Raw genomic sequence first — 72,089 nt, forward strand, 5'->3', positions numbered from 1 at the left:
TTAGCTCAATTAAAGTATAGTATTTTAATGTTAATTTGTAAGCAAGACATGGCAAAGGGACACATTTCATAATCTTGATGTTAACTATTTTGCAGTGAAGTTAGAAGTTAGGGAATATATGTCAGAATAAGGTCTGTAGCCTTTGCTATAGATATCAATATGGATAGTTAAAAATGATGAGTAGCTTTTTATTCTGTAATTGAACTGATAACATATTAGTCTTCAAATGAAAGTGTAAAGACCTTGGGGATGAATTTTGATTTTAGTATTTACTAATCTTCCACCTCACGTGGAATAGCTGTGAACTCACTCTAGTTTGCAAGTAGAGGGATATTGAATTTATAAATAGCTCAACATGACCGCATGACTGGCAGCAGCTTCTCTGCATGACTACAAATTCATATTATATGAGCATAATAGGAAACCTTTCTTCCTCTAGTTTTATGAAGGCACAATTAACAAATAGATTTTGTAATATTTATATTGAATAGCGAGATGTTTTATATATGTGAATATATAAAATACAAAAATATATAAAAACCTTAAAATACATGTGCATGTTGTGAGCTAACCAGCTTAGTTGCCACCCATACTGATTAGAAAATGAATGGCGAAGTTCTGCACTTACCAATTTTCATGTAAGTACTACTGTTAGTGACAGTCACCTCACTGTGCCATGAATCTCCAGAAGCTACCCATCCTGTCTAATTATGCATTTCCCTTTTTACAAATATCTCCATTTTCCCCTTTCTATCCCATCCCATTTGCTCATGATCTGTTGTTATATTTTCTGCTTCTATGAGTTTAGAGTCCCTAGAGTCCATGCCGTCTGATACATTTCAGCATTAGACTCTCCATGTTTCTTTAATTCAGTTAGCCCATTGGCCTCTAGTCTTATTGTGGTAAAAGAAAAATAGGATTTCTTTGTTTGAAGGAGAACAAAGAATAGTCCATGTGTGTTAGAGTGTCTTTTCATGTGTGTGTTATCCACTCGTCTATTATTTATCACATCTTATTTACACATATTGCTTCTAATTTGTGAATGTTACATTTTCTGGATGTATATTCTTCACATTAGAATTGTTATATCATATAATATATCTATATTTATTTTAAAAATTAAATTTACTATTATTATTATTACTATTATATTGTATTGTGATTTTATATATATGAGTATGGTCAGTGTATACTGGATGTGTGTGTGTGTACATGTACGTGCATATAAAATAATACAGACTCGTGTACATTGGAGGTCAGAAGACAATGTTCTGGGTCCTGCTTTCTCATTCTCTACCTGATTCCTTTGAAACGGTGTCTCATGCTGAGCCTGGATCTAGTCTGGCAGTCCCCAAGCTCAAGTGATCATTTATTTCCAGCTTTCACAACACTGTAGGTACAGACACACACAGTCACAATTAGCTTCTTGTTTGGATGCTGGGATCTGAACACAGGTTATCACAATTACACAGTGAATGCCCTTACCAGTCAAGGTATCTCTCTAGCTTAATATTTCCAGTTTTTAGTCTTCTCCATTGCTCTTCAACTGTTTTATTCTGGGCCTACACCTCTTTATCATTTACGGTGTTGAGAAGCTAATATAGGTCCTTATTCATCTGTAATTTTATTTCATTGGGCTACAAACGCAGTCTATATTTTTAATTTTTTGAAGGACCTCCACAAATTATTTTTCTTCCTAAATAAATAGACTAATTCATATTCACATCAAATTTTTTAAAAACAACCAATATTTGTTTTCTTTAAAAAATTAAAGCTTTTGAAATATAAATACAATTACCTCATTTCCATTTCCTTTCCTCCCCCAGCACTTCCCAAGCACCTTCTTTTGTTATCTTTGAAAACTGTGAGGTGATATTTTATTATGGTTTGAAGTCATGATCTCCTGATGACTAATGATGCCCAGCACTGGTTTATATATAAATGCAGGATTTTACCTTAATACAATTATAATTTATCATTTCTCCTGTTTCTTCTCTCAGGTAGCGCTGACAAAAAGGTCAGTGGAAGGAGTGAATCAGTCCGTGGTATCAGAGTTTGTGTTTCTGGGACTCACCAATTCTTGGAGTATTCAACTATTGCTCTTTGTGTTCTCCTCCATGTTTTATGTAGCAAGCATGACAGGAAACTCCCTCATCGTGTTCGCTGTGGCTTCTGACCCTCACCTACACTCTCCCATGTACTTCCTGTTGGCTAACCTCTCCTTCATCGACTTGGGTGTTTCTTCTGTTGTGTCCCCCAAGATGATTTATGACTTATTCAGAAAACACAGAGTCATCTCCTTTAGAGGCTGTGTCACTCAAATCTTCTTCATTCATGTCATTGGTGGTGTGGAGATGGTGCTGCTCATAGCCATGGCTTTTGACAGATATGTGGCCATATGTAAGCCTCTCCATTACTTGACCATTATGAGCCCGAGGATGTGCATCTTGTTTTTAGTGGCTGCCTGGGTGGTTGGCCTTATTCACTCTCTGGTTCAACTAGCTTTTGTAGTAGACTTACCTTTCTGTGGGCCAAATGTGTTGGACAGCTTCTACTGTGACCTTCCTCGATTTATCAAACTTGCCTGCATAGACACTTACCAACTGGAATTCATGGTCACAGCCAACAGTGGATTCATCTCTGTGGGCTCCTTCATCATACTGATCATTTCCTATATTGTCATCATAATCACTGTACAAAAACACTCGTCAAGGTCTTCTTCTAAGGCTCTGTCCACACTTTCAGCTCATATCTCTGTGGTTGTCTTATTCTTTGGTCCTTTGATATTCTTCTATAACTGGCCTTCTCCTTCAATACACCTGGACAAATTTCTGGCAATTTTTGATGCAGTTGTTACTCCTTTTCTGAATCCTGTGATATACACATTCAGAAATCAGGAAATGAAGGTAGCAATGAGGAGAGTACGCAGACAGCTACTTAGTTATAGGAAAACTTCTTAAATTGATGAGCTGAGGACTTTCTTCAATGAATGTAGAAGGTTACGGTCCATCAACCTCAGAAAAATATTTGCACACACACACACACACACACACACACACACACACACACATATATATATATTACACATACACAAATTATGTATATAACTTTGTCTTTCTCTATATGTTTACATATTCTTCTGATTAGTCTGGATTAATAATCTCTACTGAAAACAGAGAATCACATTTATTTACAAAGCAAAGATTATAATAATCTTGAACTTACATTCCTAAGGAATAGTGTTTACTTCGACGTAACTGATACTGAAGGCCTTTAGAAAAAGGAAAATTTCTCTCTTACTTCTTTTACACTTGTTTTATTCTTGAGTATTTCATGTAAGAATATTGGCTTCAAAAATTTCCATTCTTCTTTCTCCCCCCCTTTTATTTCTGGCGCCTCTTATTTCGTAACTCATTATGACTTCGTTAATTTAAAATATATTCAAATATATATGTTAAGACAATAAGATATAAATAAGATACTGAATCCATTGTGTTGCCCATGTGCATATGTGCTTACTATACATTGTCTCCAATGCAGGGATTTCTAGACAGTTTTCTTATAAAAGCTTATTCTACTGAGCCATTTGTCTGTCTCCTGTAGTTAGTTATGTTACTCATTTGGATTTTTTCTGCTGTGGAAGAAAATTCAAATCAGGAGAACACACACAGGGGTGCAATAGATGCTTGTTTTGTGTAGAAGAGTTGAAAACAATTTTGGAATACCAGCAAGGAACTAAGTAAACATGGTTTTTCTGTCAGATTAGCATTACCCTTTTCACATACATCATATTTCTATTCCTTTATATTTATTACTTTTTTCTTAGTATATTTCTATGTTACAGTAAAACTCAAGAATAAATTGTATAATATTTGAAAGGAGCAATTGAAGCAACATATATGTTTACTTTGTGAGTTCGTAAACAGGTACTAAGATACTGCATGTGTTGCTAGAAGAACTCTGTGATATGGAAGTAAAACCATCCCTGAAGATATTCTGCACTTTTATAGATCTCAAAGTTCAGTTCCTCCAGGTCCCAGTCATTTGCAGGTCATCGCCAATGTAATGACAGTCACCCGGCACATACACGCACCTGCATCATCAAATTTGGTGCACTCAGACAGACACAGCAGAGTTAATCCTTGCTCTTCACTACATGACATTTTCATTTCCATTGTTCTCATCCACTGGCTTGAGGTACAGCATGAGGTTAATTGGGATCAGACTTAACTGCAGTACTGAATGACTTCCATGTTCATAAAGTCTTGTTCACATAAGTAGCCACTGTACGTTCTTATGTTCTTTGTCCTTTACTGAGAAACCTGTGAGTGGTTGGTGTCAACCCTATGATTTGTTAATCAAAAAACATTTTCTAAATTTCCATGTTATTCAAATGATATTTCATCAAGCACAGGACACTTTCATAGCAGATGAAATGTGATAATGAGCTCACAACACATGAAACTCACTAGTCTACCCACATGCTTCATTCCTTATAAGCCAGTGATGAAAAACTTGGGCTAGGAATTGAGCTAATGGTTGTGGCTCCTATGTGGTAGGCACAGAAGTAGCTGTGCCAATCTTGCTAACAGTTCCCAGTTGTTCACTCTGTTCTGTAGTCGTACATTTTACTTGTGATTTTTCAAGCCTCTATTTTTTTCTTAGCTCCATTGCCCTTTTATGGTAAGAACTCACTATTCTAGACATCTCTGATTCTTTTATTATCTTTTATTTGTTCTTATAACCCTGCTCAAACTCTGAATATCTTTGCTTACATAAATTCTCTTCCATTATCAGAGTTTGTTATATTTTGTTTCTTGGATCTTGATTCATTCCCTGTTACATCTGTGAAACAATAAACAGAAAATTGAATTGCATTTATTTGTAAATGCATATATATATATATATATATATATATAATTGCAATATACAAGAAAGATCTGAAAGAACACAAACGACACAATGGTTATCCCAAAAGGAATAGGTAGGGATTTGTTTTGCCTGAGTTGTGAGATGCCCCCAGCATGCCCACCAAGAATCAATGAAATTAAGAGCCTGCATAATACTTATACAAATATTATAGGACAGACCATTTGTATTGGATAGCAAATTAATGTGTTCTTCCTTGGCGAAGATCATTTCTCCTAAAGTCAGCTTTCCTAAGCTGTGTGTAGTTCTCTGTGCAGGAATGAGCCTCTTGGGCTTTCCCTCATCCATTTTACCATGGATGTTGGCCCTGTTCACATCATGTTTAGACAATCATGCTGAGACTTTATGATTACAACTTCTGACATAACTAGAGGTCACAATCTCCTAGCAAACTCCCTGCCCGCTGACTCTTACATTCTTTGTGACCTCTTCTACAATTACTCCTGAACCTGAAGCATGGGAGTTGTTTTGTTTCAATAATGGTCTTCATCCATTCCAAAGAGGTGCTTCTTTGATGAGGAGTAAGGACATCACCTATCTGTGTGTATAAGGATAAATATTTAGAATGCAGTTAGAAATAACGCTGGCTTAATAAAGAGGCAGTTGTTGGTTTTTCCTCAAGATACATGAATTTCCTTCCCTGAGTAGCAGGCAAGGTTTCCAATTTCACACATAATTATCATTTTGTTGTACAATTCTTTTATTTGTTTGTTATTTGTTTATTTCTTTAGGTTTTTTAAGACAGGGATTCTTAGTGTAACTTTGGCTGTCCTGGAACTCACTCTGTAGACCAGGCTGGCTTGGTGCTCCCAGAGATCTGCCTGCCTCTGCTTTCTGTGTGCTGAGATTAAAGATGTGTGTTGCAACCATCTGGCTTGAGCAAGTTTTAAGAAGTTATGCATTTTTCCTTCTTTAATTTTTTAATTTCATTTTTTATTCCATCCATAGTTCTCACCCCAAATATCCCTGTCAGATCAAACCCCATCCACTCCTCCCAATGTGTAAGGGTTCCCATGGGAAGTTAACAAAGTCTGGCACATTAAGTTGGGGCAGGGCTAAGCCCCTCCCCCACACCCTGCATTAAGGCTGAGCATAGCATCCCACCATAGGGAATGTGCTCTAATAAGCTTGCTCATGCACCAGGGATAGATCCTGATCCTACTGCCAGGTGCCTCACGTATAGTCCAATTTTCACCCCTGTCTCTGACATAAGGAGGGCCTAGTTTGGTCCCATGTCAATTACACAGCTTTTGGTACAGGGTTCATGAATTTCCATGGGCATGGTCGAGATGTCTGTAGATTTCTCTATCATGATCTTGACCTCTCTTGCCTATATATTCCCTCATCCCTCTCTTCAATTGGATTCTCAGAGTTTGGCCTGGTGCGTGGCTGTGGATCTCTCCATCTGGTTCCATCAGTTGCTGGATTGTTGGCTCTTGTTTTTCCTGGCTACCCAGAACTGAAATAATCACACAGAAACTGTCTCATTTAAATCACTGCTTGATCCATTAATTCTAGCTTCTTATTGGCTAAGTCTTACAACTTAATATAACCCATTGTGTATTTCCACATGGCTGTCTATTACTCAAATGATTCTGGCATGTCTGTTTTTTGTGGGGCTACATAGCATCTTTGAGATGCCTCCTTCTTTCTCTCAGCATTCAGTTTAGTTCTCCCTGATATCTTCTTAAATTTCTTTCTTAGAGACTTAAAGTTCTTATCATACAGGCCTTTCACATATTTACCTAGAGTTAAGCAAAGATATTTTATGTTATTTGTGGGTATTTTAAAGGCTGATGTTTCTCTGATTTCTTTCCTGGCCCATTTATCATTTGTATGTAGTATGGATTCTGTTTTTTTTTTAGAGGTAATCTTGTAACCTTCCACATTACTGAAGGTGTTTATCAACTATAGGAGTTTCCAGATAGAGTTTTTTGGGTCACTTACATAAACTTATCCTGTCTTATCATAGTGAAAGTTTGACTTCTTCCTTTTTAATTTTTATCCTCTTGAATCTCCTTTTGCTGTTTTTGCTCTAGCTAGAACTTCAAGTACTATATTGCCTAGACATGGAGAGCCTTGTCATGTTCTTGATTGTAATGGAATCACTTTGAGTTTCTTTCTATTTTATTTTTCTGTTAATTTTTTGGGTTTTAAATATTGCTTTCATAATGTTTAGATATATTTCTTGTATTCCTGATCTCTCCAAGATCTTTATTATAAGGGTGGTTGAATTTTGTCAAAGGCATTTTTGGCGTCTAATGAGATGATCTTGTGTTTTTTTTCTTTCAGTTTCTTGATATGGTGGATTATATTGATAGATTTTTCAGATATTTAGCCAATCCTGTATATTTGTGATGAAGTCTACTTGGTCATGGTTGATTTTTTTTGATGTGGTTTTGGATTCTGTTTGTATGTTTACTGAGTATTTTTGCATCAATGTTTGTAAGTGAGATTGGGCTTTACTTCTCTATTTGTGTGGTTTGGTTATCAGAGTAACAGTAGTAGAGTTTGGGGATGCTTCTTCTGTTCCTAGTCCATGGAACAATTTGAAGACTTTTGGAATTAGTCCTTACTCAAAATTTTGGTATAATTCTGTGTTGAAGTCATCTGGTCCTGGGCTTTTTGTGGATGGGAGACTTTTAATGGCTATTTCAATTTCCTTTGGGTTACAGGTTTATTTAAATTGTTTTTCTTTTCTCAATTTAATTTGGTATACGGAATTTATCATTTTTTTAACTCTTTCTTTTAAATTTTCCAATTTTGTGGAGTACAGATTTTTTGAAGTGTGATCTGATGAGTCTCTTAATTTCCTCAGTATCTGTTGGTATTCCACTATTCATTTCTGATTTTGTTAATATGTATATTCTTTTTCTGACTTTTCATTAGTTTAGATGAGAGTTTGTCTATTTTACTGACTTTAAAGTGTTTCTTTATTTTTTTGAAACAAGGATCCAACTCTTTGTTTCATTGAATCTTTATATTGTTCTCTTTGCTTCTATTTTATTGATTTTTGCCTTCAATTTGACTCATAACATCTCACAGTTCCCTTGTTTTTTTTGTTAATTTTCAGTCTGGCAGACATATGTATTAGTAAGATAGGGGTGTTGAAATCTCCCATTATTAGCTTGTATGGGTTAATGTGCAAATTAAGCTTTTGTAATACTTCTTTTACAAATGTGGGTGCCCTTGTTTCGGTGGCATAAATATTCAGGATTGAGACTCCATCTTAATGGATTTTTCCTGTAATAAATATTAAATGTCCTTCTTCATTGCTTTTGATTGATCTTAATTTGAAGTCTATCTTGTGAGACATTAGCGTAGCTATACCAGCTTGCTTCTTAGGGTCTTTTGCTTGGAAAGTCTTTTTCTAATGCTTTACTCATAGGGAATATGTGTTGTTTCAGTTGAGATGTGTTTCTTGTAAATAGCGGAGGTTGGGTTCTGTTTTCATATCCATTCTGTTAGTCTGTATCTTTTCATAAACAAGTTGAGTCCATTCATATTAAGGAATATTAATCACCAGTGATTGTTAATTTCTGTTACCTTTAGCAGCGGAATGTGTGTGTTTCTCTTCTTTAGGATTTGCTCTTGTGAGATTATCTATTGCCTGTGCTTTTATGGGTAAAGCTAACTTACTTGGGTTGGAATTTTTCCCTCTAGTACGTTATGTAGGACTGGAAATGTGGATATGTATTGTTTAAATCTTGTTTTGTCATGGACTATCTTGTTTTCTCCATCTATGGTGATTGAAAGTTTTGCTGGGTATAGTAGTCTGGTTTGGCATCCATGGTTTTTAGTGTCTGTATAATACCTGTCAGGACCTTCTAGCTTTCAGAGTCTACATTGATAAGTCAGGTGTTATTTTGATGGGTCTGCCTTTATTTATTACTTAGCCTTTCCTTTACAGTTCTTTCTTTATTTTATATATTTTATATTTTGATTTTTTTGTGATGAATGAATTTTTTGGATCCATTCTATTTAGTGTTCTATATGTTTCTTGTATTTTCATAGGTATTTCCTTCTTCTTGTTGGTACAGTTTTCTTCTATGATTTTGTTTAATATATTTTCTGTGACTTTGAGCTGCTATTCTTCTCCTTCTATACCTATTATTCTTGTGTTTGGTCTTTTAATGGTGTCCCAAATTTCCTGGATTTTTGTGTTATGACATTGTTTCCTTTAATGGTTTTTTTTTTTTTTGACTGATAATTGTATTTCTTTTGCTTTTTCTGGCTTTGGATGTCTAGGTTTTTCTGTTGTAGGACTACAAGTTTCTGGTGGTACCAGATTGCTCTTTAGGTTGTTGAATATATTCTTGCATTGGTGTTTACCCTTCTGTTAGTCCAATTTGTACAGGTAGTGTCTTTGCCTCTTAGTTCAATTTTTGCAGTTGGTGTCTGTGTCTCAGTTATCCTGTCTTTTACCAATCTGTGCAGTTACTGTTTGTTTTAGGGAGTGGCTCTTGGTTCACTCTGTGTAGTTGCAGTCTGTTTGCTGCTGGTCACTCACTTCTGTTCAGTTCTGTGCAATCACAGTCTGTATCTCAGGCGGCTTCTGAGGTCACAGGAGATGAGTAGGCTTGTGATTGAAATGGAACACGTAGATTGCAGGACCTGATAGGTAGTGCTTGGGTACCCTGCCTATAAGAAGTTTTTCCTTGTAGCTGAGGTGCAGAAAGTGCCCATGTTTTGCCTAGGGCATAGATACTGGGCTGACCAGCTGAAATGCTGGTCACTCATCTCTTGGTTTGTTCTATGCAGTTGTAGTCCATGTCTCATGGAGCTGCTGAAGTTGCCTGGGATTTGTGGGTTTGGAGATGAAGTATTACTTGTCAATGCTATGCATTTTATGGTTGCTCTGGAGCAGGAAAATAATATGTAAATTTTGTAGAATAAAAGATTAAATTGCAGTATAGAGTGTCACAATTTCCTTATTCTGAACACACACACCTACACAGAAACACACACATACACACGAACAATTTTAGATGGCTTTTCTAAGTAAAAAAACAAGATGACCTCTATATCTATAAGACATCAGGACAATTTTTCAGGAGGATCTTCTCCCTACTTAGGTGATTTTAATTTTAGGCAAAATGAGATTAAAACCAATCATAATGTACATATTCTCTCTCTCTCTCTCTCTCTCTCTCTCTCTCTCTCTCTCTCTCTCTCTCTGTGTGTGTGTGTGTGTGTGTGTGTGTGCACATACAACTTGCAGTATTTTCTCCATTATGGAGAAGAAAACATAAAATGTATTGTGAAGGTATTCACATACATTGCTGGAATAACTTGAAAGAGAATATCCACTGAAAAATATCTAATACAGAAATCTTCCAATTATGTGGGTGCAATTTGGATTCTAATTTACAATGGGGACTGGAAACATGCGATTTAGAATTTAGGGATTGTTTTGCTGTACTTTTAACAATCTCTGATAAGTGGTTTTCATTCATTGTAAATAAATAATGATACATATAAAATGTATCATGTCAAGATAGACGGTTATTTAAATGAAATTTTTCCAGTTTTTAAATAGATAATACTATGTAATACAAATCCTGATGAAGGATCAGATGATCTGATGGAAACTGTGTTATTAAAACAAATTTCATGAAAACATCTGGCAATGACATAATTACTCATTATATGGCCCAATTCTTTCCTAATTTGATATTATTTTCCCAACTCTGTTCATCTCTCAGATTTAAGCAGACAAAAGGTATAAATATTTCACCTCTCCAGTTACACCCATTTTCCTTTTCTCTCGTATTTGTGGATTTATTAAGCAGCAGTCCACACCCTTGACACGAGTACGCCATTCTTTGTTGCAGCCATTTCCTTACAAGTTGTAGAAAATCAAATCACAGTATAATTCACTGTTGCTACACCCTTACTATGCTGTGGTACTTACTGGAAATAAATCTATTTTTGTCTACATTCATGTTTATTTACTTGTACAACAGTTTATTAGATGATGTTCTATCGTCTGTTCTTTGTATAAACTGTGAAACTCTTCTTATATAGTAGCAACATTCTTTCAGGGGGTTGTAGGAATTAACATGTGTGGAGCATTGTTTCTCTGTTATTCTTAGTTGATAGATATTTTGACATTGTAGTTATAGGTCACAGTTTTACTGAAAATGAGGTCTTTACACAAATTCTTCTTCTTAAACTACACTATAATTAAATATTAGTTTGATTTAACCCTGTGATGATAGGTATACTTTGAGAGAATATTTATCTATTATTAAAGAATAATAGCAGTGAGAATTTTCTGCACTGAGCAGGATCTCACTATGTACCTCTAAATGTTTTGAAAGTCACTATTTAAGGCTGGCTTCAAACTCACTGAGTTCTATGTGCCTCTGCCTTCTGATTTCGGAGATTAAAGTTGTTTGCCACCATGTTAACTTTTAAACTTTCAAATTCACATAGTTTAATGATATCATAATAACCCTGGTTTCTTTTGTTCTTCTCATTAATATCATACTGTGAGCTACAGAAATTCTTTGGTCAAATAGACGAAAACTAAATACTCTAGAGAAAAGAATTCTATAACCACAGGATGCTTTTAAATTGCTATGTTTTTAGAGTATACCTTGTCTGTGGCCTCTTGAGGTACATATAATTAGCTTCTTATCTCCCTAATGGAAGATTCTATGTGGCATTTTATGTGAGGGCACACAGAGAAGCTTGACTCTCCTAAGATGATGTTGTTATCATTCAAGTAAAATGCATGGCTGGAATTAAACTTAGCAATGCTTGGGTGGCTAATTCCTAGATGCTAGTTTGTGCTTGGAATTACTGTGAACAAGAGTCACATCCTAAGGGCTTGAGGAAGACCAGCAAAGTAGAGAGCAGTCAGGAAAAGGAATTGAATGCACAGGAGGATAGCTGATAAACAGTAACTGAAGTATTGGCAAAAGCTAAGTTACCGACTGCCTATGAGCTAAAACCACGTTGTAAATGGCCTTGAGAAGTCAAACAACCTTGTAACAATTTCTACTAAGTTTATGTAGAAATATAATTAATCATTCTTTGTTCACTTATAACTGATTGAATGAATGATATAATACCTACAAACTGGTAACTAATGAAATACCAATGATACTTATAATCATTTGCAGTTTTCTCCTTTCTTAGTTTTAAAAATAGGTTGAGTGTGAACAACTCACCTTCTACAAAATGTTTGATATATGTTCGGTAAAACGATGCAAATTTGTGAGAGATTTTCATGCTTTTCAGATCGGAAGAGTGTTATGAAAACCTGACCAGAAGTAAATTTTAACACGACAACAAAAGCCTCAATGTTGAAAATATATGTTGTGACAAAATGTCATTTTAATTTCAGAACAAAATGGTATTTAAAATATAAAAGGTTTAATTATTTTCTTGCTTTCATCTGTGGTATAAAATATAAAGTTTGAATGTTTGAATTAATTTGATTCTGATCAGTGTTCATATTAGGAAGACTAAAGATGTATGAGGTGACTTTTACCTAATTATGTATTTGAATAAGATACAGAGCTATTTATATCTCCCAAACTATTAAATAAATGTAGTCATGTCTTAAATTAGGCCAACCATATTTGGTTAGGTTTCTTTGGATTTAAGAAATGCTTTGAAAGTATAAGCATAGTCAAAATACAGACAGATTCAACTGAGGGGAATAAGTTCATAATTTAAATATTTTTTGCCTATTTTACAGTAAGCTTTCTCAATTTTCTATCCCTATTATACACCAACTTTTCAAATTTCATAGTCTTCCTATGAACATTCTACATGACCTAAATTTAGATTTTTTTTCTTTATTCTTATTTATCCCTTTATTACTGCTTTTTGAAGACTGAGAATAATTTTGTGTTTGGAAGGAAATTACCCCAGGGAAGACAATTTTTAAATCTCAGCAGTACTTTAGGGGAGGAAGGAGAGAGAGGGGCAGAAGAAAGATAGAGACTGAGAAAGAAGGTAAGAATGTGAAGGAGAGACAAAGAGAGAGAGAATTAGTTAAGGTGACATGGAAATCAAGTACATGAAGGGAAAAGAACTTTAAAGAAAGAGTAAGGAAGCCCTGAGAACCAGAGGAAGTATGCTTAAGACAGGCTTAGGGCAGAGTTAGAATGCTTAAAGAAAGGATTACAGTTTATTTTCTCTATCATTTCATAATTCTATCCAATCTTTAATATTATATAATCATGTCTATTTTGTAGTTTTAAAAAACATAAATAGAGAATTTTCAAATTTCATCAAATATGTATTTATTTTTCCCTCATTTTCTAGGTTTTCAGAGTCTAAATTTGGTATGCACTAATGAGAAGACAGATGTAAATTGAGCTGTATAGAGGTTGCTGTTTGAGAAATAAACCAATGAATTCAATTTTTATTGAGTACTAAACATATATATGATGTTCTATGAGAGCAAATGCACCAATTTCACATTTGATATGTTGTGTTGTATTCTTGTTGAAATGATGTGAATAATGTAATATATTCGTTAATGGGAGACGGGTAGTACATTTTGAAACATTTGGTCATGGTAGTGTGATGCCCTCTGCTTATTCATATTCATTAATGTTTTTGAGTAATCTCATGAATTGGTCACTGCTATGAGCAAGAGGAAAAAATGCATTGTTATGTTTGCATTAATTAAACATCCACAAATGTAGCTCTTACCTATTGTTAACATGATTGTGTTTATGGCTGCCTCACTCTGTCCTGCCCACTCCTTACTGAATGCCTGAATGTGATCTGTGTTTCATTCCTATAACTTCACTGAAGTAACCATTTTAATTTGTTTAACAAAAAACCCCTCAAGTTTGAGTGCTCAGCATCTTTTCTAATGGTAGACAGCACATAGCTGATTAATCAAGGTTCCTGAATCTAAAGAAAAGATGATGTCTGCTATGCTGTTCCTTCTCTAAATAAAATAATACTACCAAACAATATAAATCTTTTCATAATATTATGATAAAAGGATTCTTACATTTTTTATGTGCCTTTATAAATCATGTGTCTCTAAATGTTAAATGAACAGAGGTTGTTCATCATAATATTAATTTTTAAGAGTAATAGTCCAACAAAATAGGAAACATATTCATATAATGTATTCTTCTGTTTATATACCCTTAAGGTGAGAATTTTTATATTATATGGTATTTCTCTTTTAATCATTTGCATCTTTACTCTTGTCTTCTTTTTTTATACTTTATACCCCAGCCCACTTCTCTTTTTGTATTAAGGATAAAGCCAATATAAAGAAATAAATTGTTAGACAAGCACACCTATACTGTGCTGCAAATTTATACTGTAATTCAGTTTTTGAAAACTTTCCATACGTTTTTCTTTAATGAATGTGTTAATTTAAATGTCATCAATAGTTTGTAAAAATATTCTCTTTTTAAAGGTTCATTTAAAAATTACTTGTATGTGTCCTTGAGATTAAGTTCATGTTTCATGTTTGTGGAAATTTATGGAAACCAAGAGGTGTCATTTGACTTTTGGGAGCTAGAACTCTGGGCTATTTTAAGCTACTTGAATGGATGTGAAGAACAAAACTAGGGTCTTTTGAAATAATAGCAAGTGCTCTTAACTGACGAGCCATCTCTCGAAGCCCTAATATCCCCTTTTAAAACCCATCAAACCTTATTGTCTTTTGAGTTTTGATAAAAACTTTTGCTACAGGTGTTAAGTCATAATTCAAACTAATTTATAAATTTCAGATTATTGATTGTGTATAGAACTTCCTTCTCTCACACTACTTACATTAAAGTCAGTTTCAATGCTTCAGTAACATAGATTTTCATAACGAGGAGATTCTCCTATTCTATTTATAAAATTATAATTTACAGTTTCTCCCATTTCCTACTTCAGGTAGTACTGCCAACAGAGCCAATGGAAGGAAAGAATCAGTCTGTGGTGACAGAGTTTGTGTTCCTGGGACTCACCAAATCTTGGGACATCCAATTATTCCTTTTTGTGTTCTCTTCCATGTTTTATGTCGCAAGCATGACAGGAAACTCCCTCATCGTGTTCGCTGTGGCTTCTGACACTCACTTACACTCTCCTATGTACTTTCTGTTGGCTAACCTCTCCTTCATTGACTTGGGTGTTTCTTCTGTTTTTTCCCCCAAGATGATTTATGATCTGTTGAGAAAGCATAAAGTCATCACTTTTAGAGGGTGCATCACCCAAATATTCTTCATTCACTTCGTTAATGGTGTGGAGGTGATTTTACTCATAGCCATGGCCTTTGACAGATATGTGGCCATATGTAAACCTCTCCATTATCTGACCATTATGAGCCCAAAGATGTGCATCTTGTTTTCAGTGGCCTCCTGGGTGGCTGGCTTTATCCATTCTCTCATTCAATTGGCTTTTGTAGTAAACTTACCATTTTGTGGACCAAATGTTTTGGACAGCTTCTATTGTGACTTTCCTGGGTTCATCAAACTTGCCTGTGTAGATACATTCAGTACATACAGACTGAAATTACTGGTCTCTGTCAACACTGGATTCATGGCTGTAGGTTCCTTCTTCATACTGATCATTTCCTATATTGTCATCATATTTACTGTTCAGAAACATTCTTCAAGTGGCTCCTCTAAGGCCCTGTCTACACTTTCAGCTCATGTGACTGTGGTGGTCTTATTCTTTGGCCCTGTGATGTTCATCTACACACGGCCTTCTTCTTTCACACACTTGGATAAATTTCTGTCCATATTTGAGGCAGTTGTCACTCCCATTCTGAACCCTGTGATCTACACATTCAGGAATCAAGAAATGAAAAAGGCAATGATGAGAGTATTTAAACATATAGTGGGGTGTAGAAAATAATTAAACACTTGCACTCTGATCATTCTTAATTGCATATAAATGTTCATTGTTCACCAGTATTAAAGAAAAATATTTCCTTGAAAATTTTGGTATGTTTAGTCACATTTATATATATTCTACTTTGTCTTATACTTAGTAATCATGGCACTATATCATTTACTTAAATAGTGAAAATGTAACAAATCTAAATTCATATGAAATAATATTTTCTTGAAGAAAGCTCTTAGACACAGCAGAGGGGATGTTGTTTTGAAGTCTGCAGGTAAAGGAATATTTTCGCTCTACTTTTCCAAGAATTATTCTCTTTAATTATGTTTCTTTGTATTCTATATGTGCAAGTGCCTCAAATACTTGTAAGCAGAATTCAAGAAATACCAAATATTATTTGTTAGGACTCATTTAGCTTCATTCATATTTACAAGGGTGGTCTAACATGCTTAAAGTCAATAAATGTGTTTTATCACATGAATAGTCTCAAAGTCAGAGACTGCATGATCACATCTGAAAATGTAGAAAAACAACCTTTAATCCAGTTTGTGATTTCATGATTACAGTCATGAATGAGCTATCATTAGAAGGGAGCTATCTCAAGACAATAAAAGCTATACTCTATAAATCAACAACTAACAACATGGCAAATGAAGAAAAAGTTTTGTGACACTTTATTTAAAATCAGAAGATAGATATCCTGCTGTTATTCAATAATAGGATTTGATTCTTAACTAGAGCAGTAAGACAACAGAAAGTATTAAAATGGTATTGAAACTCTGAAACTGTCAGTGGAGAAAGTACATATGTTTATTAGGTACTTTTGTTGCTGTGACAAATACCATGAACAAAAGCATCTAATGGAAGGGTTTATATTGACTTATGTTTTCAAAGGGGAAGCCCACAATGAAAAGGAAAGCATTGCAGCAGGTGTTGTAGGAGGAAGCATGCTAATCTAGCTACCAATCACACACTGATAGTAGAGAATGAACTAGAAGTGAAGTTATAATCTTTCATGACCCCTTGGAAATGCAGCTCCCCAGCAAAATTTGTGTTCTATGAGTTCCATAACCCTCCAAAACAACATTGCTAATACACCAAGTGCTCAAATACATGAGCCTATGAGAGGCACTTCTATTCAAACCCCTATAGTAGTCCACAATAAGAGACAGACTTCCTAAATCGTACCCTGGTTGCTCGAGAAATAAAGCCAACAGTCGGCAAATGAACTTTTTGGAATTTAAAAGCTTCTGTTCAGCAGATAAAATTGTTAATTGAGTGAAGAGGCAGTCTACTACATGGGAGAAAATCTTCCCAACATATATGTCTGGCAGAATATTTCTATCTAGACTACATGCAGAACTAAAATCTGTATGAATAAACAAGTTAATAAAAATGGGCTACGGAGCTAAACAAAGTTCTCAGAAGAAAAGTTTCAAAAGTTTATGAATATTTTGGATGATATGGAGCCTGACTGTCCTTCTTCTATCACCTGGCTTGGCTCCTAGTGGTGATACTGGGATACTAACCCAGCCACAAAACCTTAGACCCACAACCTGTCCTGCCTGGCACAATGGTGGATCAGAGCTAGTGGTAGTGGCCATCCAATTCTGAGGCCTAAGTCACAAGAGAAAGCACTTCATGACACTGCCTGGATGGCCATGAATTGGAACCTGGATGGCTCCAAAATCTGGAAAGAATCAAACTTAACTGGGAAAAAGTCAGTAAAATGATTTTTAATAATATTCTGCTATAAGCAAAGGTTGGTGTCTAACCCATTTGTCACCAGGGAGGCTTTCTCCAGCAGATGATGGGAGCAAATGCAGAGACCAAGAGCCTGGTACAGATTGCTAAACTTGCAGAAGAAGAGGATGAAGGACTGTAGGAGTCAGAGGACACCAGGAGCACAAGACCCATAGAATCAACACAGCAGGGCTCACACAGGCTCACAGAGAATAAGTCAACAACCATGGATCCCGGAAATGTTTGCACCAGCCCTGTGCATACAAGCTGTGGTTGTTTAACTTGAGGTTTTTATGGGACACATAAAAGTCGGGTTGGGGGTATCTCTTTCTCTTTTGCCTCTTTGGGGGATCCTTTTAACCCCTCCTTTTTTGTCTCCAGCCATGCTATGAGGGTTTATGCCTAGTTTTATTGTTTCTTGTTATTCCGCATTATGATATCTTGTTATGATCTCCCTGGGAAGCAAGCTCATTGTTGAATAGAAACAGAGTAGTGGATCTGGGGGAAGGCAGGGGAGGAAGGAGCATTGGGAGATTGTTGTGTGATATTTTGATTGTGTTCCCACAAATGAACCTTCCTTCAATTCAGAGGGTGGTGCTCACCAATAGCAGATCTAAATTAACCCTAGGGGTTTGGAGGATTACTGACAGATATGAGACAGGAAGTAGTAAGGTCCAGCAGGGAGAGGATCTCCTTTTGAATGGAGGAACGGTAGAGATATAAAGCGACTGGTGGCTGCTCCCTGCTTCTCTGGTCTTTCAGGTTCTAACCACAATACCTACTCCTGGGATTGAAAGAGACAAATTAGATTAATGTTTTGGAGTAGGGCAGGCTGGAAATGGGATTTATTGCATGAGAAAAGAATAAATAAATGGAAGAAACATTTATTTATTTATTTATTTATTTATTACTTTATAAATAATAGGAATGAACATTTCCACTTCCTCCTCTCCTCCACTTCCCTCCCACTTCCCTACTTACCCTTCTCCCCTTGCCCTCCAGTCCTAAGAGAGAGCAGGGTACCTTGTCCTGTGGGAAGTCCAAGTCCCTCCCTCCTCTATCCAGGTTTAGATAGGTATGCATCCAAATAGACTAGGATCCCAAACAGCCAGTACATGCAGTAGAGACAAATCCCAGTGCCATTATCATTGGTTTCTCAGTCATCCCCAATTGTCAGCTACATTTAGAGAGTCCAGTTTGATCCCATGCTCATTCAGTTCATGTCCAGCTGGCTTTGGTGAGCTCCCCTTAGCTCAGGCACACGGTCTCAGTGGGTGGTCCTGACTTGCTTGCTCATCTTCTCCCTCCGGTCTTCAACTGGACCTTGGGTGCTCAGTCCAGTGCTCCCATGTGGGCCTCTGTCTCTATCTCCATCTGTCACCAGATGAAGTTTCTTGGGTGATATTCAAGATATTTATATGGAACTGGCCATATGCACAAGGCCAGATCAGGCACCCTCTCCTCCACTACTCAGGGTCCTAGCTGGGGACATCCCTATGGGATTTGGGACCGCCTCTATAGTCAAACTTCTGGCCAACCCCACAATGCCTCCCTTAATTAAGATATCTTCTTCCCTGCTCCCATATCTGTCCTTCCTCCATCTCAACCATCCCATTCTCCCAAGCTCTGCCTAAATCCCTCCTTCTCCCTTCTCTCATCTATCTCTCCTTCTTCCATCCCCCAGCCCCATACTCCCAACTTTTGTGTGGCTATTTTGTCTGTTTCCAATTTCCAAGAGGATCTCTATATTTTTTTGGGGTGGGGAAAGTTCATCTTATTTTTTATGTTCTCTAGGATCGTGAATGATAGGCTCAATGTCCTTTGTTTATGGCTAGAATCCACTAATGAGTGAGTAAATACCATAATCATATTTTTGGGTCTGGGTTATCTCACTCAGAAGAGTGTTTTCTACTTCAATCCATTTGCATGCAAAATTCAAGATGTCATTGTTTTTTACTGCTGAGTAGTACTCTAATGAGTAGATTTGCCATACTTTATCCATTCTTCCATTGAAGGGCATCTAAGTTGCTTCCAGGTTCTGGCTATTACAAATAATGCTGTTATGAACATTATTGAACAAAGGCTTTTGTATTATGATTGGGTATCTCTTGTGTATATTCACAATAATGGTATTGCTGGATCCTGAGGTACGTTGATTCCCAATTTTCTGAGAAACCACCATGCTGATTTAAAAAGTAGTTGCAATTTCACCCTGCCACAAACCCTTTAAATTACAATAGCAACATATCTGCATGATATACCCATTGGCGCAATAGTGACACGAATGCCGTGGAACTAAGAAACATAGTGTGATTGGATTCAAGACCTATTCAATGATATGAACCCCATATTTGAGACTGCTGATTATGTCAAGACCCATAGACTACAGAGGCCAGAGACGCTATAGAAAATATACTACAATTATTCTACTAACAAAACGACTTTAAATAATGTATTACTATACCCATATATTAGTGAATCACTCAACTCTCATCAAGAAAATTCTTGCAGTAGTGGGTAGTTAACACAGAGACTCACAGCTGGACAGGTGAGAGACTTCAGACCACCTATCATTAAATGAGATGACTGTAGTACCGCTCTCCCCTCATGCTAGAGATCTATATGGAAGAGGAGATAAAAAGACTCTAAGAGCCAAAGGTGTTGAATGACTTTAAGGAAGCAGCATGGATGCTGGGCATATGAACTGTCAGAGACTGTAATTGCAAGCCCAATATCCACCAGGCTATTCAAACCAGAAAATAGCCTCTCAAGAAGAAGCTAAAATGGGCGTAAGTTTCTATCCTGAAGAAACTATTTGCAATTAATGTTGGGACAGGGAAAATCAGTTTCACTGATTGACACTGGGTATATGACCCCAGGGAAGACTAAATGCTCAAGAAATACTTGTTCAACATAAAACAGAAAAAAAAATTGTTGTTTGTTTTGGTGTTTATGAAAACTTTTATTTTTTTTTATTTTGTTAGTTTTTTTTAAAGATAGGGTAAGAATATAAATTTAGAAGAGTAGGGCTGGGGTGTGTGGAGAAGTTGAATTTATGGGAAAGAATGTGATTAAAATATATCGTATTAAAAGTTTAAAACATAAAGTAAGAGAAGAAAACATTAAAATAAAGTTATCATATTACCAGCTATACCAGTCATGGCTACATACATAAAGGACCCTGTCTTACTTGCTTTGCCATTTATATGAGATAAAACACCATGACCAAAGCAACTTCTAGAAGAAATAGTTTATTTAGATTTATAGTTACAGAGAGCTATAGAATAGGATCCCAGAAAGCCAGTACATGCAGTAGAGACAAATCCCAGTGCCATTATCATTGGTTTCTCAGTCATCCCCAATTGTCAGCTACATTTAGAGGGTCCAGTTTGATCCAATGCTCATTCAGTCCAAGTCCAGTTGGCTTTGGTGATCTCCCAGTAAATCAGCCCCACTGTCTCAGTGGGTGGGTGCACCCCTCATGGTCCTGACTTCCTTGCTCATCTTCTCCCTCCTTCTGCTCCTCATTGGGACCTTGGGAGCTCAGTCCAGTGCTCCAGTGTGGGTCTCTGTCTCTATCTCCATCCATCACCAGATGAAGGTTCTATAGTGATATGCAAGATATTCGTCGGTATTGCTATAGGATAGGGTCGTTTCAGGTTCCCTATCCTCATCTGACCAAGGAACTAACTGGAGACATGCCTTGGGCTCCTGGGAGCCACTCTAGGTTCAAGTCTCTTGTCAGCCCTAAGGTGGCTCCCTTAACTAAGAATTGTGCTTCCGTGCTCCCCTATCCAGCCTTCCTTTATCCCAGTCATCCTGTTTCCCCAAGTTCCCCCCATCCTCCCCTTCTTACTTTTCTCTCCCCATCTCCCCTTACCCCCAACCCACCCCACCCCCAAGATCCCACTTTCCTCCCCGACAATTTTGTCTACTTCTCATAGGCAAGAGGATAACTATATGTTTTTCCTTGGGTTCACCTTCTTATTTAGCTTCTTTAGGTTCACCAATTGTAGGCTCCGTATCCCTTATTTATGGCTAGAAACCAATAATGAGTGAGTACATCCCATGTTCATCTTTTTGGGTCTGGGTTACCTCACTCAGGATAGTGTTTTCTATTTCCATCCATTTGCATGCAAAATTCGAGAAGTCATTTTTTTTTACCGCAGCGTAGTACTCTACTGTGTATATATTCCACACTTTCTTCATCCATTCTTCCATTGAAGGACATCTAGGTTTTTTCCAGGTTCTGGCTATTACAAATAATACTGCTATGAACATAGTTGAACAAATGCTTTTGTCATATGATCGGGCATCTCTTGGGTATATACCCAAGAGATTATGAAAACTTTTATTTGTTTTTGATTTTGTTAGTTTTTTTTTTAAAGAGAGTACGAGAATATAAATTTAGAAGAGTAGGGCTGGGGTGTGTGGAGAAGTTGAATTTATGGGAAAGAATGTGATTAAAATATATCGTATTAAAAGTTTAAAACATAAATTAAGAGAAGAAAACATTAAAATAAAGTTATCATATTACCAGCTATACCAGTCATGGCTACATACATAAAGGACCCTGTCTTACTTGCTTTGCCATTTAAATGATATAAAACACCATGACCAAAGCAACTTCTAGAAGAAATAGTTTATTTAGATTTATAGTTACAGAGAGCTAAGCATCCATGATGACGGAGGAGAAGCATGATGACAGGAACTAATAACTACATCCTTGTTGTAAACACAAAACGGACCGCACTGGGAGTGCTGCGAGGCTTTGAACCCTCAGAGCCCATCACAGTCACTTACTTAGCAGGTAGTGGATAGCTCCTAAACCTACTCAAACAGTGCCTCCAACTGGGGACCAAATATACAAACATTTGAGCATATGGGAAATACTTTATTTGAATGACCACAGACAATATTTTGCTGCAAGGATATTTGCATATTCATGTTTTTGCTATTCTATTTACAATAGCTAGAGAAAGGAATATGTCACAGATCACCTAATGAATAGATAATACACACAAAGAAATTTTATTCAGCCCAAAACAATGAGTTATGCTGTTTAAAATTTTTATAATTAGTATTAGTTTTGTAAAAAAATATTGTGTGGAGATAGAGTCAACTGTTATTAGTCCATTCTCTTCTTCCACATGTTAGCTGCAGAGATTGAACTCAGGTCCTCAAGCATGATAGTAAGTGCCATTTTTATTGAGCCAACTCATTTGGCCAGGATATTTCTAATACTTTGTTTATTTCTGTTTAATATTGAGAAGATATTTACCTTAAAGAAAGAAGTAATTGCAATGAGTAATTATCAATTATCGGATCCAAATAGCTTAAGGAGACCAAAACAATTCCACTTTCTCCATAGTATCTGAGTTTCAGAGTTCTTTGGACACACTGACCAATACAAATAATTCTCTTGAGAAAAATTCTGTAACCATGAGCTCCTTCAAGATGTCATGCTTTTCCACTATCTCTTGCTCAGATACTCTCAAAGTGTATATAATTAACTTCATATATTCCTAATGGAGGATTCTATGTGGCACTTTATCTGAGAGGACACAGGGAAACTTGGCTCTACAAGATGTTGTTATCATTCAGGTAAAAAGGAGAGATGGAAATAAACTTAACAGTGTATAAGTTGATCATACACAGATGTTAGTTTGTGAAGTTTGTGGTTAGTATTGCTGTGTACATGAGTTGTATCCTAAAGTACTTGAGGAAATCTAGGGCAAAGTAGAGCACAGAAAAGAAAAAAAATTGAATAACACAAAAGAATGATTGTAACAGTATTCACTGTGTGAAAAGGCTTTGAATTCGATTGGAAAGTGATCAAGGAGGGGTATGTGGAGTGATTCGTAGGGAAGAAAGTGAAGGGAGAAATTATGTAATGAGATTACATCATAATCACAAAAGTAAGGGGAAAATGTCTATAAAAATATTAGAAAAAGCAAAACAACAGACTCAATGAATTAGTAGCTACATGTTTTTCAATAACATTGGTCAAAATGATATATAAATTGTACTGTGTAATAAAATATCAATGTTGGTTTTCTTTAAAAATATTTTACTTTGGTTTCCTTTACTTTTTCATGAAATACTTACTAAAACAACTAGTATTTTTCTCTTTGATGCAATGGGATTTTGAAGTACAATTCCCATGGTAAATGACCTGGAGACTTAGGTCACCAACCATCAGTTGGTCACAAAATGCTTTTGTCAGCTTGTAGCTAGTTAGAGCATTGGTAAGAAGTATTAAACACACAATATCCAAAAGGAAGACACATTCTAAACGATAAAGTAATAGTGGCAAAACTGCTGTCTAGTATTTGAGGACACCTGGTAAGTAGACTTTAATACCCTACCAGCATTAGCAGTAACTTTCCGTGTACAGCTAATACACAACATCTCTGTAACATGCAGAGTGTTCCATCTTCAATACTATTTTTCTTTCAGATATACTTATTGGGCATCCATTCATGCTGGGATTCCCAAAACAAATTTAGAAGTTGTATTGCGTAACCCTATGTTTCATTGCAATTTTTGGAACAAATTGGAGGTTAACAAGATGTTGAAAATAGTCTTATAAAGGATAAAGAAGATGAAAGCAGGAAAAGGGCCAATACACTGATTCTAAGGACTTGACCATCTCACCCAGAGATAGAAAATCTAAACATGGAGGCTGTTAGGGGTTTCAAACAGCAGATAGGTATTAGAAGACTCAGGAAATATTCATTCATGTGCTACCTTTGATTTTTTCAGTTTGCTTGTTGTGTGTCTGAGCCTGGTTCCTCTGTCATAGTCTTGGTAGGTCAGTTTGAACATAGCAACAAAATGAGCCATTAAATTTTACTCCAATTTCTTCCATTGTAACCTATATAGTGTTAACTTGCTTTTTTTCTACCTTGTCTACTGTTATCTTTCTTGGTCCATGTCTCTTCTCCCTCATTTCTTCTCCTTTAGCATCAATCAAACAGCTGATCAATGTTAAAATAACTAGCAATGAACTGCTCCCACATGTGAGATTTTTATTGCTGATGAATCTGATGTTGAGAAAACTCTTGTAGAGTGACATATATTTAGGTGAAAATAATTTTTCAATAATTTTAAATACTTATTGTAACATTAAATGCTAGTTTGGATAAATTTGAAACCACTCTATTGAATTTATAGATCTGTTCTTCCTGAATCTAGTATTTTGTATTTACAACTCCACCTTTGGTTAATGTTGATACAAGATTCTTTTAGATTTTTTAAACAACACAGAAATAGAGAATTTATGTAGGGACAGCCACTTACAATTCTATCATTTAGTCCTCACCATTACTGGTGTTATTTGGTGTTTCTTAAAGAATGTTTAAGTTTAAAATGTTCACAAATAGTCATATTACTGTTTTTATACTTTTTCTTGTTTTTTTAGGTAAGTATAAATCTCTCTAGACTTGCCTGTGTAAACCTATTCTGGTGATTTTTAATGTGTCATAATATTTCATTGTATGCTTATATTAAAATTAATAATTCATTCTTTACACTTTTAGACTATAGTCTCTGTGTGAATATATTTGTCACATATTTAATATTCAGTCTTGTAATAATGACTATATTTTAAAATCTATTAAACAGCAATTTGTAGTACATATACAAGGTACAAAATGAGATTTTTATTTAAAGCCTTAAAATGTTCAGGCTCTTTTGCTGATCCATCTCTTCTGCCTTTACAAATCTCTCCTTTTCTCTCCATACTGATTGGCAGAACAGAAAGATTATGACTGGTGATGGATATAGAGAACTATTTGACTTCTTAACTGTGTATGTTGATCTCATTGTGAGTTTTATGTGCAAGTGGTACTGTTTTTTCCATTCAGATACCTTACTTGGCAACATGTTGCAATATTATGAGTGTTTATATTCTGAATAAATGATGACTATATTTTTATACTTATGAGTACAATATCATCAGTGAAAAAATGCAAACACTTGGAAGCTATAAACAAGAAAGATAAGAAATAAACCATTTTACGAAAACTCTGTTAGAGCTTGTTTTCTTCAAATCATCCACACAGTAAAATATACTGAATATGTATATATTTTGTATTCCAGAATATCAATATTTTAAATTTGTAGATAGCATTTAATTCCTTTAGAATTTTGATTAGAGGTCCTTTACAAAAGACGTCTCCTCCAGTTGAGCACAGTGTTCTAGTGTACCTGTTCAGTCCTGCTCTATTTCATCTGGTATTTAGAATATAATTTCTCCACTTGTGCCCATACAGCACAGGCTCCTTGCCTCACCACCTCATTGTTTTTCTTTGGTTATGGTACTTATGAGATATTTATAAAGAACAGTGTGTCCAGCCTGACTGCCTCAAGTTGCTCTGAGTTGTAATAAGTTGTAATTTCATTCTTAGAGCAACTTAAGGCAAGGAACCAGGTATGAAGTGAGTGATGACATGAAAATGACCGTACTAAAGAGGCTGAAGGAGAGTTTGCTCGTTTCTGTAAAGTGTGGAATTCAGATGTAAGATATTCAGTTACCCCTTGCTTTGCAACATGCTGACTCACTGAATCTTGATCTTACTATTCCAGGTAAACTGGAGGCTGGTACTCCCAGAACATGCTGTTCCCTTCACTGATATGAGTATGTACCACTTACTCAGCTTTTAAACAGGTGCTAAGTATCTGAACACCTAAGGTGCTAAGTCCTCATGCATACACAGCTAGCACCTTACTTAGTGAGTCATCCCAGCAGCCCTTTTTCTGTTTTATATGTTAATCATCAATTGAGGTCAACTAATGATTATGATAGAAAGCAAATATGGCTTGCACGTTTTATTTGTTACATTTTGGTATGAATAATTCATCCACTCCCTAACCCCATATATTTCTCCGCTGTGCTATGACAGATTATATGATGTTCTTTCTAATTTTGTATATGACCATTTGAAAGTATTAATTATGGTGAAGCTACTGCTTATTAAACTTCACAAACTTATTGTTGGTTTCAGAAAAAAGTTCTAAACATAGATCCAAAATTATGTCTGGCTTGTCCTCCATTCTGATCTCCATCACTCTTCTTGCCTATTCGTCTTCCTGTCTTGGATTCTTTGTGTGAACTAGTTCCAAAGACTATCTCTCATTCTCTTGAGTAGTAACAAGGCTATTATCAATGAGTCATGACCACTATGACAAGTCACATACCTGGGGTACTACACTGTTGTCTTTCTTAAATGTGTTGTCAGTACATGTTGCAATGTATTTAGATCCTGATAAACTAATAATCTATTTTTCACATGATTTTGACTTAGGTCTTGACTTATAGTAAATAACTACAAACTATTAGTTGAACAGATAAATGAGTTAAGGAAATTTTCAAATTACTTTCTAATGACTATAAAATTGTTTGGTTTTAATTCATTCAGAAATATTCTTAATTGTTTTTTCAACTATTTATTTATAATGAATTTTTTTAAAAAAAAATCCTTTGTTTTCAGTCCCTTAGGTAACAGAAAAAAGAAAAGAAAAAAGAAAGAAAGAAAAGTAAATGTTTAAAACAAATTACACAGAGTTGTCTGAGTTTGTATTTCTGGGACTTTCAACATCTAGACCAATACAGCATTTCTTTCTTGCCTTCTCTATGGTGTTTTACGTAGCCATTGTGCTGGGAAACACCCTTGTTGTGCTTACAGTGACCTTTGACCCACATTTACATTTCCCTATGTACTTTCTTTTGGGAAACCTCTCATTTATTGATTTATGTCTTTCCACCTTAACTGTACCAAAAATGATTTCTGACCTCTCCTCTGGGCACAATACCATCTCATTTCAGGGTTGTGTCTTCCAGATATTTGTCCTTCATGTCCTGGGGGGATCTGAGATGGTACTGCTGATAGCCATGGCCTGGGACAGATATGTGGCCATATGCAAGCCCCTCCACTACCTGACCATCATGAGCCCATGGACGTGCCGTTTGCTCTTGTCTGGTGCTTGGGTTATTGGGTTACTGCATTCTGTTGCCCAATTAGCTTTTGTTGCTCATTTGAATTTTTGTGGTCCTAATAAGATAGATAGCTTTTACTGTGATCTTCCTCAGTTCATCAAACTGGCATGCGCAGAGCCCCACAAAATGCAGTTCATGGTTACTGCCAACAGTGGGTTTATTTCTGTAGGAACCTTCTTCTTATTGATTATTTCCTACATTGTAATCCTTTTCACTGTAAGAAAACATTCATCAGGTGACTTGTCCAAGGCCCTCTCTACTCTTTCTGCTCACATCTCTGTGGTGATTTTGTTCTTTGGACCATGCATCATTGTGTACATGTGGCCATTTCCTACTTTCCCTCTGGATAAGTTTCTTGCCATTCTGGACTTCATGATTACGCCCATCCTGATCCCTGCCATTTACACACTGAGGAATAAAGACATGAAGGTGGCAATGAGGAGAATGATTACTCAACTGCTCAAGATGATCAAAATGTCTTGATCTACAGAAGTACAAAATGCATCTTCTAATTGCCCTCCTATGAGCATAGCTGAAGACTTCTTGGTTGAGACTATTTATTTTCCTTTATCCAACAGTTTAAAAAATGTTGGATACTTTATTTCAAGTTGACTAACATTAATGACATCTTAAGTGGAGTTTATAATTGTTTTGTACTGACTATACTCATTATCCATAGAAAAGCTAAAAAGCTAAAATTTCTATCCACATTATTTATTTGCAAAGCTATTTTTATAAGTTGATATCTTCCTGTATCTTATTATACTTATATTTTGGCAATCAAAGCATGTTCATTTTATATGCTGATTGAGAAATAGTTACAATTTTTTTCTTACATCATACTATGAATTTGAAAGGTAGTGAGTTGAATAAATTTTGAAAATATCTTAATTTCTAAGAAATTGAGCTTTTGCTGGACTTCACAGCCTATGTTAATAAAACACCTTTCAGTAACTAAACTTAAGACCTCTAGTCTGTTATATACTCAAACTTTTTAACCTGGCTTTAAGAGAACATTGTAAGAACCATTTTTAGTTGTCTTGTAAATGACTTTTACAACCTAATCGAAAATCTTAAACTGTGTGCTTTCCCAAGCCTCCGGACCAGATACATGTATCATTTGATAAAACCAACAAATACAGAAGTGGAAAGTAACTTCATAAAATCAATAATAAATCATAATGTGACCACTTTTGGTTATTGGTTGGTAAACAATGATGTTTTGTTTTCTGGGTGAGCTAGGATCAATTGGAGTCAGTGACTTTATTCCTTGTAACACTCTGTTAAAAAGTACTGTAAACTGCCCAATTGCTTTGCCACGTAATTGATTCTCTGCCATTCATGAATACACAGTGAAGTCTTTATTAGATATGACAATGACATCACACACAGATAGGCATCATTCGCATACATGGCTGAATAAACATACTGGTACACATAGGGGTAGACACACAGACACAGTTGTTGTACCCAGAATCGGGTCTCCCCAAGACCACCAAGGGACCAAATCCGCTGCAAAAAGCAAAGAGTCTGTTTTTATTACTATACCAGCATGCTGGGGCCTGATCATTCTTCCCAAAGGCAAGATGGCAATGACCCTGAGAGGATTGTAGCTTTTTTTTTTAAGCCTTACTGAGGGGAGTGTTGGAGGAAGTTGGGAAATTTTAGATATTATTGGCTTAAGCAGTCTTAATCACATTAGTGCAACTTAATTGGCTAGGGCTAGTCAGGGGTTAATCAAGGCTGCAGATTTCCATTTTGGGGCTGGAATTTCCAGGCCCTGTCTTGAACTGCTGTAGAGGGTAGTTCAGTACTGTCCTGTTCTAGTACTGTGTGCACCAGGCCTCCTCCTTGCTGTTAGCAGTGTTATAGATAGATCTTTATTTATGCATGGCTTTTCATCAGAAACTTCTTACTCATTCTCAGGAAATTGCAACTGAAGCCTGATCACTGACAGAAAACTGGGCAGCCTGTTATGGCATTTGCTCGGTCCATTCAACAGGGACAGACAGCCACAAGAAAGCCTTTACACAGGCACAGAATCAGGCTCAAATGACAGACAGACAGAGGACAGAAGACTCAGAGAACAGGCAGTAGAGAAATCAGCTCTGGACCTACTTTTGGTTAAATGATTCCAAAGGAAGTGCTTTTATATTGTTCCTCAATATAAGACAGATGCATTTTCAATAACTCAAATTTAATCACTTATACTTTACAACCCCCACACTGCAGACACCACTGGCCTCCAATAGTCCCTCCATGAGGCCCCTTCCACCATCCTTTATGTGGGTGATGTCAGTTCTGTGCAGGTTTTCTGCAGATAACCACAGCTGCAGTGAGTTAGTGAGTGCAACAGCTGTGCTATGTTCAGAAGATGCCAGTCTCTTTGCTGAACAGCTTCCAATCTTCTCTCTTCACTTCTTGTGTCCTCTCTTCTGCCTTTCTCCCTGATCTTTGAAGAGAGACATATGGGTGTTACATAGAGGACTGAGCATTCTAATGCCACTTGTTCGTAGCACGTTAGCCAACTCTATGTTTCTGTGTTAACGTTCGCTGACCCTTATATCCCTCCCCAGAAAACTACAATAAGAAGCTTCTCTGATGAAGGCAGACTGCCACATTAATCTTATATGGTGAATCATAGCTTGAGTATCTTCTCTTAATTGTGATATCTGGTCATAAATTCTTTAAATTCAAAATTTTTTTTCAAATATTTAACTTTGGTTTAATGTTTTCTAGTTGTTTGTCATTTACTTTAATCTGAGTTTTTAAATTTGCTTTTCTGGGGTCTAGAGAGATGGTTGAATGATAAAGAGAACTTGCTGTTCTTACAAACAACAAACAACTGGTTCAATTCCCAGCATCAAGTGGTTCATAGCTGTATGTAACTCCAGCTCAAGGTATACTACTGTTTCTTATGGTTCATGTGAGCTCTGGCTTGTATGTGAACAAAGGCATATCCACATACACATAAATAGATAAATCGTGAGACATGATTGCTCCTGGCAGTACTGATCTATTCCTGAAAGAGTGTAAGGCACTGAAGACACTCCTCTTGGAGCTTATTTTCTGATTGACAAAACTGGCCTTTGAGCAAAGAACTGCCCCTGCCTCAACTACTGACAAAATGCATTATGCCCAACTATATAAGCAAGATACAAGCAAAAATGACTGCCAAACATTGCCAAGACAGGAGTCTACCAGGCACCAGAAGATCCTTTGGGCTAAGGATTCTGTAGGAAGACAAGCCTACCTTGACCTGAGCAGCTAGGCTGTTGATTCTGGTAATTCTGTCCACTGTCTGGAGATCTTCAGTTTAGATGAAAGGCAGTTTTTCCCAGTGGTTGGAACTTGGCAGTTGAAGTGAATTGTGGATGGATGTTGTTTTGTGTTCATCTGTCTTCTGTCTTCTTTGGAAGAAATAGAGTACTGCTGCTAGGAGCCAACCTGTCTTTTTTTGTTATGAAAAGTTTTTTAATAATTAAATATTTAAATGCCATATTCCCTAAAATAAATAAATAAATAAATTTGTCAGGCAGTATATACCCATTGGTGCAACAGTGGCATAGTTGGTATGGGAGTTAAGCACATTCTGTCTCTATCTGCTCCATGGTAATAAATACGTTCTAAAGTTTAAACAACAAGGCATTATCACTTTTTCTCAGCTACAACTTAAACTCTCATATTGTTATTTCTCAGACTGTGTTCTCTTGGACACTGTGTTAACCATTCTATGTTCACCTATGCATTGGAACAGTACTGGCGAGAGACATATCTGATTATGTAATATCTCCCCTATGACAAACAATGGATTGATATAATTAGAGGGCATTTTTAATAATTGTTAAAATACAACTAGGAAATTATCTTTATCCTATTTCAATTATGATGCATATGCAATTTTATTGCATATGATAAATTACTCTTCTATTAATTTCTCATCACTTAGAGCTATGCATAGATTTGCACAATCCAATTTTCAGAATGTCAAAAAATAAAATTCTGAGAAAAATGAGACCCACCTGAATTATAAAAAAACAGAAGTTCAGAGTTATGCACATAGTGGAAACATGTCAATGCTACCCTGGCTGTCATTAGCCATATATATTTAACTTGTGATAATCACTTAGTACTGGAATTCACATTTTAGTTCAATTTGCAACATTATACATAGAAAAATTAATGTTGTTCTCTCTTTACAGAGACATTTTTAACCATCATCATTGTGTTTTTAAATAACATTTTTTATTGCATTTTCCTATCCTAAGTCAAATCTAAGTTTGATGAAGCGTAAGAGTCACATGAGGGCTATATTTAGAGTGAGTATGAGATTTCCCCTGGGAAAATGCTAGGGAAAGTCTTTCAAAGCTTGGGTTCTATTTAAAACATAGACCTGCAAAGATTTTCCACAAAGAGGTTTCGTAATACATTGTTCTACACCGATGAAGAATCCTCATTAAAGTTCCTAAGTGTAGTAAATGAGCTCACCATCATTTTGGGGTAAAGGCACAAGCTAAAATAACTATTGTCAGATAAGAAGAAACTGATTTTACAGGCAATTCCTGTAGGTAAGTTCATGAAAAACTCTTTTTGATTTAGGGATATCACTTTCCATCTAATTAGGTAATTTCAGAATATTTTTCCCTGTGGCATTTTTTTTTTACTTTCAAATATAGATCTTCGAGTTCTAAATGTATTATTCATGTGAGTATCAACCACAAATATTATAGATTTTCTCTCAGTGACTCATTTACTGCAATTTCACATACACACATACATACATACACACACACAAACACACACACAAACACACACACACATTCACACACACGCACATAAACACACAGAGAAACCTACAGTCTTACATGTGTTTCTCATGAATTTAACTTGGAGTGCAAAGTCTTTCAAATGAATTGCAAGATCCTTTAATCTTAATATTTTCTATATAGTTTTAATTTTTCCTTTTTTATCACATAATCAAAGCAGTAAATTCAGGTATGCTAACTATTGACATCAACAGGGTAGCCTACACTCCACACTGACGACAAAAGTGTTTAAATGCTTTTAATAATAATGTGCACTTCTGTACAACCTCTGTTAATTGTGCATGTGTGTGTCTTCTGAGTCTTCTGTCATCTTTATGACTTAATTTTCTCAAAGTCAAAATTTTTATTAGAAGCCAGATAATACTTAGTATATATATTATAGATCTGCCACTTTCTACTTATATGAATGAACAAAGAAAAATAGGAAAATAAATTTTAAAAACAACAATTTAAAGTCTAGAGACTGTTTTATCTGATACCCATTGAGATTAACATAGATAATACATTTGTGCTTACCTGAGCTTTAAAATAAACATGGAACTTAGTTTTTAATAAAAATTGTCATAGGGGAAAAGTAGCTTGAATGTCCCTCCCAGAATAAAATATTAGGTTTACTCTGTAACTCTATAAATGAAACGTTTTTTCTACTTACTATAGATTCAACAATGTACAAACCTATTTTATACAATTAATATCTATTTGACCAGCCAGTATACTTGAGTAATTAGTCCATTTCTGATTACTTTATACTTTCAGAAATACAGTGCTGTAAAATACTGTAAAAATAAATTCTGACATTGGCCATCTCATTTCCTTTAAATATAGACACGTGGAATAGAATAGCAGGGTCAGAGTTAAAAAGGTTTGGTCTTCAGTGATCCCTCTGCCCTGTGGAGTCACTGTGACTCATGTTCCTATCACTGAAGCTGAGAAGTATTTCAGACCACAGCAGCCACGGGATTATCATAGTCTCGGGGAGTATCATAACACAATCTGGAAAAGTTTCTGAAACTGTTGTGGCCTTAAAAATAAATCTTAACCTAAAATTTTAAAATAATTTCCACATCTGGAGAGATGACTCAGTGGTGACTCAGAGATGACTTCTGGTGTCTGGTGTGGAAGAGGACAAGAATATGCATCCAAAGTCCTTTCTCTCCTATCCCGTGTGCATCTCTGTATACATGTAGCATACACACAGTCAAACACACAGAAACTCATATGTGTGTGTGTGTGTGTGTCTATCTTTATTGGTATATGTCTAATATGTAAAGTGTCATGAATAAGAAACTTGTAATTGCCCAAAGATTTTTTTAAGACATTTAATAAGATCATCAGAAATCGATGCTCTCAATATTGGCCTGCATTAATAACAACCAGTTATAGCTAGTTATTCATGTTCCAACAAATTTGTAGTAAATGACTTAGCATATTAAATTGAACTCATACCTATCTAATTTTCACTGTGCTCATTCCAGTTTTAATTTTAATTTTAGTTTAATTTGATCAGAGCTTAATTTATATAATTCTAAGATCTCTAGGTCTCAAAAACAATGTGAATTTTCTGATAAGATCACAGGACCCTTTCCCTGAACATGTGTTACATATATACAGTGGTTGGATAGATATTTTACAAATTATTTTTTTATAATTTTCAGTTATCTTTCCCATTACCATGGTTGAATCTCACATTTTGTTCAATTTTCTTTTTTTTTATTGATAAAAGGAGAATAAAGAAAAGAAAGAAAAAAAAACAAATTTCCACCTCCTCCCAGCCTCCCATTTCCCTCCCCCTCCTCCCATTCTTCTCCCCCTCCTCCCACCCCTCTCCCTTTCCCCCCACTCCTCTCCCCCTCCCTCTCCAGTCCAAAGAGCAGTCAGGGTTCCCTGCCCTGTGGTAAGTCCTAGGTCCTCCCCCCTCCGTCCATATCTAGGAAGGTGAACATCCAAACTGGCTAGGCTCCCACCAAGCCAGTACATTGCGTTGGATCAAAACCGCGTGCCATTGTCCTTGGCGTCTCATCAGCCCTCATTGTTCGTCATGTTCAGAGAGTCCAGTTTTATCCCATGCTTTTTTTGGTAACAGTCCAGCTGGCCTTGGTGAGCTCCCAGTAGATCAGCTCCACTGTCTCAGTGGGTGGGTGCACCCCTCGTGGTCCCGACTTCTTTGCTCATGTTCTCCCTCCTTCTGCTCCTCATTGGGACCTTGGGAGCTCAGTCCAGTGCTCCAGTGTTGGTCTCTGTCTCTATCTCCATCCATCACCAGATGAAGGTTCTATGATGATATGCAAAATATTCGTCAGTATTGCTCTAGGATAGGGTCGTTTCAGGTTCCCTATCCTCAGCTGCCCAAGGAACTAACTGGGGACCTCGGCTTGGGCACCTGGGAGCCACTCTAGGTTCAAGTCTCTTGCCAACCCTAAGATGGCTCCCTTAACTAAGAATTGTGCTTCCGTGCTCCCCTATCCAACCTTCCTTTATCCCAATCCTATTTTTCCCCAAGTTCCCCTCATCCTCCCCTTCTCACTTTTCTCTCCCCATCTCCCCTTACCCCCATACCACCCCACCCCCAAGATCCCAATTTTCTCCCCAGCAATTTTGTCTACTTCCCTTATCCAAGAGGATAACTATATGTTTTTCCTTGGGTTCACCTTCTTACTTAGCTTCTTTGGATTCACCTATTGCAGACTCCGTGACCCCTATTTATGGCTAGAAACCAATTATGAGTGAGTACATCCCATGTTCATCTTTTTGGGTCTGGGATACCTCACTCAGGATAGTGTTTTCTATTTCCATCCATTTGCATGCTTTATATGGAAAAACAAAAAACCCAGGATCGCCAAAACAATCCTATACAATAAAGGATCTTCTGGAGGAATTACCATCCCTGACTTCAAACTCTATTACAGAGCTACAGTAATGAAAACAGGGTGGTACTGGCATAAAAACAGAGAAGTCTACCAATGGAATCGTATAGAAGACCCGGATTTAATCCCACAAACCTATGAACACCTCATTTTCGATAAAGGAGCTAAAAGTATACAATGGAAGAAAGAAAGCTTCTTCAACAAATGGTGCTGGCACAACTGGATGTCAACCTGTAGAAGAATGAAAATAGACCCATATCTATCACCGTGCACAAAACTCAAGTCCAAATGGATTAAAGACCTCAATATCAGCCCGAAAACACTGAACCTGATAGAAGAGAAAGTGGGAAATACCCTACAACAGATGGGCACAGGTGATCGCTTCTTAGGTATAACCCCAGAAGCACAGACATTAAGGGCAACATTGAATAAGTGGGACCTACTAAAACTGAGAAGCTTCTGTAAAGCAAAGGACACTGTCACTAAGACACAAAGGCAACCTACTGACTGGGAGAAGATCTTCACCAACCCCACAACAGACAAAGGTCTGATCTCCAAAATATATAGAGAACTCAAGAAACTAGACTTTAAAAGGCTAATTAACCCAATTAAAAAATGGGGCGCTGAACTGAACAGAGAATTCTCAACAGAAGAAGTTCAAATGGCCAAAAGACACTTAAGGTCGTGCTCAATCTCCTTAGCAATCAGGGAAATGCAAATCAAAACAACTTTGAGATATCATCTTACACCTGTCAGAATGGCTAAAGTCAAAAACACCAAGGATAGCCTTTGCTGGAGAGGCTGTGGAGGAAGGGGTACACTCATCCATTGCTGGTGGGAATGCAATCTTGTGCAACCACTGTGGAAGTCAGTGTTTCGGTTTCTCAGGAAATTCGGGATCATCCTACCCCTTGACCCTGCAATACCACTCTTGGGAATTTACCCAAGAGATGCTCTATCATATGTCAAAAGCATTTGTTCAACTATGTTCATAGCAGTATTATTTGTAATAGCCAGAACCTGGAAACAACCTAGATGCCCTTCAATGGAAGAATGGATGAAGAAAGTATGGAATATATACACATTAGAGTACTACGCTGCGGTAAAAAACAATGACTGTTCAATTTTTAAATATATTTCCGAAGGTTAAATTTTTCAAGTAAATGCATAAACTGTCATTTATTTTCAGAAATTTCATCCTTTTTTCTGTTTTAATTATATTGTATGTGCTTTTAAGGGACAGTGATAGGTTATATATTTTCCTTTACTTGACTTTAATTTGTTGAGGCAAACACTTTTCTGATCCTCAAATGATTCTTTCTTTGCTACTTTCTTCAAAGGATTATTGCTGAATTAAAAAAAAAATCTCTACTTACAAAATGTTATTAGACCATAGTGCTGCAAGGATTCCTTCCCTAAAATTTCATGTATAGTTCAAGTATACAAGATTAATATATGGTAATCTTGTTACAGTATTTCAAAAATAATCCTTATTTGTTCATGGTTGGACTGCTATCCAACAATGGTAGAACTCTTGCATCACTTGTTCAAGACTCTATGTTCAATTTATACTCTGTAAAAATAATAAATCTATCAGTTAAATAGTTAATTAATAAAATTTCTGGAAGTCATATCTGAAATCCCATTGTGCTTATAGCTTTTCAGAGTACTATGTGATATATTCGGCTACTTAATTCATCAAGACCCTCAGTTGGAGAGGTAAGCATTGCTATTGGATGCTGATTGGAAACAAAGAAGAACATGGAGGAAAATAATGCAATCACTTTACATTTTTGATGTGGGAAAATATGAATCATGAATATGATGTGGGAAAATAGGAAACCAAAAGAATCATCAACAGGTACAATAACTGAACCGCTGAAATTGATTGATAGTATAACCTGTGCACCTGGAAAATATACGTGAAGAGCAGAAGTCTGTGGTGTGACTATTCTATGTGTCTGGGAGAATGGTAACAATACACATTAACAGATTTGGTTAGCCTATGGGAATATAAATTCATGTTTTACAGATTAACTTGAAACTCTAGAAAGACTTCTTTTCAATATGGCATATTAACTTTGGACGTTGTACTCTGGGATCCAAAATTAAAACTAATGGTAAATAATTTAATAGTAAGATACTAATTAAACTGAGTATCATGATGCTGAAATAAAACAAAACAAGACGGGTCTAGTGTGAGTGAGTCACGCCAAATATTAGGAGTTGAAATAGGAGAAACCATCACTTTATATAAATAAAAACATGGAGAAAGGTTGAAGACAATTTTTCAGAAAACTGCTTGAGAAAATGCCAGACTGAATGTAGTTGCAGTCATCAGAAGGACTTGTTTGCAACGAATCATAAAGAGCAGAGTTCAGTGTTCTCACATCACTAGAAGAAATCTGGAAAAGGACTGATGGCTTTGGTGAAGTTAGTCAACATGCGCACTGAGTGCTGGGCTTTGTTCAAGTTGCCACTGTGCTGCATGTAAGACATGGGCTTTATGCATCATAGCTGCAGCACTCTTAAAAACAACAATAGCATGAACTACAGAAATGAAACAAGGAGCAAAGATACATTTTGTCCATAGGAAGGTCTTTTTCCCTATTTAGAGGAAATGGCTTTCTGGAAAATTACTGATTTGGAATTACATGCCCAAATTTCAATGAAAAATAGAAATTTCACTACATGTTCAAAAATAAACCCAGACTTCCTGTTCCTGGTGTGAGATAAAGCTGTAATCTTTAAAAAGTGGAGTTGGAGATCATTAAAGGACAGGAGAGCAAGTGGTTATGAGAGCTTCATGAAGCCAAGAAGCCAAAGCATTAGAAATATACAAAAACAAATTAATAAAATCAGAACTGAATCCTGGAGAGAAATACAGTAAAGCAGTGAGTAAAAATTTATTGCTATAAAAAATATCCAGAATAGTTTCTTTCAAGGAACATGGTGTCCATGGCAATTATATGATAAGACTGACTGAATGGACACCAAGGATTGCTGAGAAATGTCTGGCAATAGAAAAGAATAGTTACAGTGGACATCACTTCAGAGATTTTTATCTTAATGAGCTTATAATAGCTATAGGATACATAAGCTGGAAGGTGTTTGATTGGAAGGAGTTTGGGATATATTTAAAAGTACCAATCATAATAGCATATTTCTGTAGTCAAAAGAAATGAATATGTTTTCCAAATTTCTAAATGTAAATCCTGAACCTGACACTTTATAGTTCTGTAAATGTGGAGTTTATTTTTTAACATATAAATCTAGAACAAGAATGAAGAATGTATACAGGATTTCACATGGTTTAAGATTTAATGGACTTGCTAAGCATATCTGCACAAGAGAAGTACATAATAAATGTTGTATATTGATATATAATTAGACAACTAATAACGTGTACTTTTACATTCACTAAATTTGATGTCTAAGCAGGACCATGATAAAAGTGTCACAAACTAATTTTTTTTAATCATCTCAATTTGGGTAGTAACATTCATAAAAACTGTATAGAAAAAGTATACATGTATACACATGTAAGACATGAATTATTTAAAAAATAACCTACAAGAAACATTAATGCAAATATCACATTGGTATAGGCATATCTTTAGGTAAGATTCCAAAACTACACTAAAGTGAAAACAAAAATGATAAATCAGATCTATAACAAAACAAAAATAAAACTAACCAAAAGGAAGGAATAAAATAGAATAATACGAACATTCATCAGTAATATTAAGAAAGTCAAAATGATATAAATTCTCCCCTGGGGAAAAAAACTATTCAATTTGAAAGTCACGGGGCAATGAGAATGAATGTCACTTCAAAAGAAAACAAATACAGATGCCCAAATGACATGTAGAAAAATATTCACTATTGGGGATATTGAGATGGTTCAATAGAAAAGATCATCTGCTGCTTTTAAAGGGGACCCATGTTAAATTCCTATTACCCACAAAGTAATTCACAGCCTGGAATAACTCAGGTATCAGAGGATCAAATGCCGTCTTCTAACTTCATTGGGAATTGCACATACGTGGAGCGATATAGATATGCAGACAAAATAGTCATATGCATAAAAGCAAAAAATAAATATTTTAAATCCTTTGTTAATACCATAAGTCATGAGTGAAACACAAATCAATACTACAATGCAATAACAGTATCATCCACTATCAAATCAAAATTATCCAGTGTTAATCAAGAATAAAGTAAAAGTTTAGTTTTATGCACTTGTGATGAGAATGTTCATGTAGCAGTTGTATTGAATCATAGACATTTCTCAAAAAGATAAAATAGAGCTGCCATATTTATCTACTATTTTACCTTGGGTTGTGTCTTAAGCAAACAAATTGAGCATACCGAATAGATACCTGATTTTACATATTTATGACTCTACTATTTACAATACCTTACACATAGAAATAACTATCATACAATTAAATAATAGTCATACAGAAAGGAATTGTGTCATTTGCAACATGATAGAAAAAAGTGCAAGGCACTGTTTAAAGGAACTGTCAGAGAGAGAAAACATGTCCAACTTCTCATCATTGGTAGAAAATGTTAAAGAAAAAGTAAGACTGTAGAAAAGTAACTAATAGTGATTTGTGAGTGAGAAAATGGGAGAGTTGAAAGACTGAAATGTACAAATGAAATATGTATAAAAATAGCTTTGTACCTCGACCTCCCTTTCACCAGTGAAACAAATTCATGAAAAAAAATTTGCAAAATACTACAAGAACACATTCTATGGATATATTTCTGTCATTTGAAGTGAATAGACACCTGAAAACATTTAGAAAAGAGTTCAGGGAACACATTTAGAAATGCTACAAAGCAAACCTACTATAAGAGAATGTCTGGCTGGAGAATAAATAGGAGAAAACCCATTTGCCTCCCTTTATCATATTTATGCTTGTGTTTCCTTAGGGGCACTACCATGAAAGCTTTATTATTTTTTTAGATGCTTATTCTTTTGCTATCCAACTCAAAGTTTTTTCTCCTGATTTTGATATTCAGAGAATCAAGGAACTTCATAAGTTGGACATATCCTTTAGTAGCTAAGCTACAAATTTTCATCATATGCCTAGCATCAAGTGATTTGAAACTTCCCATGCCAATGGATCAACTAAATGACTCCATAGTTTCTGAGTTTGTGCTTCTAGGACTCTCTGGTTCTTGGAAAACGAAAGCTTTTCTCATGCTGACGTTCTCTACACTCTACTTAGGAATCATTGTTGGAAATCTCTTCATTGTCATTTTGGTCTTTGCTGACTCTCATTTACATTCACCTATGTACTTCCTGTTGGCCAACCTGTCTTTGAATGATGTGTGGGTTTCCTCAACCACCGTTCCAAAGATGATTTCAGATCTTCTGAAAGAATGTAAAATAATTTCTTTCTACAGTTGCATGACTCAGATCTTTTTTATCCACATTATGGGAGCAGGGGAGATGGTGCTGCTCATAGCCATGGCAATTGACAGGTACACAGCCATCTGTAAGCCTCTGCGCTACTTGAGCATCATGAGCCCTAAAATATGCATTTCATTTGTAATTGCTGCCTGGGTCACTGGTGTGGTCCATGCTCTGGTCCAGTTCTCTTTTGTTATAAACCTGCCTTTTTGTGGTCCTAACAAAGTAGACAGCTTTTACTGTGACTTCCCTCGAATCATACAACTTGCATGTACTGATGGAGACAAGTTTGAGTTTGTTGTTGCTGCCAACAGTGGCTTCATGAGCATGGGAGCCTTCTTCCTGCTTCTCCTCTCCTATATGTTCATTTTGATCACCGTCTGGAAAAGGTCCTCAGGGGACTTGTCCAAGGCGTTGGGTACTCTGTCAGCACACATCACCGTGGTTGTTCTTTTTTTTACTCCATGCATGTTTCTCTATGTGTGGCCTTTCCCCACATCAGCAGTTGACAAATACCTGTTTATTGCTGACTTTGCTATCACACCTGCTCTGAATCCTGTCATCTATACACTTAGGAACAAAGATATAAGAGTATCAATCCAAAGATTATACAAAAAGTTTGGTTATGACAGTTTTTGCTGAATAAATCTGGTGTGGGAGCTCTAAAAGCATATGGACAACTGTATAATGTCAGGTTTCACTAAGGCACATAATTTTGTAACCAGTACATGTCCTCTACCTCACAACACACATCCATTCCCACAGACTATTAGTGCCTTGCTCCTTTTTCTTTGAGAAATTAGAATACTTCAGTATTCTAAAAATGCAGTATGGATAATTAAATGTGTGTTTGGGGTATTTTAAACAACTAATAGTGATCAAAAATGAACACCACATTTGTTTGTCCAAATAAATGAATAATCACAATGAGTGGTTCTGTATATATGATGAGTGTGTCAGCAATTTAGATTGTGTTGTTTCAAAAGGTACACAGAGTTTACATTTCAAAGTGAATAATTTATTCTTAAGTAGATTCAGATTCATCAGTGGGAAAGTGCCACATTAGTAGCTTCTACTGGCTCTGCTCTAAAGGAAAATATATACATGCATACATATATACACATACATACACACACACACATATATATATTACAATTTAGAGTTATTTCAATTGTAAGATAAAGACTATTAGTCATAAAGCAAATAATAACCAGCCTATAGTCCACGGCCCCTTAGAAGCTAGGAAAGAAGGAGAACCCTAAGAGACACATACATGAATCTCCCTGGGGAGGGGAATTCAACCAGATCTCCTGAGAAAACTGGGAGTGTTTGTGGGGAAAGGGAGGGCAGGAGGGAAGGGGAGAGAAAGGGATTGAAGAAGAGAGTATGGGGGAATGGGATGGTTTAGATGGGGGAAGGAAGAGAAATAGTGAGAGCAAGGAAAGGGATATCTTGACAGAGGGCTCCATTATGGGGCTAGCAAGAAACCAGGCAGTAGGAGAAATTCTCAGGAATTCACAAAAATGATATTCCACTAGGACCCAAAGCAATGGTGCAGAGGGTGACTGAACTGGTTTCCCCTGTAACCAGAACCTTTCTCCAAGAGCTGATGGAAGCAGATGCTGACATCCACAGCTAAATACTGGACCAAATTTCTGAAAAACCTTCCATGAGAGGGAGGAGCAAAGGGGTCATGACCATAATGGGATACCCACAGAACCACCTGACCTGATAGTGAGAGCTCATTGCCTCTGGACTAGAAACAGAGAAACTTGCATAGGACCAAATTAGGTCCACTGAATGTGGTGACAGTTGTCTGTGAGGCCTCTGGTAGTCGGACTAGGATTTCTCCTTAGGGTTTGAACTGGCATTTTGAAATGCATTATCTCTGGAGGGATACCTTGCTCAGGCTACATATAGTGGGAGGAGAGCCTTGATTATGCCTCAAAGTGATGTGTCAGACTTGGTTGACTCCACTTGTGAAGCCTTACCCTCTCTGAGTAGTAAATAGGAAGCTGGAGTCCTGGGAAGGTGGGGGGAGCAGATGGAGGGGAGGGAGTGGGAACTGGGATAGGTATGTAAAATGAGAAAAGATTTTTTTGTATTAATTTACATTTTATTGTTTTTATTAAGCAGTATGTTTTTTTCCTGTCCCCCCTTTCTCCCTTTCTCCCCTCTCCCATGACTCCCATGTTCCCAGTTTACTAAGAAGATCTATTCTTTTTCACCCTCCTATATTGATCATATATGTCTCTCTTATGGTCCTCTTTGTTGTCTATTGTCTCTGGAGTTGTGGCCTGTAGGCTAGTTTTTTTTTTTTGCTTTATGTCTAAAAGCTACTTATGAATAAATTTATATTATATTTTTTTCTGGGAGGCAAATGGATCTAGAAAATAAAAACATACTGAATTAGGTAACTCAAACCCAAGAAAAGACTTTTTTAACAAAAATAAATTTGATAATAGAAAAAGACTATTTTTTTTATTGAGAAAAAAAATTTCCACCTCCTCCCAGCCTCCCCCCTCCCCCTACTCCTCTCCTCCTCCCCCCCCCCTCCAGTACCCCTGGGAAAAAGACTCTTTAATACCATGGGCTGCAAAGATGTCATGGTAGTTAAGAAAACCTTAGCACCCAAAATCAACAAGCATCTTTATCTCCAGCTTCAGGTAATCATACCTAGGACACCTGCAAACACACACACACACATATGCACACATATACACATGTCCATACACATAGACATACACATACATACATATGTTCAGAGACACAGATACGCAAACATATATATACACGTGTACATACACACACACACACATATATACACGGACATACACACTGACACACACATTAAAAATCCTACTAATCTGAAAACCATGTTCTACAAAGATGATTGCGTGACTTGAACTGCTGTGGTTCTGGGGAGCTAAGATGCTAAAAGTCCAGAGCTCTCTGTGCTATCATTAGCACACTTAAGAGCCATTCCTTGATTACCTCACTTATCTACCTAAATTCCAGTCATGTGAGTACTAGGTAATTATTTTTAAAATGTACAAAAATATCTTTAACATTTACTATGACAAAATTAAAAGACAATGGATTAGTTAAGGAGTAGAAATATGACCCACCTGATGCTCCCACTAATGTATTTTAACTCTGTCTTGATTATTTGACCCTCTTATGTTCTGTCACCATAAACACTCCATGAAACTGGTATGACATTGAAACATGGTTTTTAGGCAATTTGAAGCTCTGGTCCTGAGAAGTGGTCACTCTTATTTGTTCTCAGAATAAACTATTCTTCCTCCTGTTTAGATAGGATTGTGGTTTTGGTATATTCACTACTACAACATTCTTATGCTAAGCCCAAATGGAATTAGACAGCATATTTAAGGCATTCTTACAGATATTATGATAAATGCACATAGAAAACTTGTATTTAAAACGTAATTTTTTAATACTGTAATTTTTATTGATTCTTTGGGATTATCACATCATACACCCCAATTTTGCTCACACTCAGTCCTTCCATGGCCTCCTCTCACACATGCAGCATCCCCCTAAAAGAAATTCCCTCCAAAATTCAATTCAAAACATAACAAAAATAACCCTCTCTTTTGTGTTTTCTAATCTATCTATCTATCTATCTATCTATCTATCTATCTATCTATCATCTATCTATCTATCTATCTATTTATCTATCTATCTATCATCTATCTACGGTTTTTCAATACAGGGTTTCTCAGTAGCTGTGGCTACAATTCTAGAACTCACTCCTGTATACCAGACTCGCCTCAACCTCACAGATATCTGCTTGCCTCTGCCTTTTAATTGCTGGGATTAAAGGCATGTGCCACCACCACCCAGCCCCTTCATGCTTTTAATACCTTTTCATTGGCACTGGGTGCTGCTGTATGTCACACAGTATACCCTACTGTCCAAATAGCCACACACACACACACACACACACACACACACAACTCATTGCCATGAATTATCAGTCTGGTTCAAGGCCTTTGACATAACAAATCACTGGACCCTCATCAATACTCATCTCCATTATCCTCCTGCTGCCCCTAGTCATGAGTATCCTACAATTTTTGTTCCACAGGACCAGTCCCTTCATGCACTCTAACAGTTCGTAGATGGGGTATATGTTATCATGGACCAACATACAGACCAGGATATCGGTCTAGGCCATTAGGACTACCCTCCCTCAGGCAGGGGCAGAGTCAGCTCTCCTAGGACCATGTCATGGTGAGAGACGAGGTTAGACTTTGAGGGTCAGGTGTCCCAGGGGTGGCAGGCAACAATTCTGCTGCAGTGACCAGCAAGTGACAAAGACAGCTATTTCAGCTACAGTGAGTAGTGGCACCATTCAGCATGACCTTTGAATTTGAATTCAATTCGTTCCTATGACCCTCCATGGCAACACAAGCCATGGACATCATCACAAAAGCCAGCTGCAGAAGAACCATGGGCAAGAGCATGACTATGGGCAGCAACTTGTGCTTGGATGTCACCATGGCAACGGTGGAAGTAATTGGCCACCCAGATCAGTATGACCTTGGCTGCAGCAAGGCCTTAGGACACAGATATGGTCTCAGGTAGCTATACAGAGGTGCTAGCAGGAGACACAGACATCAACACAGACACTGGCAGCTGAATGGCCATAGAGCCAGACATGGCACAGACATGGCCCTGTACAGCAGATTGGGACCAGAAAACCCCGTAGTCCTGTATGTCAGCAAAGGCCACACAGATCAGCATGACTCAAGTTGTGGCTTGTCCCTCAGACACATAGTACCACATGTTGTGGCCTTCACCCCTAGAATCCATGTGGCCTTCAGTGTTACCCTGAGACATGGGCATGAACACAAGCCTCAGATACAGTAAGACCATAAAACCTGATATGGTTCCTGGTATCACACTGGGCTTAGATGTCATCATGACCCCAGGTGGCTGTGCAGGCCACTCAGATTGGCATGGTCACCCTTGGAGAGCCACATGGAACCAGGTGGCAGCCCAGAGCCCTGGCACCTGCATGCTTTTTTGTGGCTGTGCTGATAACAGCAGCCACAAATGTCAGAAAAGACTCTAATTGCAGCAGGGCTGTGGACACAGACATGGTCCCTGCCATCTGCTGAGGTCAGATGAAATCATGTCCCCTGGGGGCAGCACAATCCACTAAAATCAACATCCACCAGTGGTGTCAAGGCTGTTGTACAACAAAGTGACCACAGGTGGCATCCAAGAATTTGGGTATTCCTGTGGCCTTGGTGGCAACGTGGTTCATGTACATCAACAAAGACTCCAGCTGCAGTAGGATCACCAGTCCTGGTCTTAGGCAGCAGCTCAGTACTAGACATCACCCTGGTCCTGGGAAGCAAACAGGCCACCAACACCAGGCCATTCCTCACCATGCTTGGTGCTGCAGATCTCTTCTTACCATAGCATAGAAACCATTCTCCATTTTTGTTCTCTCCCACTTCTCCACCACATACTTGTTAGTCATAAGACTACCCTGTGGGCATTTTTCAACTTGGTAACAGACAGGCCTGTCGATCTAGGTCATCATAAAAAAACTAATAATATTAAACATATAATAAGCCATTTTACACAGCAAGTTCACTATTAACCATTTACCAAAATATAATTTATCTGTGTGAATGACAAGCACAGGAACATTTACACTGGTGCATTCCTAACAGCTATGGATTAGATAGAACCCTAATGTACTGAAGAGGGGAGTAGATAAATATATGTGCATGAAATGGTATAAAAGTAGTAAAATAAAATTACTAATACAACATCATGGTTTAATCTCAAGTGCAGGGAGGAGAAAACTTGAATAAAAAGGGAACATAATATGTGACTATGAAAATCCTCAGATTTTTGTCAGATATGTTTACCTTCTCTTTTATGTATCAAAAAGGATACACCATTTTATGGTAAAAATTTGGAGAAAGGAATTCTTAAATCGTTGGTACAAAGACAAATTTGTATACCCAATGTTGTTAATAAACTGTAAGCTTTCATCACTCTGGAAATTGAAGAAAGAAGGTTATATGTTTCAAGTAAATGTGAGACAGATAGTTCTTAAATTTGAGCAACATGAAGAGCAAATACCTGTGTCAATGTTTTTATAATTGATATTAGATAAAGCAATATATATATACATATATATAATACACATGATGGATGAAATACATTACATATAAAACAAATATGTGGAACACATACTGTATATGAAAAAAGCTCTTATATCATATAGTTAAGATTTTAAAAAGAGGGATATAATGCCATAGTGAATGTGGAGAACATCATGCTAAATGAAAAGGCAGACACAAAGCAGAAAAGTAAGGTGTGATCTCACTTACTTGCAAACATTTAAAAAGTTGAATAAAAAGGAAAATAGTACAGCTGAGGTCATCAATAGTAGATCAGAGAGAATAGCGAGGATAGATTAGTTCATAGTTATATATAGCTAAAAATTCTAGAAAATTAATGTACTGAATTAAAACTATAGTTAGTAGATTGGTATTTAATGATGATAAGTTGAAGAGGTTTTTATGTTTTTAAGGTATACACAATGTCTATGTAAAGTATTGATAGGCAATGTTACAATATGTATGTCTATCAAAATATAATAGTGTTCACCTTAAGCATATACAATAAATGGATTTAAAAATAAAAGCAAAATTATGCAAACTAAAATAAAATTATTTGGCTGAGTCTTAGGTGTGGTATTCGTTGATCATAGATTGCCAAAAGTTAGTGTGGTAGAAACTAATGACTCCTTTGGCATCTTCAGATGTCATAAAGTTGTCTAAATGTGTATGCACAACTGACAGGCAAGATGAAATTTCCACTTTTCAACAATTTATTCTATTTATTGTGTATGTGCATGCACACATGAATTTGTATTTGTTTACTTATATTCGTGCAACAAGTGTGGAGTTTAGAAGATAATGTGATGGACTCAGTTGTGTCTCTCTACCATGTGGAGCCTAGTTAAGCCTAACGACTAAACTCAGGTTTATCAGGTTTTGCAACAAGTGATGGTACCCGCTGAGACATATCACTGGTCCGTATTATTCAGCATATAATATTTATGTTGTCATAATACATATAGAAATGATAACTCAATTACAACATATTGTTATTATATTCATAATAAGTATATGACAAATAATTATACATGGTTATTATATAATAAACAATATGTAACATATAACTATTATTTATAATTATATGTATAATAATTATAAATATGTTATTACAAATATGTATAATCACAAATATTTAATTACAATATATAATGAAAAGAAACATTTTTCTGTACTATTTGACTCATTGTTGTATTTATCTGTATTAATATGTTATTTTTTTCGTGTATATCAGAAAGTGCTGGTGCTGGAGAATCTCATTCAATCAATAGCATTTGAGATGCTGGGCAAGTTTTGGCAAGGCCTTGTTTACTATAAATGTGTATGCAGTGTTCTCTGTCTCTCTCTCTCTTTCTCTTGGCTGCTGCATTCAGTTCCTATTCCCTGTTTATGCAGAAGACTGTGATCTGTGACTCTACCTCTAAATAAAGAACCCTTTATTATATGCAATTCTGAGTTAATGTGGGACTTTATCAAAGGATGCTATAAAGATACTTTGTAGTGTCCATTCTGGTATCCACAAGAATCCCGACATCGTGCCTACTGGGACTAGCCCAAAATATCCACACACACTTTTTCCCCCACCGCGCTACACATAAAGCTGCACATGCTTTTCACCCACATAAAGCAGCTACAAGCTCTCTATCCAGTACCCAGGTCCCATGACTTACCCACCTGCACATGCTTTCCACCCACCGCAATCTCCACTGTTTCCTATCTACCTGCTGTGCCCAGGCCCCTTTCATGGCTAGCAAATGCCAGCAAGATTTGTGTTCCTCGTATTCTAGCCAACTAAATCCTCCATATACGAATTGCTACTATTAATAAATTAAGTACCAGGTAATTCAGGTACTGGAACTTGCCTTGTTGCTGCCAATCACACTCACCTGCAACTGTGACTCCTGCTGACCAATAAAGATTATTACACCTACAAAAGTTTACCAAAGAGCCTTAATAAGGTATGTTCATTTACAGAAATAAATCAGCAAATTTTAAAGTTATATAAGGACAAACAATACAACCATCTAGGAATTTAATAACCTTTTTGCTTATCCTATGTATGGTTTTCTGCAAGGTTTATAAGGTTTTGCAGATACATCCATTTATTTGATAATGGGACTTAGCTTTGTTTTTCATATTATATGATTAAGAAAATGATTTGATAACAGAGTTAAGAGCCAGACACTCTAGAAGTAATACAGTCTTTACAGACAAATAATGAACAGTTAGCTGATAGTATTAATACCATTGAAAAAATCAAAAAATTAGCTGTAAAAATAATACTATTGAAAAGGATAACACTAATTTCACAGACAAAATTCAATCTACATCAAAGGATGCTGAGAAATTTCTGAAAGAATTCATACTGTTAAATTTGACATTTGAAATCTGTTAAAAAGTTGTGATAAGTTACTAGATAGAGTATCTCTCCAGGAAGTCAATCTGCATGCCATCCAAATACTATCCAAGGATGAAAAGATATCCTTAATGGAAAAAAATTATACCTTGAAATCATATGTGCAGAATGAGGACCAGAGGTTATATGTGTCAATGAACTCATTAGAAATATTCATAGGTCAAAAGAATCATGCTTTACAAAAGACAGTGGTAAACATATTTGAAATGATTGGTGAATCGGTAATTGAGCATGGAGAGAAGGTACAAAGATAGGTTTTAGGATTGTCAGTATTTGTTAGAATCAGAGATCACAAATATATAGAGAACTCAGGAAACTAGACTTTAAAATGCTAATTAACCCAACTAAAAAATGGGGCACTGAACTGAACAGAGAATTCTCAGCAGAGGAAGTTCAAATGGCCAAAAGACACTTAAGGTCATGCTCAACCTCCTTAGCGATCAGGGAAATGCAAATCAAAACAACTTTGAGATATCATCTTACACCTGTCAGAATGGCTAAAATATAGAACTCCAATGATAGCCTTTGCTGGAGAGGCTGTGGAGGAAGGGGTACCCTCATCCATTGCTGGTGGGAATGCAATCTTGTGCAACCACTTTGGAAATCTGTGTTTCAGTTTCTCAGGAAATTCGGGATCAACCTACCCCTGGACCCAGCAATACCACTCCTGGGAATATACCCAAGAGATTCCCTATCATATGACAAGAGCATTTGCTCAACTATGTTCATAGCAGTATTATTTGTAATAGCCAGAACCTGGAAACAACCTAGATGCCCTTCAATGGAAAAATGGATGAAGAAAGTGTGGAATATATACACATTAGAGTACAACGCTGCGGTAAAAAAAAATGACTTCTCGAATTTTGCATGCAAATGGATGGAAATAGAAAACACTATCCTGAGTGAGGTAACCCAGACCCAAAAAGATGAATATGGGATGTACTCACTCATAATTGGTTTCTAGCCATAAATAAGGGTCACGGAGTCTACAATTGGTAATCCTAAAGAAGCTAAGTAAGAAGGTGAACCAAAGGAAAAATATATAGTTGTCCTCCTGGCTATGGGAAGTAGACAAAATTGCCGGGGAGAAAATTGGGATCTTGGGGGTGGGGTGGGATGGGGGTAAGGGGAGATGGGGAGAGAAAAGTGAGAAGGGGAGGATGAGGGGAACTTGGGGAAAAATAGGATTGGGATAAAGGAAGGTTGGATAGGGGAGCACGGAAGCACAATTCTTAGTTAAGGGAGCCACCTTAGGGTTGGCAAGAGACTTGAACCTAGAGTGGCTCCCAGGTGCCCAAGCCGAGGTCCCCAGTTAGTTCCTTGGGCAGCTGAGGATAGGGAACCTGAAATGACCCTATCCTAGAGCAATACTGACGAATATTTTGCATATCATCATAGAACCTTCATCTGGTGATGGATGGAGATAGAGACAGAGACCAACACTGGAGCACTGGACTGAGCTCCCAAGGTCCCAATGAGGAGCAGAAGGAGGGAGAACATGAGCAAAGAAGTCGGGACCACGAGGGGTGCACCCACCCACTGAGACAGTAGAGCTGATCTACTGGGAGCTCACCAAGGCCAGCTGGACTGTGACCGAAAAGGCATGGGATAAAACTGGACTCTCTGAACATGGCGAACAATGGGGGCTGATGAGACGCCAAGGACAATGGCACGGGGTTTTGATCCTACTTGATGTGCTGGCTTTGTGGGAGCCTAGCCAGTTTGGATGTTCACCTTCCTAGATATGGACGGAGGGGGAAGGACCTAGGACTTACCACAGGGCAGGGAACCCTGACTGCTCTTTGGACTGGAGTGGGAGGGGGAGAGGAGTGGGGGGAGGGGGAGAAGTGTGGGAGGAGGGGGAGAAGGGTGGGAGGAGGGGAGGGAAATGGGAGGCTGGGAGGAGGTGGAAACTTGGTTTTTTTCTCCTTTTCTCAATAACAAAAAAGAATCAGAGATTATTTATCAATTGTTTTAACTACTTACTGCATTATATGCTCTGAGAAATCATCCAGTACTAAATACCCCAAAGGATTCAAGGAATGCAAATGGAAACCTATATGTATAAATTTCAAAGTTAATTAAGCAAGAAGTAGTATATTATGATTTGTACTCACCATTTGTTATGGAGATGGTAAAGATATTGGTGGCAAGTAAGAAGGCTACCCCATGTGTTTGGCTTTAGTTAGACTCAGTGGTCCTTGAAGACTGATCACAACTGCAATGGAAATGCTACTAGTGAAAAGAGGAAAAGCTTTAGAACAACAAGGAAGTGCAAACGGATTTGAGGCTTGCCAAGATCAAATTATTGGCGAGGGCTTTTATGTTGATCCAGAGAATCAAGCTCTTTTTGATGACTACACCTTGTCCCTATGCCACACAGCATCCTTAAGTGCTTGGGATAGAATTCAAGACCTAAGACTCATAATTGAAGCATATACCTGAAAAAAAAAACAAAGCCAAAGAGAACCCTTTAGTGACTTTTTACAAATATTATCTAAGGTTTAACAATTGGGAGTAACCAACCTAGAAGCTAAACAAATAATTGACCATTACTGAACCAATGAATGTGGATTAACAAAGGACAGACAAGGCAACCACATACCATCAGGAAATTTCCTTAGGGAGCCTCTTGCTGAACCACAGGTCAAACATGATCCAGTCATTCCCAGTTACTGTATAGGACATGACTCATCAGGAAATTAAAATATTCATTGCCTGGTGGGAAAAAAACACACTGGACTGTATAATGAAATAAACATGTAAGGAGAATAAAAAAATTCAACAGGCATAGGAAACGCATATTTTTGACAGACTTCCATAAAATAATAAAAGACCACAGCTAAGAATGTGTGTAAAGATGGATTACTGAACATTAGGGTAGATATGACTATCATTACTCCAAAATCTTGCCATTCAAATTGGCCTCTTCAAATCCATATATAAAATTCCTAGGAAGTGAAACCCTGTCTCAATTGAAACAAAGCATGAGGTGGACTGAATGCATAGGGCCAGAAGAACAGAGAGAAAGTTTGAGGACATATATGACAATATAACAGAGAATTCATAGTTATTACTGGATGTAGCAATAGAATTCCAAAATTAAAATTACTGCAGTCCCCAAAACTCATTTTTCTGGGACAGATAGTATAAGTTACTATAACAGAAGGTCACAAGCCATTCGAACTGTACAAGAAGACAAAGCAATTAGCCAGTTTTCAGTGGTACCAGTGGCTGTACCTTCAAAACGGTTAAGTGAGAAAACAATGTGGGTTAAAAAATTACCTTTAACAGTAGTGAACCTGCAGGTCTTAGAACAGTTAGTACAAAAGAAACTAGATGCTCACCATATTGAAAAATCAACTAGCCTTTGGAATTCTGCTGTACTTTTTGTTAAAAAGAAATCTGGAAAATGGAGAAGAGTTATAGATCTAAGAGTTGTCAACAAGGTAATTCAACCAATGGGCTCTCTACAATATGGGATTCCTTTTCCTTCCCTATTACCTAAAGGATGGTCTCTTATAGTTATTTATTTAAAAGATTTTTTCTTCGCCATAACTTTCTAAGAAAAGGTTAGAGAAAATTTGCCTTCACAGTGCCTACGTATAATAATCTCAGCCTACTAGGAGATATCAATGGACCATACTTCCACAGCAAATACCCAATAATCCCTCCCTATGCCAATATATTGTAAGTCAGATATTGAAAATGAAATGTAAGCAATTTCGAAAGCCTATAATTTACCATAACTTGGATGAGATTTTGCTATCTGATTCAAACTTTACAAAGAATGTTTGAAGAAGTAAAGAGAGTTTTGTCTAATTGGGGATTACAAATTGCTCCTGAAAAATACAGAGAGTAGATTCTATCGATTACGTAGGTTATAAAATAGATTTACAGAAAATTAAAACACAAAAGGTGCAAATTAGGAGAGACAAATTGCAGGCTCTTAATGACTTTCAGAGATTGTGAGGAGACTTTTCCAATTTATGACCTACTATTGGGAAAACACCTGAGCTAATAATTCATTTTTAAAAATTCTTAGATGGTGACAAAGACTTAAATAGCCCCAGGGAATTAACAGTTGAATCTGAGAAAGAATTAACCATGGATGAAGAGAAATTATAGAAGGAACATGTGGATCAGGTGGATTATAGTCTTTTTTTTTACAATCACAAAATGAACATTTTACTTAAAATTGAGAATCTTTGTACAGAAGGAAGGTTGTGAACATAAAATAAAGTCTCCCAAACAAACCAAAATAATTTTTAACTGTTCAATGTTTAATTGTTTATATACATGCTAATTTTATATATAAAGATGGAAAAAAGATGAATGAATACATATATACATATACTTATACATACATATATACATATATATATGCATATATATGATGTTTCATATCAGGTATGATTCTGTAGTAATTGGAGCGGCAGGGCTGGTCCACTGCACCCCAGCCGCCTGGCTAGCTTATGCCCCGAAACAACAGCACACAAATTTTATTCACTTAAATACTGCTTGGTCCATTATATCTAGCCTCTTCTCAGCTAACTCTCGCACCTGGACTAGCCCATTTCTAATAATCTATGTAGCCCATGAGGAGGCTTACCAGGGAAGATCTTAACCTACGTTCATCCTGGGTTGGAGCTTCATCTGCCCGGGAGAGGGGAGCATGGTGTCTCTACCAGAGAGCAGAGCTGTTGAGTCTGAGCTCACTTCCTCTTCCTCCCAGCATTCTGTTCTGTTTACTCCACCCACCTATGTTTTAACCTATGAGGGCCAGACAAGCAGTTTCTTTATTTTTTAACCAATGACCTTCCTCCATCATGATCCCATGTCAGAAAACCAAAAATATTAACTTAGTTGTTTTTAATAGAAGATAATTACTTTCATTTATAGAAAAAATTGAATGCTTAATTTCGATTTTTGTTCAAATACAATATGCTCGTACAATTGCCACAGACTGGAGTTTTTGAGTTATTTTTGTCTTGATATTGTTTAGGTTTTCTCTTTTCATTAGGGGGCTAAAAATAAAATAATAGACCGCTTTTTCCACAAAGGGCAAAACATCTGTTACTTCAACTGTTTAGAACATTGTTTCTCACTATTTTATGAAGTATTAAAGTGAGAAATGGCCCTTGCTTTTGTTATGCTGACTTTGTAATTTACAGGTTTGAAGAGCTTGTTCAACATGGCTTCACCAGTTTCTCATTTCCAACAGATACTCCACATGTCTTGCTGCTAGCATAGATCAGAATTCCTAAGTCCTATCCATATCACTTGTATCTGGATGACTAGACTTAGGCATCCAGGATTCTAGTCTTAATAGCATTCTAGTCATACAGGCTTCCAGAATTTACCCTACAGGAATTTTAATGAAGAGGGAAGACATTATCTTTGATTAATCTTTTTACCACATTAAATGAGTAAAAAAATTAAAATTTATATGAAAAGGTCTTTGAATTAATTATAAAAGGAAAATTTTTACTTCGTCAATTAGTAGGAATAGACCCAGCAGAGATTATAGTGCTTTCTACTACTGATGAAATTAAAAACTTATGGGAAGACAATGGACCTTGGCAAAGAGCTGTGCTAATTTTTAGGAGAGATTAATAACAATTATCCCAAAAGAAATAGAATTAACCTTATATACATAACTACTTTGATCCTTCCCACATTTTATGTGACACACCAATAACTGGAGACCATATTTCCAAAATGATGCAAATAAAAAGCAAAGACAGGTTCTAAATCAAAAGATTTAAGTAAGGTGGAATAAAGCCCTTATAATTCTGTTCAAAATGGAGTGTTGCATGCTATTCTCTTCGTACTAAGTCATTTTATAAAACCTCTTAATATGGTTACTGATTTTTAATATGCAAAAGAGTTATTTTACATATTGCAACTCATAAATTCATACCAGATCATACAGAATTGACTTCATTATTCATTCAGGTTCAAGGTATAAGCACAAATAGGCTTTGCCCCATATACATAACACACATCCAATCCCATAATGGTCTGCCAGGTCCTCTACCACAAAATAATGCAGATATTGATAGATTATTGATGGGAAATGTGGTAAAGGCATCAGAATTTCATAAAGAAACATCATTTCAATAGCAAAAGTTTAAAGAATGAGTTTTCAATTACATGGCAAAAGCTAAGGATATTGATTGTAAAGAGATGTCCTACTTGCTCTTTAGATAAACAAACACTGCTACCTTCAGGGACTAACCCAAAGGGTACTCAAAGGAATAAAATCTGGCAGATGGATGGGTTCCAAACTACAGAATTTGAAAATTAAAATATGTACACCACACCGTTGACATCTATTCAGGTTTTGAATGGGCAACTGCTTTGAGCTCAGAGAAGGCTGATTCAGTATTTATGCATTTATTAGATGTTTTAGCCATCATGGATATACCTGCACAAATAAAGACAGATAACGGTGCAGCATATGTCTCTGTAAGAAAATGGAATTTTTTTATTATAATATAAAGTACATTATAGGTATACCACACAATCCTACAGGTCAGGTAGTTATGGAAAGATCAAACAGAACTACCAAAGATATGTTAAACAAACAGAAATGGATGGACAATACTCGCATAAATCAATTGCATAATGCCTTATTAACTTTGAATTTTCTTAATGGTAATGAGACAGAAACAAGAGCATCAAAGAGACATTGGAAGATAAAAAACTTCTGAATTGAATCAGCCAGAGGATTTTAAGGATGTGTTGACCTCTCAATAAAAGCCAGTAGATGTGCTATGTTGGAGAAGGGGTTTCACTCTTTTTTTGACAAGAGAAGCCAGGAATACCATCAAAATTAATAAAAAATTGGTTTGAAAAAAAGAAACCTCATGAGTGGTGACAATCATAGAGGTGGTAAAAAAAAAACCTTATAAATTTGGGGCAAATTTCTGTTATTGTCTTTGCAGGAAAATACACATTTCCAAAAAGTTAAGAGACCATTTACATTTAGATACCTAAAGAAGAAAACATAGCCAACCTACTAGGATTACCAAGTATGGAGAAACCTGACTTTTGAGGACAGGTCATCTACAGGATAAAATTTCATTACCTGAATATATATATATGGCTATCATTCTCTGAATCCAAGAATGTTTTTAAAAGAAAAAAATAGAGTTTCTGTCTCATATCAGGAGCCATCTGTTATAGAATAGAAAGAGAAAAAATTTAGAAAAAATTTTATTCTCTACATACCTATATTGTCTCTCTCATAATTTCCATTGAATATCTGTCTATATGAATAATGTTTAATTTTTCTACAATAAACAATAAATCTTCCATCAGTAATATTTTTTAATTTTCCTGGGTGGATATGTCTTCCACAGTGACTGGGGATGACTTGACCACGTTGGACCTGGGTGCCTGAGAAAGGCTCTCAAGGAGTTTTCCAGTTATAAGAATAGCTTACCTTGTTTGTCTTTTGTTGATCAACCTTCATTGGAACAGTGTTAGCCTTGCTGCATCTTCTACATAATCAAGGAAGTTAAGACCTTCCATTTTTGTCATTCTGAGAAGAAACATTATTTCTATGAATTCCTTGTCTACAATTCCTTCTCTGATATCCTACTCAACGACAATTAAAACATTTGATATTTTGATGTTCCTTCATACCTCTGGAAATTGTTTCTCCTACCCCATGCCTCAGAATTAAAGGAAAATGCCTCAGCACTTACTGTGTGCCTGATCCATTCAGGCACTGGTGCTGAACTGACCTTCAAATAATTAGTTGTCTTGCTTCTCAATCTGTTACTCCTATTTGTATTGTTTTTGTTAATCTTTGTAAACAGTTACTAAATGGTTCTCTTGGCCTTGTATGGCTGAGTATGGAATTCAATAATTCTTTCTAATTTTTGTATCTTGTCCCAAGCATTTAAGGCTGCTGAAGGACATAGGGAAAAGATATGTTCATTGTAAATAGCTTCACTCTGTGAATCAGCATAACACCCCTCACCAAGAAATTTATTTTGGGTAGCCTCAAATTCTTTGTCCCTACCTTGATGTTCTAAGGCTTTAGCCTCCTCTCTCCAGTAACACTTCCACTGTAACTGCAGCCCATCTTTTAGCACCACTGAGTTAATTGAAACAATCATGAAGAGTAACCCTATTGCTTGAAGTTCATGTTGTTACAATCTTCCTATCAAATGGTGAATGCATGCCATAAGATACTACTACTTGCTTAATTACCTTTAGTTCTTTCATACCTATGGGTTTCCATTTACATTCTTTATAACCATTGGGTACTTAGTATTTGCTGGCTTTTCAGAGTTAATAACGGGATAAGTAGCTAAAACTGTGGTAAGTCATTTCTGAATTTGAAAGGTACTGGCAATGCTAAATACTTTTTCTGTGCTTCCTTTCCTTGCTTATTAGTTCTGACAAGTCCTTGATTGATTCAATCTTTGTAAAGGCTGAAATTTGTGACCTGTGCATATTGCTAATGATTTAATCAAATGAATTAATTTGTGATTCTCATTCTGCACATGTGATTTCAAGGTTTTAAGTTTTTCCAAAAATGATATCTTTTCATTTTTAGATATCATTTGGATGGAATGTAGATTGTCTTTCTGTAGAAATGTTTTATATACTAGGTTATCATTGATTTCTAGCAGATTTTGAATGTCAATTTTCATAGTATGAATCCTTTCATATAATCTCTCAGTACCCTTTTGTAAGGTTCCATAACCAATTTACATGGATTGAATTTTGTCTGTTAAATTAAGGTTATGATTTTCAATACTATGAATCATTTCCACTAAAGACTGTATCCTTGATAAAATATCTCATTTTTGACTCTGTTATCAAACCATTTCTTTAAGGAAATAATATGAAGAATAAAGCTAATGACCACAATGTTTACACTAATATATGTACAAGGTAGTTCATATATCTCTTACAGAAATCCATTCATAGTATAAACAAAAAGGTTGTTAAATTTTTGGATGGTGATATTGTTTACAACTATCTTGGGATTGATTTACAATTTTCAGATTTATTTATTAAACAAATTATCTTACCTCCATTATAATTTTCAGAAAATTGTTGTAAATGTAATAACATTGATTGATGATCAGGATTGAGTCACAGTTGTGGCAGTCAAGAAGGTCATAAATCAGTACCTAAATTACTTGAGACATATTTACTAACAAATTTACAAATTTAGTTAATTACTTAAGAGCAGCATGTTTCAATACAGGGAAGGTTTGAGTTGGGCAGAATATAAAGTAACACAGAGTTTGTAGGCCATCATGAGCCATGAGGTTACTGTCCAAAGCTCGGGCCAGGAATATGCATATCTGAACTCGGAATACAAACTGGAGAAGTTCCTGCTCCTGAGCAGACCTGGAAAAAGTCAGAGAAACCACAGAAGTGTTGGCAAAAATCTGTGGCCAACACTAAATCAGTTGACTGCTGAACTTGCCTAAAGTTGAGATGGCCCTTCAGGGTTCCTGCTACTTGAAAGGGTCTGCCAGACATTCTGCAGGGCATAGAAGAAAGTGATTGACAAACTGCCATTATAGGCAGAACTGTCTTTTAAATTTCCTGCTTTATAAAATGCCTGCTGGATACTATGGGCCTGTAGGATGAAGATAGATGATCCAATGGTGCAGAATTTTGGGTGACTGTACAGGCAGTGAGGTATCTCTGTCAATTCTAGAGTTTTGGAAGTTGCTTACAATGCACTTCCTGTTTACTTAGGTAATATCATAGCTTTCTGGTGTCTTTCTTGAAGTTGAAAAATATATAGTTATAAGTTTCCTTAGATATGACAAAAGATAAAGTAGATATAAATATTATAAATGTAATTATTGATTGATACCTCTTTTGTTGTATGTAACTTTTCTATGTTAAAGTTAAAACCTTCCTTTTTATTTAAACAGAAAATGGGAAGTGATGTGAGATTCTTCTCTCTATGCTGTGAATATCATTGTTTAATAAGGAAACTGGCTTGGCCTGATTGGGTAGAATAGAGGTAGGCAGGGAAAAAAAACTATACTGAATTCTGGGAGAAAGAAGGGTGGAGTCAGAAAGAACTCATGGAGCCATAGCCAGAGGTAGACACATTGAAATTTTGCTGATAAGTTATGACCTCGTGGTGATGCACAGATTAATGGAAATGAGTTAAAATAAGATGTATGAGTTAGCCAATAAGTAATTAGACCTAATAGGGCAAGCAGTATTTAATTAATACAGTTTTTGTGATAATTTTGGGAGTCTAGGTGGCTGGGAAGCAAACAAATGGCCCCCTACTACAGTCTATTCATGGCCCAGCATTGGTGTGGACTATAGACACATGGGCATCAATTTTTTGGCATACCAATGAGTTCCATAGTAGCCCAAAAATGGAGTGTAACAGTGGTTTGTTTATCTGGGGATAAACTCACAAATAGAGTAGTGATCTTTAGTCCTTTGGACTGGGAACTGTAATGGTATCAAAAAGCCAAGAGGCCCAAGTGTGCTTTTTATTTTTTTATTTTTTTTATTTTTATTTTTTTGGTTTTTCGAGACAGGGTTTCTCTGTAGCTTTAGTGCCTGTCCCAGAACTAGCTCTTGTAGACCAGGCTGGTCTCAAACTCCCAGAGATTCACCTGCTTCTGCCTCCTGAGTGCTGGGATTAAAGGCAAGTGTGCTTTTTATCTGAATATATAGTACATAAGACCATGCCCAAAATGGTCCAGTATTTCAAAGGCAATTGGCTGAAGGAGTTCCCGTAGCATTTTATTTTTTAGATTTTTACTATAATTACATTATTTGCCCTATTCCTTACAAAGCCTTTCGCAGTTCTTTTTGATTAATTGTTGTTACCTACGTTATATATACATACATAACACACACACACACACACACAAACACACACGTTATATTTTCCTAAATGTTATCTGCTAGTCTGTATGTTACTTGTAGTCATGTTTTCGGGGTGGACATTTGCTGTTGGATAATGAATTGATGTGCTCTTCTGTGGGAAGACTATCTAACATTCAGCATTCTTATTTGCCTGTAGTGTCTACTTTACTTATTATGTATTTTTTATTTATTTTATATCCTAGCCAGTATTTCTTCCATCCTATCCTCCCAGTCCCTCCTTTCAATTCTCCTCTGTTCCCAAACCCTAGTCCACTCCTTCTTCATTTCTTTTAGGAAGGGACAGGTTTCCTATGGATATTAACAAAAGCATGGCTTATCAAGTCACAGTTAAGAATAAACACATCTCAAGTCTGGGCAAGGTCACTCAGCTTGGGGAACAGAGATACAGACCCTGCTCTCATTATTAGGAGACCCACAAAAGGATCAACCTACATAAATGTAATATATATATATATATATATATATATATATATATATATATATAATGCCTAGCTCAGTCTCATGCAGACTCCATGGTTATTTCAGTCACTTTGAGTACCTATGAGCCCAGGTTAGTTGATTCTGTTGGTTTTCTTGTGATGATCTTGACCCCTCTGGCTCTTACAATCTTTGTTCCCCCTCTTCTTCAGGATTTCCCAAGCTCTGCCTGTTGCTAGATGAAATCTCTGTTATTACATTAACTATTTTTTTTATCCAACTGTGTTTGGTTCTATCCTAAACTCTGGGTCATCTAGGCTGTAGGTCCAGGTAATTCAGTCAGTGCCAGGGTGAGCTTATAAAACCTGACATGGGTTTTGGGCTAGACCATTCATTGTTTGGTCACATTAGGTAATATTTAAACAAACATTTTCCATTGGTAGGACAGACTATAGGTAAAAGTTCAGTGGCGGGGTTGATTTCCCACTCCCTCCACTTAAGTCTTGCCTGGTAACAGGAGGTGAACTGTTCTGTCTTAGTTTTTTCTTGGTGTCCTTGTGTTTCTTTGAGAGATTTATCCCTTTCTCCCATTTTTTTGTTTGTCTTTTCCTCCATTTATTTGAGGGATTTTTTCATTTCCTCTTCAAGATCTCCATCATTCTCTTTATTTAAATTTATATTTAAAATCATTTTCTTCTGCTTCTTCTGGGTTAGAATGATCAAGTCTTACTGTTATATGACCACTGGGTTCTGGCGTTACCATGCTGCTTTTAGGTTGTATTGGTGCCGATACATCTCTGCCTCCAATTGGTTCCAGCCATATCTTTGCCTCCTGGTCCATCACTTCCAGTGGTTGTCTGTGTCTTTGAAAACTGTTCTTTGTCTGTTATGTACTGTAGCTCTATGTGTCTCAAGGAGCCACTGATGTCTCTTTTGGCCTGCTCTTTTGGTTCGCTCTCTTGGTCCACTCTGTGTATTCACAGCCTGAGCTTCAGAGTTCTTCTCTTGGTCCTTTCTGTGTAGTTGCAACTTGTGTTTTAGAATGCCACTGAGGTTGTGGGAAATAGGAGCATTTGGAGGTGGAGTGGGATTTGTAACTTGTAGAGTCTGATCGATGGGATGGTGTGGTGGAGCAGTCTACCTGCAGGAAACTTGCCTGCTGGCTCACTAGAGAAGTTGAAGAAGGTGGGGAAGGGACCTTGTCTTTTGCCTTGATATGGAGGGTCTAGAGAGTGAGGTGTCCCACTGATTGGGTGGTCACTCAACTCTTAGTCCTGTGAATTTGCAGTCATTTTTTAGAGTTTCACTGAGGTTTTGGGGTCAGAGTATGGCTTGTAGCTTACAGGATCTAATGGATAGGATGGGGTATTGGAGCAACCCCTTGGTCGTCTCTGTGAATTAATCACCAGTATTTATGTAAATGCTGAGTGAGCCAATCTATAATCCTAGGGATCCCTAAACCATGATGTCTAGCTAGATTATCCAAATAGGTAAACTCAGGTTTCAAGTGAAAGATCTTTCGTCAATATATAATAAGGAAAGCAATTAAGAAAGACACCTGACATCAACTTCTAGTCACCAAATACACACATACATATACATACACACACACATATTCATATGTGTCTGCACTCACATATGCCAACACATGTACATATATGCTTACTAGGCAGATACATATATACAAAAAATGCAAATAATAAAAATAAATTATTTGATACAGTCAGAAACTGAAATTAATGCCTTCAAAGATTCGTCATGAAACAGATGACAATAAAATAAAAAAAAATGTGAAAGCTAGAAGAAATTGAAAATAATTTAAGGCTACCCCAAGTACCATAAACTATCTAATAAAATAAATCGCCAACATCAGCTATTAGAAACAATATTTTGAATTATTGGTCAGAGTTGTCCAACAAACTCCTACAAAACTGTAGGTTATGATTCAGTCCTTGGTTTCTTCCTCCAAAAATGTAGAAGTTAAATCCTTATTGCTGAAGAAACCATATGATTCAGACACAGGACAAAGAGGATCCGAGCTAGAACTGACCTGAAATCCTTCTTACAGAGAATTAGTTCTCAAAGTACCAGAGCACAAAAAGTCACGGAAACTTCCTTAGGAAAGGAAAAATATAGTACTACCTTATGAACAACAAAAAGCATGAAATAATAATCCTAAGGCTACAATAGGGGCACATCTTCATGGGTAATAATCAATAACTCTCTAATGGACCACTGAACATGATTGAAATTATTTCTGACACTGGAGATGGAGACAACTAACCAAGGTTTGTAAGACTAGGATATTGGGGGAAAACATAAAACCAATACTTTACTCAAACAGCACAATCTCTAATTATTCTCTAAATTGTTATAATCATAGAGAAGTATAGTTTTTAACTTTTATTAAGACATTTCTCTTTGCAAGGTTAGAAACCATTACAGAAAACAACTGACCAAAACCAGTATTGGGGAACCCATTTCCAGCTGACACATCAATAATATAGCTCCTGCAACTAGCACTCGGGAATAATAATAGAGAGAGGACATAATGACCATCAAAGCAGAGGAACAGGAAATTCTCTGTAGAAATTCAACCTCTGTAGAATATCTTGCATTTTTACTTTTTTAATTTAAGAGATTAATTAAGTCTTAGCAAAATGGCTGACAAACAGGCCCTGAACAAGAACACCAATAGACATGCTATAGAAGGGGGGAAGCACTTAAAGTGTTCACCCCCCCCCCCCCAAAAAGCTAAGGAATGCTGAGAACAGAAGAAACTATCTTCTCCATGAAAGAGCATACTCATTGGTTATCCACTAAAAGATGGTCAGCTGGGACTACGCATGCATCCAAATCATAAAGTAGTAAATGAGCTGATAAGATTGTATTTACATATTTAGAAGTGTGTGTCTGTGTTGTTAGAATAAATAAAGAAAACAAAGACTTCAATCTGAAAGAAAACTGTAGTGCTGGCTACAGTTGAAGAGGGAAATGGAAATGAAAAAAGGAGAGCAAATAAATAGTTACAGTATGGTCTCAAAAATATAATTTAACTAAGAATTGTGCTTCCGTGCTACCCTATCCAACCTTCCTTTATCCCAATTATCCTTTTTCCCCAAGTTGCCCCCATCCTCCCCTTCTCCCTTTTCTCTCCCCATCTCCCCTTACCCCCATTTCACCCCACCCCCAAGATCCCAATTTTCTCACCAGCAATTTTGTCTACTTCCCATAGCCAAGAGGATAACTATATGTTTTTCCTTGGGTTCATCTTCTTACTTAACTTCTTTAGGTTCACCAATTGTAGATTCCGTGACCCTTATTTATGGCTAGAAACCAATTATGAGTGAGTACATCCCATGTTCATCTTTTTGGGTCTGGGTTACCTCACTCAGGATAGTGTTTTCTATTTCCATCCATTTGCATGCAAAATTCGAGAAGTCATTGTTTTTTACCGCAGCGTAGTACTCTAATGTGTATATATTCCACACTTTCTTCATCCATTCTTCCATTGAAGGGCATCTAGGTTGTTTCCAGGTTCTGGCTATTACAAATAATACTGCTATAAACATAGTTGAACAAATGCTCTTGTCATATGATAGGGAACAATGAGGGCTGCTGAGAAGCCAAGACAATGGCATGGGGTTTTGATCCTACTTAATGTGCTGGCTTTGTGGGAGCCTAGCCAGTTTGGATGTTCACCTTCCTAGATATGGACGGAGGGGGAAGGACCTTGGAATTACCACAGGGCAGGGAACCCTGACTGCTCTTTGGACTGGAGAGGGAAGGGGAGAGGAGTAGGGGGAGGGGGGGAAGGGGGAAGGGTGGGAGGAGGGGGAGGGAAATGGGAGGCTGGGAGGAGGCAGAAACTTGTTTTTTTCCTTTTCTCAATAAAAAATGACAAAAAATACTATTTAAAATGCTTTAAAGAATAAAAAGTACACTTCATACAATTCTACAATTAAGATCCAAGTGACCAAGAAAGAATATAGCACAGAAATAATATAAGACCAACCCTGGGAACTAATAAAAAATGATAATAACCTTAAAACAGCATATAACTGGAAAAAATACAAAAGAAAACAGTGAAAAGTATTTTCTAGATTGAATTCAGCTTCCTGGTTGAGGCAATTCAACCTGCAGTCAAAAGCAAGCTTAGTTTTAGGTAAGAGTATAATTGTTAGAGAGCTAAATTAGGTTTAAAAACAGTACAATTAAAAGGTACAACTGGTTAGGGTGGGCAAGAGACTTGACCCTAGAGGGGCTCCCAGGTGCCCAAGATGAGGTTCCCAGTTAGTTCCTTGGGCAGCTGAGGATAGGGTCATTTCATGAGGATAGGGTGGGAGGAGGGGGAGAAGGGTGGGAGGAGGGGGAGAAGGGTGGGAGGAGGGGGAAAAGGGTGGGAGGGGGAGGCAAATGGGAGGCTGGAAGGAGGTGGAAACTTCTTTTTATGTTTTTTGGTTTTTTTTTCTCCTTTTCTCAATAAAAAAAAATAAAACCATAAAAAAAAGGGTACAACTGGGAGAGAATGCAATTATCCCCTGATATTAGTGTTGACCACATTCCTGTTTGGAGGAATAACTGCATTGTCAAGTCAGGAACTGATTGAGTTCAGGGATTTAGTTGGAGAGCAACTTTCACTGCAATCTGACAGAAAACCCAATTCCATCTCTTATCAAGCTCCAGGAATAAAAACCAGAAGACACCAGGACAAAGATCATATTTTAAAGGACTGAAGCCTTTTGGTCTGCAGAAGGCACAATACTGTACTTATCAAAGAAGTACATCTCTCCTTGGAACATGGGGCCACAAATTCAGTGCTGTTAAGCATTCTTTCTTTTTATTTTCATTGTATTTTTATTTTTTGTGGTATATGAACATGTGTCTATAGGTCACCATTTAGTCCAGAGGTGTCAAATCTCCTAGAATTGGAGTTACAGGTGATTGTGAGCCACAAGACATGAGTTCTGGAAACTAAATTTGGGTTGCACTCTTTAATTGTTGAACTGTCTCCACCACTGTGCTAACAGGTTATAATATTATGACTACTATTACATATTAATAACATTTTCTTGTGTTAAGCTTTTGTTAAATCTTTATTGTATACATCTCTTTAATGTTTGGGGTAGATGACTAAAACTGTCAGCAGTGGGTACTAGGGAGTACCTTCCCTTAGTCCGGGCAGCTTGAGCAAGGGAGTATTTCCTGAATAATTGTTTCAGTACTAAGCAAATTGAATGATCTCAAGGAAGTTCTGCTATCTCAACACTTAAGATTCCAGGGAGACTTCAGCACCAAAGGAGACAATAACAGTCATTAATTGAGATATGCTATACACATGACCACTTGAGACAGCTCTATTCTAGACCTAGGAACACTCTAAGCCAAAAAAGACTCAGATTCAATCTGGTGGCTTAATGGGGCTTGGGGGTAGTAGAGATTTATGTCACAAACTTTGATACTTGATTTGATAATGCGACAATAAAGATTGAAGTAGCAAATGTAAGTTACCTGTAATTTGTTATTAACCTTAAGTTCCACTTGAGATAATCAAAATCATAATTTAAAAGATAATTACCATTTTATATACAGTTATTTTCAATGTAAGATAAATGAAATTTGTAAACACAGACATTTTAACGACCATTTTATGTAACTTCCATGAATTTGAGAACGTTTATAGTACATAGAAAAAGGACAAATGTGATTAGTTTAGTTACCTATAAGTTAACAATCTAACAATGTAAAATCTTAAAATATATACTGAAATCCATATGCTAATATTGTAATCTCTTCAAAGCATTTCTAATCTCTTTGTTTCTTAAAATGTAAATGGCTAGGTTCAGAAGAAGTATGATGACAGCATAAAGCACTGCAAGAAACTTGTCTACTTGGGTCTTGCTGACTGGCCACAGGTAGATGAAAGTGCAGGGCTCCCCAAAATCATATGATCACAGTGATAGGAACAGTGCAAGCAGAGAGAGCCTTGTGTTCTCCATCCTTATATGAAGGCAGACAGTAATCAGAATAAGAGAATAGGAGATCAGCAACAGAATGAATCATATGGTTGCTAGCACCCCAGTGTCAACATTTATCAAAATTTCTAGGACATAGATGTCCATGCTAGCTAATTTGATGACAAATGTAATATGACAGAAAAAAATTGTCTGATTCCTGGGATCCAAAAAAGGGCAGTTTTACAATTATAACAATTTACAATTATAACTAATAGGCTTATTATTGGATACATATCATTGGCACAAAGCCAATGATCCAATGATGGCATCACTATTCCAATGCACATATGTCTGCTCATGATGCTGGAGTAATGGATTGGCTTACGGATGACCCCATAACGGTCATAGGACATTGACACAAGCAGTACCATCTCGCCCCTTCCAAAGAAGTGTCTAAAGAAAATCTGACCCGTGCACCCTTTAAAGGAGATAGTCTTTTTTCTTTGAGGAAGTCTGTGATCGTCTTATATGTAGTGACTGAGGAAAGACGAAAGTCAATGAAAAAGAGATTGGCAAACAGGAAATACATAGGGGAATGGAGATGAAGGTCAATGATGATAATGAATACAATAAATATTTTGCCGAAATGGTGATTAAATAAAGTAAGGAAAATATCACTAAGAACAAAGAAAGACTAAAGCTCCCAAGAGTCACAAACCCAAGAATAATAAATTCAAATACCTCAGACTGGTTTAGTTCTTCAATTTAGTTCAGTTCTAAATTAATCTAAAGAAAACTATACAGGACTAGATCCTGTGAATGTCAGAGGATTGTATTAAAAGAATTTCTCTAACTCTTCTGATGGCAGTGACTGATCTTTGATATTTGCATATACAATTCCCTATAAGAGTCATACATTGTGTGTCCTAGAATCCTTACTCTCATTTATTTACACAGATTATTTCTTGTATATGAGTATAAGAATAAATGTATGCTAATGCTAATGACCATTGAAAAAATGGCAAATTGTTCTTAAATACAACTAAAACATAATTATGTAAATTGTAGAACTATTTTAGTAAAATATAGATTTTACATGTTCAAGGTAGATTTTTGACATAGTTGTTGCAAGATGAAACAGAATGGAAAACAACCATACTTTGTAAAGTTGTGATAAAATTATATATAAAACAATAAGAAAATCTTAAGAGAAAAGTAACAGAATCAGGTAAAGTCAAAAATAGATATGAAACTGAGCACATAAGCATGATAAAATATTCTTAATCTTCTTTCTTGAATTTATCATATCCTATATGTGTCATATTATTATTAAGTAAACAGGTATGAGTGGTGATAGAGACTCCAAATGAGAAACCCTAATCAATTTGATACTGTATACCTGAAAAAAATGTGAATTTTTGAAAAAGAATATTTGGTAGTTACATGACAGGAAAATAAAATTCTATATAAATTTAAAATACTAGAATAGCTCTTTTTTAATTTTAATAATTATATGATTAATGAATGTATGAATAAGTAAGTTAGTAAAAATTAGAAGTAGTAGTACTAGTTTATAAAATTGTCAACATTGTTTCACAATGATAACAGTTAATTGCATATGAAAGTTGAAAAATAAGATATTTAGCTACCTGTGATAAACTCATGACTATTGGAAAGAAATGTTCTCTGATCATGAATTTCAAAGGTTCTGGACTCTGTACAAAAATGCTGAAAAACATAAAGGATACGTAATTACAGTGTATCAGGAAGCCTAGTGTTCAGAAAGCTCATTTGGGAGTTGGAGAGATGGCTTAGTAGTTAAAAGCACTGGCTGATCTTCCAGCAAAGAGGACCTGAGTTAAACTTTCAGAACCCACATGACAGCTTATAATCATTTAGCCAAATGTGATTTAGACAGAGAATACACAATTTAACATTAAATTTCTATTGAAAAGAAAATAGCCTCTTAGAAACTGATATCTGAAAGTCAATATAGAATTAAATGCAAACAAGACTGGGGTAAAAATCAGGGGCTGAACAGGTTTCAAGTTACTTCCAAGTGAGTAGACCCTGAGTATCTGAAGCTGCAGCAACCTAGCTACTCTGTTCCAGAGTACAATGTCTCCATCGTTTCTCTGTGTTTGTAATTTTTTTTACAAATTTTCATGTTCCTTAGACTGAAAAATTATAACTTTTAAAAGAGGTGTATGTCGCCTATGTTCACCAATGGAAGGTATTTTTGGCTATTCAGGGTAAATGATATATACAAGTTCATTAGGTTCCTTATCGTTGGACTTTCAAGCATATCCAGTATAGCAAAGGTAAATCTTTACTCCAAAAGAACACATTTCTAAACACTAAAGCCATAAAATCTAGCTTGACAAAAAGAATCAAACCAGGAGAGCGCCTCCCTGCTCGGCCTGCTTGGGCGCTGGGTCCTAACCCAAAGCGTAGGGCAAAGAGGAGCTCGGGGGCTTCTTTGTCCCCAGAGCCCGCCTGCAGCAAGCAGGGTGGGCCCTTTGTCTGCGAGCGAACCAAGCAGCAAGGACTTTCGATCAGGGCACCTAGTGAGACATCATTGTGGTGAGTGAGTGCTGCGGCACCGGGGAACAGCCCGCCTACACTTCCTGATCAACCTACAGGGCTACACTGCCCGGTACCTCCTCGCTATTCCTATCCCATCCAGCTTACATCCAGATCCCCCCACCCCCTGTTTCTCTCCCCCCTCCCTTCCTCGGTGGCAGAGCGCCTCCCTGCTCGGCCTGCTTGGGCGCTGGGTCCTAACCCAAAGCATAGGGCAAAGGGGAGCCCGGGGGCTTCTTTGTCCCCAGAGCCCGCCTGCAGCAAGCAGGGTGGGCCCTTTGTCTGCGAGCAAACAAAGCAGCAAGGACTTTCGATCAGGGCACCTAGTGAGACATCATTGTGGTGAGTGAGTGCTGCAGCACCGAGGAACAGCCCGCCTACACTTCCTGATCAACCTACAGGGCTACACTGCCCGGTACCTCCTCGCTATTCCTATCCCATCCAGCTTACATCCAGATCCCCCTACCCCCTGTCTCCCTCCATCCCTCCCTTCTTGGGGCAGAGCGCCTCCTTGCTCAGCCTGCCTGGGCGCTGGGACTGAACCCGAAGGTGAGTGCAAAGGGGAAGGTGGTAGCTCCTTTGTCTCCATAACCTGCCTGCAGCAAGCAGGGTGGGCCCTTTGTTTGCGAGCTAACCAAGCAGCAAGGAGATCCGAACTGGACTCCAGGAGAAACATCACGGGGGAGTGACATCACTGGGAAGGTACATCAGTTGGCAAGAAGACCTGATCCTGTAAAAGAAGATCCATAGGAGAATATTGGGAGGAAGAGATAGGGAGACGCCAATGCAAGAATTCACCCAACAATCTGAAAAACAACACGAAACCACGAGAAGCCAGCGACCTCACAAGAGGGGGACATGAACACCTTAATCAAGAAGAAGGAGAAAAAGCTGACTTCATGACAGGGATTGACACCCTTAAACAGCATATAAAAAACGCCCTTATAGAAATGGAGGAGAAGTATAACAGAAAGTTCGAGGAATTGAGTAAATCAGTGAATGATACCCTAGGAAAGCAAGGAAAAACAATCAAGCAGATAATGGAAACAGTTCATGATTTGAAAAATGAAATGGAGGCAAAGAAGAAAACACAAACAGAGGGCCGGCTGGACATGGAAAATCTAGGTAAACGAATAGAGACTACAGAAACAAGCATAACCAGCAGAATACAAGAGATAGAAGAAAGAATCTCAGAGTCTGAGGATAACATAGAGAAAATAAACGCACTGATCAAAGAAAACAGCAAGTCCAACAAACTCTCATCACAAAACATTCAGGAAATATGGGACACAATAAAAAGACCAAACCTAAGAATAATTGGAGTAGAAGAAGGAGAAGAAGTGCAGCTCAACGTTCCAGAAAATATACTTAACAAAATTATAGAAGAAAACTTTCCCAACCTGAAGAAGGATGTACCTATGAAGGTTCAAGAGGCATACAGAACCCCATATAGGCTGGATCAAAAAAAAACATCCCCTCGCCATATAATAATCAAAACACAAAATATACAGAATAAAGAAAGAATATTAAGAGCCGCAAAGGAAAAAGGCCAAGTTACTTATAAAGGTAAACCTATCAGACTTACACCTGACTTCTCTATGGAAACCATGAAAGCCAGAAGGTCCTGGATAGATGTACTGCAAAAACTAAGAGACCATGGATGCAAGCCCAGACTACTATATCCAGCCAAGCTTTCGTTCACCATAAATGGAGAAAACAAAATTTTCCAGGATAAAAACAAATTTAAGCAATACGTAGCCACAAATCCAGCCTTACAGAAAATAATAGAAGGAAAATCACTAACCAAGGAGTCCAACAAAGACCTCAATAACTCAGATATCTAGAGACCATTCACCAGCGCAACTCAAAGAAGGGAAACACACAAACCCTACTACTAAAAAAGTGACCGGAGTTAACAACCACTGGTCATTAATAACACTTAATGTCAATGGGCTCAACTCACCTATAAAAAGGCACAGGCTAAGAGATTGGATACGAAAACAGGATCCAACATTCTGCTGTCTACAAGAAACACACCTCAGCCACAATGACAGGCACCTACTCAGAGTAAAGGGCTGGGAAAAGGCTTATCAAGCAAATGGACCTAAGAAACAAGCAGGTGTGGCCATACTAATTTCTAACAAAGTTGACTTCAAACTTAAATCAATCAGAAGAGATGGAAAGGGACATTTTATACTCATAACAGGAACAATTCATCAGGAAGAAGTCTCAATCCTGAATATCTATGCCCCTAATATAAAAGCACCCATGTATGTAAAAGAAACATTGCTAAAATTCAAGGCAGCCATCAAACCGCACACACTAATAGTAGGAGACTTCAACACTCCTCTCTCACCAATGGACAGGTCAATCAGACAGAAACCTAACAGAGAAATTAGAGAATTGATGGAGGTAATGAAGCAAATGGACTTAACAGACATCTATAGAATATTCCACCCAAAGAGGAAAGAATATACCTTTTTCTCTGCAGCTCATGGAACCTTCTCGAAAATTGACCACATACTAGGTAACAAAGCTAACTTACACAGCTACAAAAAAATATTACTAACCACCTGTGTCTTATCAGACCACCATGGATTAAAGTTAGAATTCAACAACAATGCTACCCCCAGAAAGCCTACAAACTCATGGAAACTGAACAGTCAACTACTGAACCATACCTGGATTAAGGAAGAAATAAAGAAAGAAATTAAAGTCTTCCTTGAATTCAATGAAAATAAGGAAACAACATACTCGAACTTATGGGACACTATGAAATCAGTCCTAAGAGGAAAGTTCATAGCACTAAGTGCCCACTTAAAGAAAACAGAGAAAGCACATATTGGAGACTTAACAGCCCACCTGAAAGCTCTAGAAAAAAAAGAAGCAGATTCACCTAGGAGGAGTAGAAGACTGGAAATAATCAAACTGAGGGCTGAAATCAACAAAATAGAAACACAGAAAACAATCCAAAGAATCAATGAATCAAGAAGCTGGTTCCTGGAGAAAATCAACAAGATTGACAAACCC

The 72,089-nt window shown here is 36.8% G+C and overlaps 4 protein-coding genes across 4 annotated transcripts in view; all 4 read left to right on the plus strand.

Moving 5' to 3' along the window:
• LOC142845059 (olfactory receptor 4F3/4F16/4F29-like) overlaps positions 1–2,960 on the plus strand; it is a 3,004-nt gene extending 44 nt beyond the window's left edge. The window contains exon 2 of the mRNA XM_075963821.1: positions 2,040–2,960. Coding sequence (XP_075819936.1) covers positions 2,040–2,960 — 921 coding nt within the window. The remainder of the gene's footprint in view (positions 1–2,039) is intronic.
• Positions 2,961–14,823: 11,863 nt separating this feature from the next.
• Positions 14,824–15,765, plus strand: LOC142845060 (olfactory receptor 4F3/4F16/4F29-like). Its single transcript, XM_075963822.1, has one exon. It carries the CDS (start codon positions 14,824–14,826, stop codon positions 15,763–15,765), a length of 942 nt encoding a protein of 313 aa, XP_075819937.1.
• An 11,275-nt stretch (positions 15,766–27,040) lies between these two features.
• On the plus strand, positions 27,041–27,979 carry LOC142845061 (olfactory receptor 4F6-like). The gene has a single exon (XM_075963823.1). The coding sequence runs from the start codon at positions 27,041–27,043 to the stop codon at positions 27,977–27,979; it is 939 nt and encodes a 312-aa protein (XP_075819938.1).
• Positions 27,980–40,311: 12,332 nt separating this feature from the next.
• LOC142844347 (olfactory receptor 4F21-like) lies at positions 40,312–41,253 on the plus strand. The gene has a single exon (XM_075962691.1). It carries the CDS (start codon positions 40,312–40,314, stop codon positions 41,251–41,253), a length of 942 nt encoding a protein of 313 aa, XP_075818806.1.
• Positions 41,254–72,089: the final 30,836 nt, after the last annotated feature.

The sequence above is a fragment of the Microtus pennsylvanicus genome, chromosome 2 (assembly GCF_037038515.1).
Source record: "Microtus pennsylvanicus isolate mMicPen1 chromosome 2, mMicPen1.hap1, whole genome shotgun sequence".
Lineage (NCBI taxonomy): Eukaryota > Metazoa > Chordata > Mammalia > Rodentia > Cricetidae > Microtus > Microtus pennsylvanicus.

Bases quoted from the DNA above. Each gene is read 5' to 3' on its own strand.
- LOC142845061 (XM_075963823.1), top strand. From the start codon at position 27,041: ATGTTTAAAACAAATTACACAGAGTTGTCTGAGTTTGTATTTCTGGGA.
- LOC142845060 (XM_075963822.1), top strand. From the start codon at position 14,824: ATGGAAGGAAAGAATCAGTCTGTGGTGACAGAGTTTGTGTTCCTGGGA.
- LOC142844347 (XM_075962691.1), top strand. From the start codon at position 40,312: ATGCCAATGGATCAACTAAATGACTCCATAGTTTCTGAGTTTGTGCTT.